Source organism: Diplotaxodon limnothrissa, linkage group LG18 (assembly GCF_057381915.1).
Source record: "Diplotaxodon limnothrissa isolate DT_005_m linkage group LG18, D_limnothrissa_male_GT1.1, whole genome shotgun sequence".
Lineage (NCBI taxonomy): Eukaryota > Metazoa > Chordata > Actinopteri > Cichliformes > Cichlidae > Diplotaxodon > Diplotaxodon limnothrissa.
The window spans coordinates 36,113,089-36,185,177 of NC_140613.1; the positions used below are offsets into that span (position 1 = coordinate 36,113,089).

Sequence of the window (72,089 nt, forward strand, 5' to 3'; positions counted from 1 at the left end):
GATCACCTGGCTGATGACGCTGCTATTTTAGGCCGTGGTGGAGATTCTGTCTTTGCTGGATCGCTGAACGTCTAAACGTCAGTGATACCCCGCCCATTGTTTCTTCGTGCTTGCGGGTTTTTTTGTTTTGTATTTTTGTGTGCCGTTTGGATCTTTACCATCAGAATTGTTGTCTGAAGGCCAAGAAAGATGCCAAGCGGATTTATTTTACCAAGTGGATCATCATGGCCTTGCCATATTGGTCCATTTGATTGACCTTTATTATAATTATGAATTTATTTTATTTTTGTTTTTTAAGACGGGACAGACATGACTGGGGGATAGGACAGGGAGAAAGAATGAAAGAAAGAGAGGGAGAGAAAGAAAACCAGAGGGGAGAAGAGACGGCGAGAAGGGGGGGAAGAAAAAACAAACAAAACACCTGGATCACCTGTATGGAGAAAAAAAAAACAGAAGAGAAAACAAACAAAAAAAGAGCAACATAATAAAAAAACAGCACCATCACAATAAACTAGCTGGCAGTAGATATCAGTAGATACTAAATATCAAACGCTATTGTGCAGCAAGCAAGATAGACAGCGCACAATGTGCTTTGAGGCAGCAGCCAAGAAAGCTGTAGTCCGCGTCTGTGAATACCCGTGTGTACACCTGTGTGCATACCTGTGTGGATCAGCATGCTTGCATTCCAAAGGTTTCTCCATGTAACGATCTGCTAGAGGGTGTGGGGGGGCCACAGCCCCGTCCACCAGGGCATGAAGCAGGCATGTGCTTGCGTTTTGAGATCTCGCTGGTCGTTGTGGATTGCCTGACCTCCCCGTCTCCCTGTGCTCAGGCTCTGGACCCTGGTGAGCCTGACCCCGACCCTTCGCACCACCAATCCCTGCACGTTCCCACACTGCTGTACGTTATTGTGTCACTGTAAATAAATGAGCTGTCTTTCTGAGTCTGCGCCTGAGTGCTGCACATTAACACTGCTAAACACTGTGCAGTGAACACTTTGTGCTAGTGGAATACTCAGAAGGATTTAGACTCATGTAAAGGCTTCTGAATTTAATGTTATTACCATGTTACTGTTGTAATGCTGCTTTATTATCTTTTCTCAGAATCATCACTGGGTTTCTGGCACCAGCAGCACTGAAGGAGGAGGACAGGTGCTCCCTGTAAATGCTGCTAATGCTAACTATAAAGTCAGAATTCAATTGTGAGTCAGCTTCAGGGTCTCGGCATGTTTATCTTCTCTGTGAGGTTGGCATGAAGCCCAGGCTCAGGCTCTGCTTTATGTTCAAGTAAAACAGGTGAATCCAGAAAGGAAGCACAAACTCAGGTAGCAACCACTTCTTTCCTCGTGTTTGTCCTTATCATGAGCACAGAGGGAAACTACAAAAGAAGAACACCATCACCCTCAGCCGACATCACCCTCACTGGTGTTGACCACCGGTGCCCCTCAGGGGTGTGTTCTGAGCCCTCTGCTATACACTCTCTTCACCCATGACTGTATTTCCTCCTGCGCGTCCAATCTCATTGTTAAGTTTGCAGATGACACTACAGTGCTCGGACTTATATCCAACAATGATGAGACAAACTATAGGACAGAGGTGCAACAACTAGAGTCATGGTGCCACGACAATAACTTGGTCTTAAACACCAAAAAGACCAAGGAGATCATTGTAGATTTCCGGAAGAGGGGTCATAACAACCATCTGCCTCTCTTCATTGGCAGTGAGGCGGTGGAGAGGGTGAGCAGTTTTAAATTCTTGGGGGTAACTGTGACCGAGGACCTGTCCTGGGGCAACCATATCACCTCAGTTGTACGGAAGGCCCAACAGCGCCTCTACTACCTGAGGAGACTGCGGAGCGCACACATTCCCAGATCTCTGATGTTGAACTTCTACAACTGTGCCATCAGCAGCGTTCTGACGTATGGATTTCTAGTGTGGTTCCCCAGCTGCACCAAGGCCGATCAGCAAGCACTCCAGCGGGTGGTGAAAGAAGCTGGCAGAATTATTGGAACAAGTCTGCCAGAGATCAGTAATATCTTCCCCACTCGCTGTCTGAGGAGGGTGCACAGTATCCTGCGGGACCAACATCACCCTGCGCGCCACCTTTTCCATCTGCTGCCCTCAGGGAGAAGGTACAGGTCTATACAGGCCAGAACATCCAGACTGGCCAACAGCCTGTATCCACAGGCTGTGAGGCTCCTGAACTCTCTGCCCCCCTCTCACGGACAATAACCATATCCAACTTCTTAATAGCAATGAACTGGTCTGCATTGGTGCATCATATCTTTATTCTCTTCCCCCTCCTGCCCCCCCCCCCCCTTTCTTAAATAGATAACTATCATATCTGATATCATATCTCACAGTACAATAATATTGAATGGGTGCATTGTTGTATTTTGTCATGTTTCTCAGGTCTTTGTCTGAATTTCTACGAACATTATTGCTAAGGATTGTCTTATTGCATTGGAGTCACACTGGGTTAAATATGTACACTTGGGTTTTAAGGGGTATTTATTATTTTCTTCTTTTTTTTGGGTTGTATGGAAGCCCCAAACGCAATTTCATTGTTCTTGACAATGACAATAAATAAATAAATACTAAATACTAAATACTAAACATCCCAGCTTTCCTGATTGGAGCATCAGCAGCAGCCGCCGGTGTTACTCAACAGTTGAAAGCCTCGGGGTTTCCCAAGGCAGGGAGTGGCATCCCCTCTCCACTGGTGAACACATCAATAATCCCTCAGGCTGACTGACTGGCATGAAAATAAAGCAGGAAGACCTGTGGAGAAGAGGCAATTAGTGTTCACTCTAAGGTGGATGGGTTTAAAAGGTGGCTGAAGGTTCGTGTTGCTCTCCAACGCATCCATGGGGGTATGAGCGAGTGTGAGTCTGACACAGATGAAGTGCTCTGAGTGCTGAGTTGAAACTCTCTATAAGAATCAGTTCATTTACTGTTTATCTTTATGAACTAATTTGTCATTTTAATGCACTGGTTTCCAGTACACGCATGGAACAATGCCAGCTGTCTTAAAGATAAGTATAAATGTAATTCGTGTAATTCGGCTCAGAGAGCATTTAGGCTGATGTATGAACAAACACTACAACCAGGGGGAACCTGCTGATGTTTCAAATATGCCCTGCAGCAACTCCAAAGCTTTCCTCGTCATGCCGTGTAGGAAAACAATATAAAAACAAGACGTTGTGGTTTCTGTCTTTCACAACAGGTCTAAATACCTAAATGACGATGCAGGTCATGTCAGTGGTTGTGAAAATAACCTGATATGTATCCACAGACAAAGCCCAGGTGCTCTGAGGCACCGAGGCTGTTGGCCTCCTGGTACGTGTCCTTTTTTTCAAGGCAGTTTTTTTATTTGATCATTTTATGTTGTTATTTTAATTTTGGCCCATGGCATGAATTCCCCCTTAGAAGCATTTAATGCCCAAAGGTTCAAAGTCACAGGAGTCGGCCCGGCACCTCACTGACTTTCTTTGCCTCCCTCAGGAGCAGCACCTGATCAGATTTCATTAGCACACGGCTGGTTTCATATGTGCTACTGTTATCAAAATAAAACATGCCAGCCGAACATAAGCAGCCATCAGTTTGTAAAAAGAGAAGCTAGTTTGGTTTAAAATGTTCAAGAGAACAAAAAGAATTACTTATTTATACGGCGCCAAATCACAACAACAGTCGCCTCAGGGCGCTTTGTAGTGTAAGGTCGACCCTACATATATATACATATAGAGTGAGTATGGTTTTACTGTCAGCTAGTGAAGGTAAAAGTGCCAGTGCACGTTTTAGGTTTGCTTAACTTTAAAACATTAAAGTCATAAGAAAATGAGCAACAAGCTTTTTACAAACTGAGCTGATTAAATGTCACGATGAAAAATCCTGAATTCTGATCTTTGTTCACTCAACCTTTCCAACTCCAAAGAGCATTTTATAAAAAGTCACACCTGTTCATAGTCTGTCGTTACTTTGGCAACAAAAAGATGTTTCTTTTAAAACATCTGAAGAAACAAGTTTGGACATTTTTCTGCTGAAAAACACAAAACTGGTGTGTTTGAACTGGGATTTGGATACATGCTGGTGTCTGTGGTAGGTAAAGCATAAAGCTCCGTTCTGACTGGGCTCAGCGCCCACGTGGAGCACAACGTTTTAATGCACCAGATAATCTTCAGCGTCATTTTAAAGAAGCCAACATGAACTTTTATCCAAATGATGCTCGTTTCCTGAGTGTCATGCATCACTCTTTCAGTACAGCCATCCAACAAGTGAAAATCAACAGGATCTCCTGGACTTAAACACCAGCACGGCCTTCTCACGCACATGTTCACTGAGACAGCACAGCAGCACCTGACACCCTGGGAGAGAGCACACCTCATCGCTGACTGTGTTGGAGCGTTGCTTTAAATGAGAGCGATGTAGGTCGTTTGCCTTTCATTAGTTTGGGGATCAGTGGACTTTGAGATCAATAAGAATGGGCAGAGTGAGGGAAGTGACACACACAGTCAATATGCATATCATGAATATTAGATGGTGAGAAAACAGAAGGATAATGGATAAAAATGAATCCACCGTGTACAATCGGTTAATCTGACAAATAACAGCTGAAACGAAACAATGACATAAAATGTGTTTGTTGGACGAGCTGAGTGTTTATCCTCTACTTATAGTCTCTTCATGTTTCCCACAAGCTGCCACAGCGTCTTCAACAAATCCACTCCCCTGTCTGCCTTCACGCTGCGTCCGGCCGTGTGACTCATGTTTCTCGTGTTTACGCTGCGGCAGTACATCACCTAGTCGTGATGACGAGGACTTTGCCATAAGCCACAGCAGACCACACTATATCCACCCTGCTGGCACCGCTTCAGTGTTTTCATTCCATATGATAGGAGTCACACCGCATTCCTGTTACAACTTCTCTGTGGCACATAAAAATCTCCTCGGAAAACCGCAGAGCCATGTGTTTTGAATTTTCTCTTTGTTCCCATTTACTGCATCTCGCTCGCTCTCATTTTTCCTTTACTCTCTCACACACAAACGCTGATCGCTGGCTCTCTTTCTGTTGATAGGTCCATTTAGTTCTTGTGAAAGCATTCCATTTATGTGCATTTGAGGTTTATGGTTGTCACTGACAACCGGCTGACAGAGAGTGGCAGCCTCTATCAGCGTTGGGGGTTTCCAAAGGAGCTTACGAGACACAGAGCGGCCATTGATGGGGCGAGCTTTATGGACTCAGAGCCACCCAGAGACAGCAGTGTGTGAGAAACACACCGAGGAGACTTGGAAGCGTCCTCCTTTGGCCCTCACAAGCCTAAATTACAACACTGTGATCATCTGGACTTTGTCAACAAGAAGAATTTGCTCCTCTGTCCACTCTCTCATTGGATTTTCCGTCTACTTTTAGACAGATATATGAGGAGGAGGGTGGCTGTGATGAAACCGTTCCTTAGTTCTTCTTCTGCTCAGTCACTCACATGCACAGTGAATCAGAGCGGCTCTCACACTGTGTGTTTGAGGTTAACAGATAATAAAATAACCGCTCACAGTTACATCTTAAGATTCTTGCACTGTTGTATGTGATAAATGTAATGCAGTAGAAGATACAATGAAATTAAAATGCAAAGTGTCCCAGCATCCCACAGAGCAGTAGTCAGGGTTCTTTGTGTACAGGCACTTGCAGTGCCAAAAAGAAATAGACAGACCATGTTGGTGCTAACGTTGGTCATATAGACGCATGAAGGTTTCCGTGTCTGAAACCTAAAGCCAGCTCCGGATCCAGAATGACCCTCTGCCAGGACCTCTGGGAGTGGGTGGGCTCCTCTGTCACTCATCATATTCTGGTCTCAAACCCTCCTGATCTCAAAGCTTCAAGATGACAGCAAAATATCTACTTCACCGTGATGGCGTCTGTGGTTGGTCTCAGCTGCTGCCGTGGAGAAGACTGAAGACTGAATAAATAAAGTCTTTGTAGTGACTTGGAAACAAGTGCAGCCACTGTGTGCTGTTGTTTTCTGATGTTTCATGTTTCATCTGCTTCTTCCTCGCTGTGCTGATCTCCAATATCTGTTCAAATTAACTCCGCCCCCAGCCATGACTTTTTCAAATACCTGCACTTAGTGTCAGTATTGCTACTGGGCAGCATGCCACAGCCCCTCTGTGACCTGTGCAAACTGACGCCACGGCAAAGCCAAAAGTCCCAGACTGAGATACTGGGACATACTACACAACCTTTGCTGCTCTTATAATTACTGCAGGGATTTAATTACCGAACACAAACCTTGGTGTTTAATCTTTTTCTGCATTATGTTCTATTATTCTATTAACAAGCAGACTGATAACAATCTTTTAACTGTAACCAATCAACACTAATCACACAATAACAAGATGGCCACGATCGTTCTTGTAGCCACATTTAAAAAATGCAAAACAATATCAGGGTTCATCAGGAAAAGATGAACATCAGCTGCGTTTTGCAAGGTGAACGCAGTATTTTATCTTCAGTTCAGACCGTGTTTAAACCGGATCAGTTCATAACATTTACACCCAGAAATGGATCCTTTGGATGGAGGTTTCATTCAGATACTTCACTGAATGAAGCTACAAAAATAATAATGCAAAACAAATGGGAGAAAATATTAATTATACGTATGATTTCAGTTCTAGTTTGTGTTCTCGTGGTAAATTATTAGTTTTGCTTTCCTAATAAGAGGCAGTTGGACTTTCAAACATTAACCTGGCAGAAGTTTCTAGACAGGCTTGTTCTGATGGACGGACTTTGTAGTGGGATTAGAAAAAAGTCCGTCAGTTCAACTGTTTCTTTAAAAAAATGTGACTATTTTAAAACACAAGTCTATAAATGAATTTGTCTGCTGTATAGAAAGGGTTGCTTTTAGAGTATTGTCGGAAATTTCACCACACACACACGCACACACACACACACACACACACGCACGCACGCGCGCACACACACACACACACACACACACACACACACGCACGCACACGCGCGCACACACACACACACGCGCACACACACACACACGCACACACACACACAGACACACACACACACACACTCCTCCCTCTCTGGAAACCTGTTCTAGAGGGAGTGACTTGATCCAGGCGGCGTCCAATTATATGGAAGCAGCACTTATTCCACTTTATTCCAGGCTACAGTTGAGTGGCTTGGAGCCTTCAGAGACACACAGACTTGTAGAATAAAGGCAGAGCAACAGACAGAGAGACGGTACCCATGTGACATGTGCACGGAAAGCTGAAGACAAAGGTAGAAACCACACCGAGTCAGGTTGCGCGGAGAGGAGGCAGAGGATGCTCCCAAACAAACCCACGAGAGGCTTCTTTTTTTCTCTCATCTGGAAATTTACGGCTTCACATGAATGATTCATGAGAGCCTGTTTTGATTTCTAAAGGAGTAAATAGGCTCTGTTTCACTGGCCAACCTGCCAAAACGCGCCAGCAGAGCTGGGATCAGAGCCTGGAGAAAAATCTGAAGTCAATTAATTTGGGGGGAGTTTGATAAGAATTCTGGACCTCGTCTGTCAAGGATCAACTGTTGCTGCAGCCGGAGCGCGAACAGAGACATTCTCCAAGTGTGTCTGGCTTTTTTACTGGATGTTTGACCGTCACTCGGTTGTGCATGCAGCCACACAGCCAGTGTTGTGCAATTAACATGGAAGAGAGACTGATACTGCTTTTGATGCCTTGGATACACCTTCATCTGTCCTGATGTGATGCCACATTGTTGCGCTGAGGAGAATGATAATATGCCACACAGCTGCTGATAATCCCTGTGTGTGAAACTGTACAAATACATCTTTTTACCCCCGTTTGGACAGTTTGGGCATTTTCACTCACTGTCACGTCAACACTGACACGCGTTTTGTTACTGTGACCTTGCCCGGTTTTGACATCTATTCAGCGGGAGATCATGCTGATGATGATGGAGAACAGCGGCGTGGATGTGCATCAGGTTGACATCGATTCGGAATTTGAGCCTCACGCTCGGCCGCCGTCGTGCACCTGGCCGCTGCCGTGTCCGGAAGACTTCCCCGGGGGAGAGGAGGCGAGCCGAGGTCTGGCCCTGGCGGCAGTCAAAGTGGAGCAGTACAACGTGCCGGCGTGCCGGGGCGAGAGGAAAGGCGGCGCGCCGGCCGAGATCAAGCATCCGGCCGGCGCCCCGGCTCCGGTCGTGGCCGCTCCCGCCTGCATGTCCGGGGCTGCCCTCGACGTGGCCGGCCAGCTACGCAAAGCCAAGTCCTCCCGACGGAACGCGTGGGGAAACCTGTCGTATGCAGATCTCATCACCCGTGCCATCGAGAGCACCCCGGAGAAGAGGCTCACCCTGTCCCAGATATACGACTGGATGGTTCGCTTTGTTCCTTATTTTAAGGATAAAGGCGACAGCAACAGTTCAGCCGGGTGGAAGGTAGGCCACATGAAAGAATGTTCTGACACCACACAGCAAAGGTTTGAGTGCAATACTAGCCTACACTATGTTTAGCCTCAAGCTGTGTCTGCAGCACACCCCCTTTCCTGCATATCTCAAAGCCACATAATTGACCCTGGTTCCAGCAATTTATGTCAGTGGCGTGTCCTCGTGTCACTCCACAGTACAGTGTGTGAGCAGGGGCAATGAGCGTGGCTGGATAAGGGTTCACTGGGTTCATTGCATTCAGGAATTCCACCGTGTGCAAACAGGAGAAGCCACACGGAGCCCAAACTCCCCTCTTCACGGTTCCTCCCGGGTAGGCGAGCCGTGACGCATTTGCGCTCGTAAGCTTGTATTTCCCCGCGGTCACATCGGGGACATAGTGAGCCTCCTGTCCGATTTCTGTCACCTATGCCGTCGGTTGCGTGACGGGGATAAACCCTTTGGAGCCACCCCGCCCCCTACTATCCATTGCGCGCACGCCGAGTTACGCACAGGCTGTGGGAAAGCATGGCACAAGGAGAGAGGCTTAAAGGGTAACAGTGGGTGTCACAGCAAACAGATGTAACTACAGATTATCATTCAAATTAATACGAGGGTAATCTCATAGACTGCTAGCTGTAATCTACTTAAGGTTATCACCTATTCTGTGTTAGGATTACTAGTCTTTTGTTTCCACGCCTCACATGTGGGTTTTTCCTTCGTAGCTACTGTTTGACACCGTTCTCGTTTACAAACCAACAGGAGACTGTCATTAAAGCATCAAAGTGGGCTTCAAGTTACATTAAACACACAAGTAACGGAACTGCATTTTATCGTAAATAACAAGAACATTTGCATCATTAGAGACCTGATTTGCTCTGTCTCCACTTGTGTTTTATGGTCTCAGTGGGAGTTCCCTCAGTGGGATGCAAGGGTCAGTGCTGCAATTAATGAGCGTTTTAAAAAGTGAAACACACTGTTAACTGTAACAGAACACGGACGAGGCCTCAGGTTCTCCCATCTTTACTCAGGTTCACAGGCGCCGTGAAAACACACAATGTATTTATTAAACATGATGACAGTCTCCACAGAAAGAGTGGGGACTCGCAGTAGACATACAGATATAGCGAGAGCAGAAGTTTATTTTTTAAATCAAAGAGTTCATAATTAAAGCTACAGAGGATGAGACGCACAGACTTTCTTCTGTCATCGTTAAGGCTCTAACTGAAAACTCTCTACGGTGTACACGCTGACTTTATGGTTACAAAATTCTGATGACATCACTATGACATCATCAGAATGATTTCTTTATAAACTTTAAAGCCCTCTCAGAGCTGCATTAATAATATACAACTGAAAAAATTATCCCCATAACAGTCAATTGACAGTCTTGTTTGTAACAGGTGGAGGAGAAATGTGGATGCTTTTTAAAGCCGCGGTTTGTTGCCATGGTGTTTTTGCTTTAGTGGGTCACCCAGAGGATACTGTATCAGGCATGCAGAAGAAGAGGAAACAGGGTCATAGTGGGATTAATCTGTGTGTGACATTTTATCCTATTCTTACAATGTTTTTGTGAGCGTCTTTCTTCTTATTTGACTAACTTTTTCCTTCAAGCTTCAACTCTATACCAGCTGAAAACTGAACATAACCGAGTTGCAGATTAATCCACGTAAAAATGTGAAAGAACAACAACAAAGAAACGTAAACCAATGATAAACAAGACTGGATATGACAGGGTTTAATTCCCTGAGTCTTGTTTTTGTTGCTGACCGGGGGATGCTCAGCGTGATCCCTGGCTGACCTCCACTGAAGCTTTGTTTGGAGGTTTTGATTGGCCGGTGTGGCAAGATAGGTGATTGGTGCAGAGACGGACTCCAAGTCCTGCGTGAAAACAACAACTTGATTCAATCACAATAAGTCTCATCAACAAAAGAGAGTAAGAGAGAGACGTGCACACTGCTTCAATGAAATTTCTAACGCAGTGTGTTTATAGGTATATAATACCTAAAAACGTACGCAGGCACTGACATTTCAGTAGAATATGTGTACACCCTCACACTGAGGGGTTGGGGCTTGTGAGTACATGACTGGCTGGATGAATGGGACAAGTGGGAAGGAAATAAGATCCAATCAAAGTCTTGCTGCTAAAAGAAGTCTTTAAGAGCTGTTGTGTAATCGCGTCTGAGAGCTGCTGCTCAGCCCTGCCACTGGGCTGTGTCTCCATATCTAGGCCAGCAGCTTCCCGTGCACCCTTCAGACAAACACTGTTGAGGTGTCACTCACTCGTTTAAGTGTGAAGTGCTAAGGCCACAGCAGCCAATCAGATGCTTTCACACACTGCTTGTCTCCAATGATACGTATGTGGATTTCTTTGATTGTTGTCTCACACACACACACACACACACACACACACACACACACACACACACACACAGGCAGTGTGTGTGTGGCAGCAGGGTTGCACTGCTGACTATGTATGGATTTCTCTGACTGTGGCTCAGTAATTGTGGTCAAGTGTTTCAGCCATGTTTGTTATTGGCTCTGAGGTGGGAGGCTGTGTTTGGCTGTATGAAGTGAGTTCAGTTCTGTGGGTGGTTTCGGTGCTGCTGGTGGTGACGGGGGAGGGGGGTGCGTTCTCTCTGTCTCACACACACACACACACACACACACACACACACACACACACACACACACACACACACACTGTTATGTTCATTTCACAAGTGGCTCTGCGTGGGAATGGATGTGCTGAGCTGTGGCCTGTCTGCAGGCTGTACTGCACACAGATTGGGCAGCAGGCAGGCAGGTAGGCAGCAACGATCTGACTCTACCTGAAGGCTTTACGAAGAAGCATGTTAGAGGTTCATTGTGGGTGTATGCCTGTGGTAATCAGACTGCGATAAAATGACATGAACACAAGACAAGCAGCAACTTAATATGTATTAATTTTTGTTTTCTGTCTCTCATGAGAGACTGGTCATGAGAGACTATAGTGTTTCTTTCCGTTGGTATATTCAGCACCAGAACGACTGTAGAGTTTCATTAGTGAACTCAGCTTAGGGGAGGCATATTTTCACAGCAATCTACACATGAACGCAGATCAAATACGTGTTTAGAACTGATCTGAACCTGATGAGACACATTTTAAAAATCCTCACAAAGTTTCACCAAAGCCAAGCAGGTTTCACAGAATAACTAGTACTAGGACTAGCTATTTGAAATGGGATGCAGTTATATTTATGCTTTTCATGTTAGAACAAGCTCCAGGTCTTCTGAATTTGGAGTGGCTCTGCTAAACACCTGACGTGATGTAGGGGAAGCATCAGGTTTGTTTACTATACCAGCGTGGTTGAGCACAGGTTGTGTTTCCAGTGTTATGGTCGGGTAAAACAGTACGATGCCGAGGACAGTAACTAATATGTAAATATTACATATATATTACAGCACAATTTGGATTCTGTTTCAGTTTAAGCTCCTCAGTTCGTATCTTTCAGCCTTTGATGAAAATTGGAGATAATGTACTGGAATTTCAGGAGCAGGGCCACGCCTCCAAACACGCTCCTTCCGGGCCTCATCTGTATACGCTCCCCCAGTTCTGCGAGCTGTTCATTCTCGTTTACGTGCCCCTCCCTCTCTCCTTGTTTTCAATTCTTTAACTTCTTCACTTCTATTTAGTACACGGGGATCTGCCAGGCCCGGCAGCCGTCGCCAGTCCCCTTCGAGGCCTTCCCCAAACCGCAGCTCAATTCATGTCCAAGCTTCACCTTTACCTACTAAAACGCTATCAAACTTAAAATGAGGACTTGGGCCCAGCTAGTGAATATGAAGATATAGGTATCTTAGATTTTTGTCACTGGGGACAATTGTAAAGGTGGAGTCGTATCGTTTGGCTCTTTTTATTTACATATGAACAGAATATATTTTTTAGAGAACAAATTCCAACCCATGCCGTCAACACCAAAGCAAAATCTTTTCAGTAAAATGAACACAGTGTTTGATAAAATGAGGCAAACCTGGGTTGCTTTAGACTGTACAGGTGTAACTAATAAAGTAGCTCACGATCGTGTCATCCGTCCATATGCAGCATCCTGTCTGAAAGCACGTAGACACGAGGATCATTAGGCAAGGAGGAATTTTACAGCTTATTCCAGTGACCTTCCAGTAACACAGATTAAACTGAAAAACTTTAACACGGTGACTTATGAGAGAACTCACAACAAAAGTATTGATAATGATGTTTTAACTCCTGCAGAGAAGAAAAGAAAGCAAATTACATCCATTGAATCTTTCCTCTGGGCTGCATTTTCACCTGCTGGAAATCAGTTTTAATCCAAAATGATGTCCGCATTAAAACAGTCAAACTGACTTTAGATTAGCTTATCTTCTGTGTCCCTGATTACAGAGAGCAAAACTGAATCTTTATTGCTAATCTGGATCATAAAGCACTTGCTGTATTACTGCCCGGGCTGAGGAACGTCACCGTGTTCTGCTGAGAATCCACTTGTGGGTGATAGAGAAGGACAACAAGGTGATGAGAAAGAGAAAGCAGAAAAGAGAGAAGAACAAGTATTATTTGTCTTGCCAATAAAGCCTTTTTTGAACTGGATTCCATATTGAGTGGGAGAGGAAGAGAGAGGTGGAAAGAGAAGAGATAGAGCGAGTGCGTGAGTGGTGCTGATGGCCCCTGCTGCTGAGCACATTGATAGCAGCCTTAATGCCTGTGATGCTCCAGTGCCAGCCCAGACAGAGGGGAATTGGTTGGAGATGGTGAAACAAGCTTAGAGGGTTCCCCGTGCCAGCCGGCCTGGCGCTAGCTCAACAGAAAGCCCTCTGCACCACTACACAGTTATTGTTATTATCACAAAGGCATAGCAGAAGGAGAGGCAGCTCTGGAGTTGGCAGGCCTGGGGCTGGGTTAACTGGGGGCGTGGAACGAGAAGAGGAATTTGGAAGGCGAGGGGGGTTGGTGGTTGAGTCTGAGACTGTGGTAAACTCATCTGATCAGTCTTGTGAATGGAGAGAAAACAGTTGGGAAGAGCTGGTGAGGGCCTGAATGGGAAGGAGGCTGATTTTGGTCCAAAGGGATCAGTTGCCTTGTCAGTTTCTACAAAAGGCATCTGAGTAGATATCGCTTCAATCTGGAGAAGGACTGGGATGTAAACAAGGGATGCACCAGCAGTGGAGGCGGGGTGTTCACTGCCTAAATGAGTCATAGTGGTTGGAATAGCACATAATATTCTTGCTCTCAGCCCTCACACTTCACAGGGTACAGGGAAAAGGTAGAGATTTGATAGGGTGTTCTTGTCTAATATTTTCATGTGTGTGTGCATGCACGGGTTTGTTGGTATGGGTATATATGTATGTGTATGGGTATATATGTATGTGTGTATATATATATATATATATATATATATATATATATATATATATATATATATATATATATATATATATATATATATATATATATAATGGGAACCATGAAGAGGCCGCTAGAAAGGCTGCAACCACCAAGTACCTGCAGAGGGTCAGGCAAGTCCTGAGGAGTCAGCTGAATGGTAAGAACAAGATCCGGGCCATCAACACGTACGCCCTGCCCGTGATCAGGTACCCTGCTGGGGTAATAGGCTGGCCAAAGGAGGAGATAGAAGCCACTGACATAAAGACAAGAAAGCTCCTTACCATGCATGGAGGGTTTCACCCCAAATCCAGCACCCTGAGGCTGTACGCTAAGCGGAAGGAAGGGGGCCGGGGACTGGTGAGTGTCAGCACCACAGTCCAGGATGAGACAACGAACATCCAAGAATACATTAGGAAGATGGCCCCAACTGACCGAGTGCTCAGTGAATACCTCAGGCAGCAGAAACCCAAGAAAGAGGAGGGAGACGAGGAACCATCATGGAAGGACAGGCCCCTGCACGGTATGTACCACCGGCAGATAGAGGAGGTGGCTGATATCCAGAAATCCTACCAGTGGCTGGACAAAGCTGGACTGAAAGACAGCACAGAGGCACTAATCATGGCAGCACAAGAACAAGCTCTGAGCACAAGAGCCATAGAGGCTGGGGTCTATCACACCAGGCAAGACCCCAGGTGCAGGCTGTGTAAAGATGCCCCAGAGACAATCCAGCACATAACAGCAGGGTGCAAGATGCTAGCAGGCAAGGCATACATGGAACGCCATAACCAAGTGGCCGGCATAGTGTACAGGAACATCTGTGCCGAGTATAACCTGGAAGTCCCGAGGTCAAAATGGGAGATGCCCCCAAGGGTGGTGGAGAATGACCGAGCTAAGATCCTGTGGGACTTCCAGATACAGACGGACAAAATGGTGGTGGCTAACCAACCGGACATAGTGGTGGTAGACAAACAGAAGAAGATGGCCGTAGTGATCGATGTAGCGGTTCCGAATGACAGCAATATCAGGAAGAAGGAACACGAGAAGCTGGAGAAATACCAAGGGCTCAGAGAAGAGCTCGAGAGGATGTGGAGGGTGAAGGTAACGGTGGTCCCCGTGGTAATCGGAGCACTAGGTGCGGTGACTCCCAAGCTAGGCGAGTGGCTCCAGCAGATCCCGGGAACAACATCGGAGATCTCTGTCCAGAAGAGCGCAGTCCTGGGAACAGCTAAGATACTGCGCAGGACCCTCAAGCTCCCAGGCCTCTGGTAGAGGACCCGAGCTTGAAGGATAAACCGCCCGCAGGGGCGTGCTGGGTGTTTTTTTTTTTATATATATAAAATTGTAGGTTGTGTATCCTTCAGGTGTTAATGGGGTTATTGAAAATGTGTATATGTGTGTATATACGTAGGTATGGATAGATAGAAACATATATGTGTATATATTAAAAAAATAAATAAATAAATTACACATAACATATAATGTAATTACAAGGAGGTATTTCTGTAGTCTATTGATACTAGATAGTGGAAAAGGGGTGGGATTAAATAAGCTTATGCTTCTTCCTGCTCCTTTTTGAACATGGACGTTATTTGGAGTTGTGGTTGCTCGTTTTCCTTTTGTTTGCTTTGTTCATTTGTCTCTTTTAATTCTATTTTTTTTTTTTATACTTTTTCAACATGTTCAAAATAAAGATTCAATCAATCAATCAATCAGCTGGAATAAATTGTTAAGGAACTGTCTTCAGACAGAAATTCCAGAGAGAAAACAGAGTCCAGACACAGAACAGTCAGTGAGGCAGGCGGATCTTGGGAATCGTGCCTGGTGGTGTCGTAAAATGCCGACCCAGTACACATTCCCTGTGTTGTCTACCAGACCTTCAAAATGTTCCAGTTTCTGGCTCAGATGATGAGCAGAGGCCTCGCCAGACAACAGTCCGATAACAGCAGCGTGTAAAGTCGGGGCGTTACTAACAATACCTTAGAAGATTTCCCCAAGAGATTTTACTCACTTTAGCTACTTTCATCAATGCTGCTGCATTTTTGAAATGTGGTTATATATCATCATCTGCTGCTGCAGGCAGCCATTGTTTTCAGTTCACGTGTTGTTACGATTGTTCTGACCTTTTTCACCTTCCTGCTGGTTTCCGTTGGTTTAATGATACGAGACTCAGTCATATAACTTACACATGTGCCTCATGCAAAGCTTCTCTTGCATGATAGCAGTAAGGTTTAGCTTTGTAAAGCCATTTGTTCCACTTGTTATCAAGTCTTGATGACACAGTTAATGCAGGACAGACATTTCAGGTCATCCCATAATTAAAATACATAAAATAACAATAATAATGATGATGGTGACTTGAGTCAATAAAAAAGTTTCATTAACACATCTTCATTTAAATAGATGTAAATGTACCCTGAGTGTTGCTAAGGAAAGTGAGTCCAGTGAAGATCATTCATCTTCACATTTATAATGTCTAGCACTCCAGACAGCCATTAATGTCTATGTATTATCATAAGGACAGCAGCCGTCTGGCTTGATGACCCAATACAAACATGGGTGCTTGGAAAATAAAGCACTGGTTTTTCAATAGCAGAGCAATGGCTGCCTGGGTGGCAGGAAAATCAGAGGAAAATTAAGAACAGGAAAGTGTTTAACTGTTAACTGTTACTCTTTAACTGTTACTCTTTAACTGTTACTCTTTAACTGTTACTCTTTAACTGTTACTCTTTAACTGTTGCTCTTTAAATGTTGCTCTTTAACTGTTACTCTTTAACTGTTACTCTTTAACTGTTACTCTTTAACTGTTGCTCTTTAAATGTTGCTCTTTAACTGTTACTCTTTAACTGTTACTCTTTAACTGTTACTCTTTAACTGTTACTCTTTAACTGTTGCTCTTTAAATGTTGCTCTTTAAATGTTGCTCTTTAACTGTTACTCTTTAACTGTTACTCTTTAACTGTTGCTCTTTAACTGTTGCTCTTTAAATGTTGCTCTTTAACTGTTGCTCTTTAACTGTTACTCTTTAACTGTTACTCTTTAAATGTTGCTCTTTAACTGTTACTCTTTAACTGTTACTCTTTAACTGTTACTCTTTAACTGTTACTCTTTAACTGTTGCTCTTTAAATGTTGCTCTTTAACTGTTACTCTTTAACTGTTACTCTTTAACTGTTGCTCTTTAAATGTTGCTCTTTAAATGTTGCTCTTTAACTGTTACTCTTTAACTGTTACTCTTTAAATGTTGCTCTTTAAATTTACTCTTTAACTGTTACTCTTTAACTGTTACTCTTTAAATGTTGCTCTTTAAATTTACTCTTTAACTGTTACTCTTTAAATGTTGCTCTTTAACTGTTGCTCTTTAACTGTTGCTCTTTAACTGTTGCTCTTTAACTGTTACTCTTTAAATGTTACTCTTTAAATGTTACTCTTTAAATTTACTCTTTAACTGTTACTCTTTAAATGTTACTCCTCCTGCATGAATCAAATGTTCAGATACAGAAGGAGATCTGGAGCTGGATCAGTTTGTGACATTTTCTTGCAAACATCGAGACAATGTGCCTGATTTACTAACACATGTGTGGGGGAAAAAAAATAGTTCCCACGTAGAATCACTGTCAGATTTATCAGATGCTGAATAATTTTGTTCTTTTGCAGTTGATGATAATTTAAGAGAGAAGGCTACACCAACTACACTAAAGCAAAAACACTGAAAATATCACACTGGAGAAACTTAAATAACAGTGTTGGAGGTCCACGGAGGAAACCAGGAGAGGGGCCACTTTCCAAAATATTTGATTGATCATTTTAAATAAAAAAATAAAAAATCACCATGGCTAAAGGAAAAAAAAAAAATCTGAATCACAGTATGAAAAATGACAAAGAGACTACAAGAAAAGAAGAAAACAAAGAAACCCTCCTCATCCTCCAGCATCTGTGGGACAGTGGAGACAACACGCAGGACTTTTAATAAAAGATCAAATAATTCAAGATAACACAAGAAATAGTGGAATATATTTAGTATTAAATATAGTATTTGTTTTTATATTTTTACATGTTATTTAATCGTTTTGATTTTTAAATTGTTTTAGGTTCTGATTCCAGGCACGTGTCTCACGATGCTTAGACAGCTGTAAACAATCAGCACAAAGCAATAATAAGTATAATTAGTAGTAGTAATATTCATATTAAAGATGTATTTCAATTTTCAGCCAGGGCTTCATTTGGTCATCAGGACTTCAAATTTTTGGAATTTCTAATTTTCATACAAATCAATTAAGGTAAGAAAATGTTGGCAAACCGCTGATGTGTGATCCATACACAGATCTGTGTATATGCACTGCGACCAATGTTCCTCCGTTTATTACAAAATGACATTTTTCTTTTTTGAAATGTGACATGAAGAGCTCTGTATTAAGACGCTAAAACACCCACAGCTGTATGAAAACGGCAGGAAATTTCCAGCCAGTCTGTGAATTATCCCATAATGACGTTAAAAACTAAAACCAGTTTTAGGTTTACCATCATAGCGAAACATAATACAGGGTGCTAGTGTGCAGTCAGTCCATCAGTTCACAGAAGCATCAAACTGATTACGATCCCACTGGAATCACCGAGAAAACGTTCTAATGTAATCATGCATCTGAAATTGAACTAAATTTTAATGTGATTAATGAGAGAGTTGCCTCATAAAGTATTCACCCCAACTTTCTGCATATTGTACTCATTATACTATGCATCAATTTTAATAAATCATTATGCACTCAGTTTATAAGAGCTTTTGATGCCTCATAATGCCTTATGAGGACCACTCCAAGTAATGTGTTGCCCTTATTTTCTTTGCAAATGGGATTAGTTTGGAGTTCCTGCACATGCCGAAATGGATTTAATAGAGGTTTGTATGGATCTGAAGATTCTGTGTGTGTACATGTGTGCATCTGCTGTTGTTGTGGTGTGGCTGGGGCTGATGGGAGTCCAGGTCCAGGGGGTACAGCTCTAGTTAATAATTCAGATGAGGCTCATTATCAAGGCAGCACAGATCTCTCTCTGATTCCACCTTAATTGCAGGCAGGATGTGCCTCTCAGACACTCTCAAAGTCACTCCCCCTCCTGTCTGCAGTACCACACACAGATGCACGCACGCCGACAGACCTCCACTGGTTCTCTTCCAGACCTCCCAGTTGCAGCAGGTCTCCTCAGTGGGATCAGACCTGGATTTCTGCATAATCACATGAACGTACATTTGGAGATGAGCAGATAAGTTGTGCTCTCGCCTTTGTTCTGTCACAGAGCATCGACTCAGAGACCGGTCGTGCGCTCCTGTTATGAGTCAGTTACATTTTTAATCAGATCTTCGTGAAGGCTTTCTCCTGTTCGAGGGCTCGGCAAACTGAGATTGATGGGAGGTAATCAGTCGGGGGACAGCGGGCTTGTGATTAATGCTTCTGGAGAGTGGAGCTCTCAGCACCACACTGGAGAACTTGGATCACAGCGTCTCCACCACAAATTTCCAGAAGCGCTGAAGAATTTCTGTTCTACCTGCATGTCAGCCCAGTCCCACAGAGCACATTTGGACTGGTTCTTATATACTGTACCTCAGAGTGCCTCGTTCACCCATACAAGTGCTTTCTATCTACATTCATACATCAATGGATGCAACCGAGAGCAACTTGGGGTCAATATCTTGCCCAATGATATTTGGCATGTAGACCAGAGCAACTGGGGATCCAACCAGCAACCTTCCCATTAGTAGATGGCCTGCTACAGCCACAGTGAGAAGTTGGGTATTGGGTTAGGGCAGGGGTGTGTCCTGCAGCACACCAGCCCTCAAGGCCTGGAGTTGGACACCCCTGGGTTAGGGTAAGAGAATATGTATGTGTAGATCCCAGGTGGATGACAATTTCCCAACATATGTATTTGTGACTGTTTCTCATTTAACTATTGTCATAGATTTCTCCTTTCCCTAACTGCACAAAGAAAGGAGGGAAAAACCTTTTCCCACATGTAAACTGAGTATCTTGTATGGACCGGGCAGCAGAAGGCCCTTGTCTTGGCTTCTGTAACTGAACCTGGAGCATGACGGCACTGCGCCCGTTTGCTGGCGTGGAAGGAGCAAGCCAGGAGGACTTATGGGAAATCAGAAAACTACCAATTCAAAAATGGCTGAAAATTCAACAAGTTATAATAATTACATTTAGGACAGAGCTCCCAGGTCTGAAACATAGCTGCACTGAAACACAACATTTTATGTAGATGTTCTGAAAACAAGCTAAAAAACCAAAATCCGCACTCATTACCTGTTTATCGTTGGACACAGAAACTAAAGACTGGCCTTTAAATTCAAAAATGTAGCGCAACATATGCCCTTCTTAATAGGTGTACTGACAGAAATTGGCTAAAACGCAGGCTGAATTAGAGAACGTATGCTGTGTGAAAATACTGAAATTATTGCAGTGACTTTTATAAAAGCTTGCAATAGTTAGCAGAATTATGAGTTTAAACATGCCTACTATCTTCCTAAAGAACTGCACTCACTATTAGTTCGGAAGGTTTCTGGTTCGAGCCCCGGCTCGGACAGTCTCGGTCGTTGTGTCCTTGGGCAAGACACTTCACCCCCGTTGCCTACTGGTGGTGGTCAGAGGGCCCGGTGGCGCCAGTGTCCGGCAGCCTCGCCTCTGTCAGTGCGCCCCAGGGTGGCTGTGGCTATAATGTAGCTGCCATCATGTGTGTGTGAATGTGTGGATGACTGGTTGTGTAAAGCGCTGTTATTAATGCAACTCAAATCCAGAACATTTGCTGAGTGCGGCGTCTTTTTGTCGTTGTTGACTAAACCAGAAGAAGTCGTTTCCCACACGTGTTTCATGTTTTTAAAGTAGGGACAAACTGGCAGTGCAGCTTTTCAGGCTGGAGAAACTGGTGAACTGATCAAACCAAGTCCCCCATCAAACCCATCAGAGGTGAACAACCATTGGCTGTGAGTCATTTCTGGACTTGGTTGGAAAAGAATTCCAAAATGAAAGTCGTGCTGTCATCGGAGTAGTTCCCTACTACTACATACTTCTTGAATGTTGCATGAATGCCATTTTAGACTTTTGAACAAGACGTGATAGAGCTGAAAATAGTAACAATTTTGAAATCATTAAGGATCATCAGAGCCATTTGTAACCATCCTCAGGTGTTGAAGGCTGTTTAGTTCAAAGATATATATTTAACTCTGACCTAAAGTAGGTGAGAGACCAGTAGGGCAATTCATCCAGCCATGTTTCTATCATGATTAAATAAAAGACTATAAGATAAATACTATTGTTTAAAAAAAAAAATCTAAACTGCTTTGTTCAGAAAACCTAAAAAAGTCTCTCCAAAATGCCACGGCCGATGGTGTAACGTGGTCTCTGCACTGTAGGAACTCGGTTTAGGAAGAAGAAACACATTTGTACTGACGGATGATGAAAAGTCTGACATTTGTGAGGCAGATTCACGCCTGCCATAGTTACAGAACAGCAGAGTAAAAAGCTCCACTCTGTCATTTTACTGTACTATCACTCACCCGTGATAATTATTGTTCTCAGTGTAGTTTAGTCACAGCGAGGTGATGTTCACCATCAATCAACTCACTTTCATTTGCAGGCAATTGAATCCATTTTCATTAAAGATGTCTGTTATTGCACTTTGATCATAGCTGATAAAAGCCTGTTGAAAATTAAAGCCATTAGTGTCTTAAGAGCAGGATCATTTGCTGTGTTTTAACCAGAATTAATTGGCCATTGTCTTTGCAAAATGTCTGTTAGAACAGTTTCTGCTCTGGGGAAGGTGTCTGTGAACAATGTCAGGCGGAGCCGAGGTGGAGAAAGAGCTAAATACCTGCTGTCAGCTCAAAGATGGGTCGAAACGAGGACGGTTTCACTGCTGAATATTCATCAGTCCAATGACATATTTGGTCAAATTGCAATAAAAGCCTTTCAATACTTGAGGCGACTGCTGTTGTTATTTAGTGCCATATAAATAAAACTGAAGTGAACTGAAAAAATCTGGGATGAGCGAGAAAAATCTTGTCATTTTGTAAAATATTCTTCAAATATCATTAAACTGCTTAAAATGAAGGCTAAGCAGATTTACATTATGCTATGTGCAAAGTGTGTGTGACGGCATGCTGGAGGTGGTCCAGGAGGCAGGCAGAGGTTAGCAGCGTAAGACAGCCTCTCGGTGGATTTCTGTGTCAGTTTGATGAAAATAGGTCAGGTTTCCGAGCTCTGCATTTAGCATTCCGGTCATGTGATGGCTGACGCTGCACGTGATGACAGCTAGCCTCAGATGAACCCCGCACCCTTTCTGGCTCTCTGTTTTCCCCTCCTGCTTCCTGTCTAATCCAGACACTCTCCCGTCTTTCTCTGTCTCTGCTGTGCCTGCTGTCGCTTCAAGCTCATGTAAAGAAATTCAGATCTGCTGGCCAAAGATTAAAAGCCTGCTCTTTCAAAGAAGCTGCACTCCACAGCAGACTCTGATACAATTTACCTGTTTAGGACGTAGTTTTGAGTATTTTTCTCTGCTTTCAACAGAAAAAACTGCTCTGCAAAGTTTCATGAACTGAGCCATGGCTGCAATAACAGGGTCTGCAGAATGTTTTGTCATCTTTATGTATGATCATCTCTCACTACTGCCATCTCATAAGTGAAGCAAATGTAAAGCTAACAGCAAAATGAAAAGACACCTATAAGTTAGATCTGATAGATGTACACTTTGAAAAAGTTACTTAAAGGCCATTAAATTAATTTCTTGTTACCAGAGAAGAGCTATACTCTAGCCTTTAGCTCAAAGCTAATACCAGCTTCTGAACATGCTTCTGTGTGTTGCTAACACTAGTTTTTCTCAGCAAGCATCACAACCATCTTTAAAGCTGAGAAAAACCACGTATGCAAACTGGCTTTTTTATTTATTCTAGCTATCCGGTCTTTAAGTGATGACATATGAATCCTGCTTCTGGGTCCAAACTGCTCTGTGCTTATTAAGGCTGTTCTGTTTTTAACATGCTTTGTATCATGCTCTATTTATTCTGAACAAGCCCCTAAAAACAGTCAGTGGTCACTGTCGACCTCTCTCGGTTTTTATTACCACTGTTCATTTTAAAGCTCGGTTTTTAAACCCTTCCGATGTAACTGCAGCCAATGCAGCAGTATATGAATGACTAACCTCGTATTGTGGATGGATTATCTCAGTTGTTCTCCTGACTGAAGTTTGGTCCTTTTACAGCATCCTGCCATGCGATTACATTTGTTCCTGACCACCGAGAACACTCACGTTAACTTTTATCGAGTGGCAAAAAAGTTAGCTTGTTTATATTATGCTAACATAGCTGTGTCGCTAGCGGTCACGTAGCACATCATTATATACCAGCTAGCCAAACTTCAGTAACCCTACAAACGTCACTGCTGTTTAGTTGTCTGTATTCATTTATGCTGGAAGTGATAACAGAGCTGTACGTTTTAATTTGTTTCCAAAACCCCGCAGTCAGGACATGCTATATTGTATTTAGATAGAAGCTAGCGAGCTAACTTCCTGCTAACTTCTAACTCCGTTAAATGTCATAAATTCCGTTTTCATGGATGCCTGGATGTTTAAGCTCAGTTTTTAAAACCTTAGGATGTAACTACAGCCCAGCCCATGCAGCAGTATATGAATGACTAACCTCGTATTGTGGATGGATTATCTCAGTTGTTCTCCTGACTGACGTTTGGCCCGTGTATAGCATCCTGCCATGCGATTGCATTTGTCCCTAACCATCAGGAACCTTCACGTTAACTTTTATCGAGTGGAAAAAATTTAGCGTTCATCCTCCAGCTTCACTGTGTTTATGTTATGCTAACATAGCTGTGTCGCTAGCTACCACGTAGCACATCATTATATAGCAGCTAGCCCAACTTCAGTAACCCTACAAACGTCACTGCTGTTTAGTTTTCTGTCTTCATTTATGTTGGAAGTGATAGCAGAGCTGTACGTTTGAATTGTTTCAGAAATCTCTCAGTCAGAACATGCTATATAATGTTTAGGTGCAAGCTAGCGAGCTAACTTCCTGCTAACTTCTAACTGCTCTACTTTCGAGTAGAAGGTGGTCACCACAAGATGTAACGCTAAAGTTTGAGTTATGGGTCCAGCCAGCAAACAATAAAAGGACAAAATGCAAAACTGGTGATATGTAGGATAGCAGGGGATTAAACAAGGTTTTCCTTTGCACTTAACAGCAGAGGATAAATAATTACTGGTTAGATAAGATGATGAGAAATACAAACATTTAGACTTGCGCTGTCAGAGTTAGCAACAGGGTGTCACCAGGATGCTAGGTGTGGGTTAACACATCCCCGAGGCGATAGTGTGTTTGTTAGCACCCTTCTTTTTTTTCCCTTTTTGATTAAGGATGTATCATAACTGATTCTCATTTTACATTGATGAGATCACACCAGCAGCTTTCATTTCCCATCTCTTTAGGATGCTGTTAATGGATAGCTAATGAGTCTGCTGAAATATGTCTGCACTAAACATCATACGTGTTTTTTCCAGGTGTCTTTAAAGCAGTCACTTTGTGGCAGGTTGTTTTATAGCATCACAGACGACTTTGTGCCGTGTTGTTAATTGGCTGTGGTGTTGAATAAGGTTACATTAAAATGAGAGCATGATGATAATACATTTACTATACTGCTAAAAAAGCATTACTTGCTTATTACATAGAATTAAATCTGTTTCAGGGAAGTTAAGGCTTCACACAACACAATGGGTTGGATTATTGAGATTATTGGGTCAAATTTTACAAAATGCTCACAATAGCTTGTAAGAAAACGTATCGTTATGGATTGATTAGCATAGTCTTAAATGCTGTCAATTTGCAGCTTCGCCCCGGAGATATTGACAGATGTGATGTCAGTTTAAGCTTTGAGTACTGGAGCTGATAGGCGGGCAGTTAGGGGATGGTGGTGTACTGATGCGGTTGCGTGACTGAGCAGTGCTCAGGTCTGTTTGTGTAATTCTTGCACGATGGATATTGAAGACATAACACTGAGGCCTTCCCTCCCTGCGCTCTCTCGTCTCCATTTTCCTTTTCCTTCACTTTCCCCTCTCTGTCTCTGCTAATGATCTGCTCCGCCTGTCGCTGCCTAGCTGACTGATGCCTACTGACAGCCCCACTCATGTGGAAATCTGCTCGTCTTGCTCCCCTTCTCTCTTACACACACACACACACACACACACACACACACACACACACACACACACACACACACACACACACACACACACACAAAACGAGAAATGAACTCCTGCACATCACAATGCTACATATGTGCTGTGCATGTGTGACACACGTGCATATGCACGCCAACATGAAGAAGTGCTCACGGTGAGATCGATGGATCTACATTAACTAATCAAGCCCATTTGTTCAGTTACATGCCAGCAGATATACATGTAGAGCAGATGACAACACACAGACCATAGAGCATGTGTATGTTATCCACACACATACACAATGCTCATTGTGCAGCTGACTTGCCATCCACGCATTTTCAAATGATCTTATCCTCTTATTGGACATCACAGTGGATCATCTGCCTACACCCTATCCCAGCATCGTGTCCCGTCACACCAACCCTCTGCATGTATTCCTTCACCACATCCTCTGAGGTCTTCCTCTGTTCCTCCTGCCTGCCAGTCTCATATTCAACATGCTTTGTCCATTGTGTCCTTTGTCCCTCCTCTGGAAATGTCCAGATCATCTCGACCTTGCAGACAGAGGTTAGCAGCGTAAAACAGGTTCAGCTCAGGTTCAGCTTTCCAAAAAGCCCAACCTGAGCTTTTCTTTTGATTTCATCACAGTAGATGTCTTTCTGAAAGTGCTGTGGTTGACCTTAAAGGATATGATTCACCCATTGTTGTCTTCTTCACTGCCTTGTGCCAACACAGAGCAGAGCAGCTACCTGAACTCTACTCCCACAGAGGTCCTATGTGTTATTGTAGGGTCTACCTTACAGTATAAAGCAGTTTGAGGTGGCTGTTGTTGTGATTTGGCTCTGTATGAATAACAGATCTCATTATCATCTTGTAAACTCTTCTTCTATCACACATTACCCCAATATTCCCCAACCACTCTCCATCACCTCTCTTTGCACTTTCCATTGTTTTGCATGGTGACCCTACAGATTTTAACTCATGTACCTTCACTCTCTCTTCTCAGTCCAGTTAAATTCAGTTTTAATAATAATAATAATAATAATAATATTTTATAATAGTATTATTAAATAATATTATTTATTAATAATATTATTTAATAATACTTTATTATTATTGGGGGCTAAATAAATAGTTTTATTTCCCCAAATCATTTTCCTCAAGGTGCTGCAGTAATTCAATAATACTTTTCGTGTCACGTTCACCTTTCCACCCGACCTCACTGACGATCTTCCCTTCTTGGATGCTTCATGGAGATACGTCATCTGTCTACCTTTCCATCACCGTAGCCAACCAGGAGCAGCTCAGAGCTGATCCTTGATGTAATGGCACCCCCGCCTTCAACTGATCTGTCACTCCTACCGTGCACCTCACCGCTGTCAGTTCAATTCAATGAAACTTTTATATTAAATATTTTTGATTTTAATTTCTTTTTATTAATTACATTGTATTTTAAAGCTCCAAATCACAACAACAGTCACTTCAAGGGACTTTATATTGTATGGCAAAGTCCCCACAATAATACAGAGAAACCCCAACAATGAGCTGAGGCCCTGTGAACAAGCATTTGTCAACTGTGGGGAGAAAGAACTCCCTTTGAACAGGAAGGAACCGCCAGCAGAGTCAGGCTCAGCGAGGGGCGGCCATCTGCCACGACCAGTTAACTCTTGACTATCACACTTTTTCTTTTAACTTCTTCCTTTGAGTACTTCCTTGTATTTCATTATTCCACGCCCAGGTCTCCCTGTCTGCTTTCTTTCCCTCTGGACGATACACCAAAAACTTCTTGGCAGTTTCTGCAGGTGTCCTTTCCCAGTCATCTAGTAACTCTTCCCTGCCACCTACAGCCTGTTTCCCCCTTTTCCTCCTCCTGACGTCTAAAAGTCAGACGACTATCTGACAGCTAGATGTACCACGCCTAGCTGCATTCCCTGTCCCCACCTTTCAGTCTCCTCTTCCAGATCAGACCTTCTGCCAAAGATGTAGTGAAACTATGTGCAACTTCCTCCACTCTTATATGTTATATGTTATAAGCCTTCCTTCCTTCTCTCTTATCGCCTCGTCACTCTCCTCTTCCATTGTCTTTGGCCAGCAGTAGCACAGTTTCCACTGGTAAAGGCGGCTGTTGTTAACCCTGACTGATTCTTTATCCTCCGCATGTTTGGCTTGGCCAGAATGTTATGTCAGACAGCCTCTGTGATGCAGTCCTTCCCATTTACCCAGTCTTGGACTGGCACTGGTAGTACAGTGGGTTCTCGCCTCCCTTTGGCTGTTTTCATGTAGTTTTGATGTTTTTTATTTTGTATTTTGATGTGACTTGAATTCTACTGAAGCCATCTGCACGACCGACTGACTGAATTATACTGAATAGAAAGCAGCACATTTCAGTGGAATTCCCACACTTTTATCTCACCTGGGGACAAAAGATTATAAAATAATATAAATAATGTGATATAAGTAGAGATGGGAATACTTCTGTTACGTTAGAAACATGGTGAAGGTTTGACATGATTAGCCTTTCAGCAGCTGCGTTAGTCGTGGTTCAAGAGTTCATGTTTAGCACGAGAGGAGTTGAAATAGTTCATGGATCAGAAAATGACTCTAGCTTCTCAGATATGGAGGAGCAACCCCAGAGCCACATACGAGCTGCTCACCCCAGTCCTGCTCTCAGCGGCAGCTTCTTGTTGACCAAAACTACAGCAAGTCCTGTACAAGCTCAGTCAGTAGGCCCAACACAAAGAGACAGACAACAACACACAGTCACAGCCTGTGCACTGATTCAGCACAAACATGCAAACCTGATACAGAAAGGCTCCGGCTGAACAGCAGCTTTAAAACCTTCTGTTCAGACAGCGATATGAAGAAGCTGGTTAATACTCACAGTAAATGTGTAACTTTTCATTTTGTCAATTTTAATAATCGATTATAATTAATTTATCAATTAAATAAAAATCAGCTTTTTCCGACTTAATACTTAAAAAACAGGAGAGGTGAAGACGTCACAGTGAGTGCTGATGGTGAAGTTTTCAGGATGTCGTATTATGGGAGCATTTATTTCAGTCATGCACTGTCATGTGTGGATAATCAAACGTAACACACTATGTTTAAATGTTTAATGTGTGAATCATCGTTCTGGTTATCCTAGCACATAAACACTACTGCTAATAATAAAATGTAGAACGGTTCTGTCAGGCTGACAAAAAGCAGCTGAAATGGATTTATTGGATTTATTTGACACACGTGAACACATGTTCATGTACAAAAACATGTAACACACAGCTCCTCGTTGTGTTTGAAGCCTGATCTGTTTATAGTCTGTTGTAGTTATAGTTGTTTACATTGACCAACAGTTGAACCAGTCTTTATGCTACCTAATGTTGAATATGGAGAGCTCAGCTGTTATCAGTCTGACAGACAAAGGGATTCAAATCTAAGGTGAATGACACTGAATTTACTGATAATGTAAAGTAATCTTAGCACTAATTTAACCTTCAGATTTTTTTAAATGTCTGCTTTTACTCAAGAATCCTCTTCAAACTGTCCCACGTGAGTCTTACATTCTCAAACCAGCCTCAGGTTTGAAACCTTCGTTATGACTTAAAAGCCTGTTGCCTGGTGGATCCCAGCATGACATATATTATTATTCACATATTAACTAACCTGCGACGAGGCAAAAACACTTCAGTGGTGCTCACAAATAAATTGTTGCCACTTCACAGATTTTGCAACACCTCCAAAGTGAAGCTTGGTGAAGTAGCCTAGTTTCTCAGTAAGATAATAACTGAATATCTTTGTGTTCTTTCATCAGTGTGTGCTCCAGCACTGACTCCGTATTCTCCTGCTGCTCTTACTCCTAATTTCTAATTGGCTCTTACTAATAATAAACAGTCATGCATATGGAAATCTGTTCAGAATAGCTCATTTGAATCAATTCAGTATAATTCACTCCCACAGACTCCCACTGTGGCATCGATCAGCTCTGCAGCCAGTCCAGTCCAGTGTATACATCACTGACTGGTTCATATTTGATTTTTAATAATCTAAGCATGCTTGGCTCTCTACAGCAGCGCCCTGCTGAGCGAGTTTCAGTAAGGTGAGGAATGAGGTCAGTGAGCAAACCTGCGATGCCGTGTAACACCCGTGGGCTCCCCCTGGACCCGGCATGCACACGGCCCACAGTCCCCCAGCTGATGGCTCAGCCTTGCCATCGTGCTCAGCCAGGGCGGGGGGTGGGGTTACACAAGGCTCCGCTAGGCCTGCCAGCTCTGGCACAGATTAGAGAGGGAGACTCGGCCGGGTATTTCACCGCTTTACTGAATATCTGTGCGAGAAAGGAACATGAGGCAGTTTCTCAGGTAGAGCAGAGACTTCAGTGACCTTTCACCATGTTGTGTTTTAGCAGAATCAGCCTCCTTCTTTTATAACACATTTTAAAGTGTATAATTCTGTAGCTAATGGCATTTAATAATACTAAAAACATATAAATCAGCAATAAGCCCTGAATACAGTTTTTAGTCTGGGAAAGATTTCTTTTCACTTTTAATAAGCCGATATATGAATCCACCAAAGTGACAGCGACGGACTTTACTTCAGTGAAAGATAAATCAAGTAGAATCCACGTCGACACCACCCACAGTTTTACAAGGTGCTCCCCCCAAATATTGTAGGGGTGTAGAGCGGGGTCAGGTTGGAGCACATCCACCAAAGCTTCAAGCGCAGCAGAAGGATTTATTGTTATAATCATGATGTGCATTCTTGACGTATAGAAAATACAATACAAAAGATTTAAAATGTCATGTCACCTTTGACCTCTGACCTCTCCCTTCAGGTCAAACAGGTGGGGCTGTGTTGAGCATAGCTGATTAATTTTATATGACTTTTGTTTTGTACATCACAGGAACAGGTTACGTAACTTTAAATAAATGTACCAGTTTGAACACGTGTACGGGGTCACAGTATTATTCTGTTGGAAAACAGCATAAACTTAGTAAACACTTAATTTCACTTAACATCAAAACGAATGTTACTCCTGCACTATAACATGTAAATAAACACTCAGAATTATGCTGTTAAAACCTGTTTAACCAAAGCCTGCACGCTGGTTTTACTGCTCTACAAAAGAGTTTTAAAGTAAGAAAAATTTACCCAACATGAATATGTACAAAACACAGAACTGTTACAGTAACTAATGCCCAGAGAAGGCTTTTTAGTTTCTACTGATTTATAACAGATTAATAATCTAAGGAGCTTGGAAAGACCGACTGAGAACCTTCACAGACATAACAGATGAATAACTTTTGGCTAAAATCATTTCTTTGTGTTACACCCAAAATGTTGCATTTTTATTAAACAGATCACACACAAACACACAAACACACAAACACTACGGTTGGAAAAAAATCCAGTTCAACTCTTGAACCTATTTTCTTTTGTCCTTCAGACGCACATCCAACTCCAGCCATGAATAAAAGGAAGCCTGGCTACAAACACCCCAGTCTGGTTTTGTTTGAATTAGCAGGATGGTTTGAAACTTTGTTAGCTGTGGTGGGAGCGCTGAGAACAGCGAAGCCAAATATCAGAGAAAACACTTGGATGTGCAGCAGGAAAAACTTCAAGCCTCTAATGAAGTTTCTCGTCTGCACTTTGAAAGACTGAAAGCTCCGCTTTACTCCACCCCTCAGTTACCAACTTGACCCCCCTCCTCCCTTCACTCACACACACACACATGTGCACATACTCAAAGACACACAAAAAACACACATTGCAGCATCCCCATTAGCAATTCATGAGCGGCGTCTCATTAGACTTTAAGTTTTACCATAGGCCTCTGAAGTATATGGCTGGAGCAGTTATTAATATTTCATAGTCTCCCATGGAGGAACTAAAAACAAAGTCGACCCGCTTCCGCTACAAAGTGACTCGCGCGCCTCGTTTCTTCCTTTCTTTCCACTTCTCTTTCACCCCCTCTTTCCCCTGTTTGTTAGACCGTCTCTCTCTTCCCCTCTGCTTGCCGTTCGCTCCTCCGCCGTCGCTTTCTACCTTGCTCGCTTCCGATCCTTCTCTGCCACACAGACCTTAACTCAAACTGACTTAATTGGGCTGTCTTTGTTCTGGGAAATGTGGGCATACCTTCCCCTTCTCCCCAGCAGAGAGAGAAAAGAGAAGTCGAAAGTGAAGAGGAGGTGGAGAACGACAGACGAAGGGAGGGGAAACGATGTAGGATAAACCTGGGTCGCTCTACAAATAACCCATGTGCCCTGCTCGGGGTGAGGGGGACTCGGGGGTCGGGAGGTGGGGTGGGTAGGGGTGTGACAGAGGTGTGTGTGTGTGTGTGTGTGTGTGTGTGTGTGTGTGTGTGTGTGTGTAGACAAAGATGGGGAGGGGAGTCTCAAGGGTTCACGGGTTGTCTGTCAGACTGGCAGACAGGAGTTCTGCCCCCGAAACTAACCCATGCATGAATAAGTCAATAAAACTGTGTGTGTGCGTGTGTGTGTGTGTGTGTGTGTGTGTGCGTGTGTGTGTGTGTGTGTGTGTGCGTGTGTGTGTGCGTGTGTGTGCGTGTGTGTGTGTGTGTGTGCGTGTGTGTGTGTGTGAGTGTGAGTGTGTGTGTGTGTGTGTGTGTGGGTATTGGTGAGAGTCAGTAAAGACAGGGAAGAGAAGAGAATCAGATGAGGGTGATGAGGCTTCTGGTTTCCCAGCATCTGTGACAAAGAGACAGACGCCGCACTGCCAATGAGAAACAGGCTGAGAGAGGCTCGCACACTCAGAGAGGAGCACGTCGCTGGGACAGTTGCAGCTTGTCTGTATGTTGTGTGGAAGTTTGTGGGAATATGTTGCACATGTGTAAGGATTCTGCAGCGCTCTCAAACTGAGATCAGAAATCAACCACTTACATGTTTTAATGCTTCTTTTTCCAAGACAAAATAAATCAAATGAGTTGATTTTGCTCATAAAAATCAGTCAAAAGTACATTTATTTGTATTTATTTGCATTTGTATTTCCAAATGCGATTGTTGAACAAACCTCTTGCTAAGGTTTGCTCACAGTTAGTGTTCAGTCTCTGCAGGTACAGCTATTTCTTTAGAAGCTGACTTTGTCCCCTTACTTTTTGTCAGATTACACATATATAGCTATAATTTGTTACATTTAAAAATGTAAACATGTCTCTTGGGCATTTTTGTTGTTGCAGGTAGTTTCATGCAGTCCATCCTGGTAGGTTTGGTGTAATCTTGATCACAAACAAACACAGAAACGTCTCTTCCCTGATCTAAACCAAACGAACATGCAGGACTGGTAGCAGCACTCCAGCGTGCAGAGCGTGTAAGGCTTTGGGTGTTAATACATGGTGGCTCCTGCAGTTCTCGTTCCCCTGGCACGCATGTATTCCTCAAAGTGACAAAGCAGTCCTGCGCAATGAAAAGAATGATTTAATAAGAAAAAGAACAGAGATGTGCTGGCGGGAGAGGGAGGAGGGGGAAACAGAGGATGGAAACAATTCACTGTCCTTGAAAACCAATAAGGCTAATTTGAATTTGAGACTGAGGACTTCTTCTCTCGTCTTTGACCTCGTACGACCTCCTCGTCGCCCTTTTCCTGCACTCCCCAATCAGTTTAATCTCTCTCTGCTCATCCCTCACACATGCTCTCCCTCTCCCTTTCTCCATCCGTCGTTCGTTACAGCACACTCTCACTAAAGCAGATTTTTCCATGATGGATGGGCTCTGTGGAAAAGCTCTGTCAGATCTTCACGCCGGGAGGCGGGCAGTTCACCTGGGGACACGTGTGACATTAAGAGGTGGAAGCTGAAGGAGGGGCTGCAAAGTGTCAGTTTGTCGTCGTTCTCAATGCTTAGAGCGAGGTGTGTTTTAGCCACACAGCGACCTGTTAGCCATGGGAACACTGCTGCATCCACATGCCCCCCCAGGCTCTCCCTCCTTCTCTTTTCCCTCTGCATTAATGCAACGGTCTCTTTGGTTCTCCAACATGTGTGCAGCCTCACAGGCATCTTTGCAAGCTCTCTCACATCGTCAACATAACCCCCTCCAGCCTTTCTCTTCACTCCATTCTGCCCTCACTTTTTCTTCCCCGTCTCTCTTTCTCTCTCTGTCTACGATGGTCAAGTCTCCTGGGTAGAAGACAGTTGGCAGGATGCGAGCTTGCTACCATGGAAACAGGAACCCTCCCTCTCCCTCAGGTCTCCTTAGCAACTAGTAGCTTGGCATTGTAGTAATGAGCCGTCCCAGCATGCCATGCTTGCGGAGCGCGAGATGCGTGTGCGTTTGTGTGTGTGCGTGTTGGTGTGGCTTTGTGTTTGCAAGGGTGAGATTCACGCAGTCAGAGTGCTGTGATGTCAACTGATAAAGCAGAATGACAACTTTTGTAAAGTCTGACGATACGTTCATCGTCTTTCCCCGCGTCTCTTCAGTTTCCTGCCACGAAGGAGAAATGGATAACCTGGTTATTCTTTCAGTCAACATGTCCCACATATTTTAGTGTGATTTTTCCCCCTTTAAGATTGAAATATTTCCACAGAGTGTGTCTGACAGGAGACGTGCTCACTGGAGAGTGTGACAGTGTGAACTGGGAAATGGTTATCTGGGAAAAAATGATCAAGTCTTATCTGGTGGGTTTGAATCTGAATTTAAAGGACTAATTGAATCAAATTCTACTGTCAGGTACTTATTATATATAGTTATGTTATTATTATTTATTATTATTAGATAGAATTATGGAGTTATTATAATTCATGCAAATTTACTCACTCAGTAATCAGCATGTGCACGTCTACATGAGCATATTGGCTGTTTGCTGATGTGAAACGAAATCTAATAATACTGAACACATGCGCGACTAAAATCTTTTCATTGTTTCATTCTTCTGTTCTCACTAACTGTTCGCTTAGCTTTAAGCTACTGGAAGGTTTAAAAAACAACAAACAAACTGCATCTTTAGGTCAGCAGACAGGCATCATAGAAGCAACTAACCGCTAACTTATGGCGAAGGGGCGGGATTAAATATATGTAGCTGAATCAGAACGGGTGAAGCCAGATTGAAATGTTCTTTGCTAATTGAACCTTGTGTGTTGTTTACGTGATTGAAATAAATGAACAACCAAACAACAAGCACGTTGTGCGTCACAGGACGCTGTATAAATGTAACTATGGGCCATAATGAGTGCATGAGTTTTCCTGTGGCTGGGCTGGAGGAGAGCGTCAGAAGAACTCCACTGCTGTGTCCTGTCATTGATCCATCCTGTATCAAAGCATGCACATCGGCCTGTTTACTGGTGATGCCGTGCAGCACTGCTGGGACTGAGATGAGTGTGTGATTTCAGGTGATTTGGTCCCGTAGATGAAAACTTTTAGAGCAGGTTTGGTGTCATCGCTCTTACAAAGCTGTTATTTACTGTCTAATGCTCATTTATTTGTTGATCAGGTACACGTAACAGTTTTTCTTTGCTATTTTCTCTCTCTCCTTGCCTGCTGATGTGGACAGGCCTCTGATCCACAGAAAGCCCAGACTGCACATAAAGGATGGTTATAGATATAACGCCCGGGGCTTACGGGGTGAAGTTCATCTTAATGCCTCTGTGAGGGTTTAGTGCACCTACAGGACAGTCAGCAGAGTTTCTTGCACCATCTCGTACCGGAGTACTACATTTATTTGTTAGACTTGTTGTTTTATATAAAGAGAGATCTTTATACGGCACAACTGCTTCTGGATGCACTAACACTGTTAGCAGGACTCGTACGTCATTGTCAGGTGTAATATAATAAAGCTAACATCAGCGCACATCTGACTGAATAGGAAGAAGTGCCACAAAATGGCAACTGGCCGTTATTGTGGTGATGTTGGTGAAGCAGTTAATGTTGTGTGATGCTTTATTCAAGCAGCAGTTTGGGAGCAAAGCTTGTTGGGCTCCGAATATTCAACGACACCTTCGTTTGTTCAAAGAAATAATGAATATTCGGTATAAAGTATGCAATACTCATGGTCACGATTAAGTGGCTTCTCAGCGGCACTTTGGATTGAATCAGACTAACCTGTGAGTGAACTATACGTCTCCAAAGCTCATCACCGCTTCCATACGAGTTTGTTATTCAAGGCTACAATATTGTGTTTTTCACACTCTGGATGAAAGGCGGTGAAAGCGTGTGGCGGGGTCCTCCATCTTTGTTTCTTCAAGTCGATCTTTTTTTCCCGTTAGCCTGAATCGGCTCTTCACTGTGGATCAGCACACGTGCTCAGTGCTGGGCGGAGGTGCTCTCCTGAGACCTGACTGCAGGTGTGATCAGTCCTGTTTATCAGCTCCTCCTTTGGCTCTCGTAGGTGTCACGATGTTACACCTGGTGCGTGAAACTCTCAGGGGGGAGGAGTCAGCTGTGGAGGTGATGTGGTTTTGTTACTATCATGTGGGGCATTTTCATTGTTTGTATCATTTTTTCCTCATTTTTGTCACAAGCAAAACTCCATGAAATCTGTAATGATAATGTAACTGTAGGATAATGAAACCAGAAAAGGATTCAATCATAAGTGTTTGAAGCTTTGCAAGTGATTCCCCCAAAATACAAACATTTAAAAAGTGATCAGTATAAAAATGTATACGCTGCAGAGGTGAGATACACTGTAAATAAATTGTAATATAAAAGTATTTTACAGTTTTGTTCTGTTCTTCTAGAACATCATTAAATTCACATCAATAGACTGATTTCACATTTCAAACGTAAATTTACGTAAAATCACTGTAAATGTAATAATTCTTGTTTTTTACATGTATCTGTCTGCACATATGCATATTTACATTGTTAAAATAATTCAGAAATGTGTCATGATTTCACAAATATCTGTCCGTTATTTGAAAGATTGAACTGTTAAATTCAAATGTAATGCTATGGAAAAATATATAAAATGATTCGTATAAACTTTTTTTTACATCACATAATAATTACTATTATTGTTGTTTAGGGCGATTGTGGCTCAAGAGTTGGGAGTTCGCCTTGTAATCAGAAGGTTGCCGGTTCGAGCCCCGGCTCGGACAGTCTCGGTCGTTGTGTCCTTGGGCGAGACACTTCACCTACTAGTGATGGCCAGAGGGGAATTATAAAGCGCTATATGAATGCAATCCATTATTAGTTAAATCAACTGTATGTTTCTGTACATTTAAGTATTATTATTCATATTGCTGCATTCATTGACCTTGATTATAGGTAATTTCATTGTTTAATCACATTAAAATGTTCCTAATTTAATGTTTAAAGGCACTTGAAAAAGGCAAAAGCCCATGTAAAAGTAGGGCAACAAACTGTATTGTCATTACTGAAAATAACCGTATTTTCATGAGAAAGTTATTTTCTGGTATTATTTTGGCGCCCCAGCTGCTGGAATATTACTGTTTTTTTAGGATCTTTTCTTTTACGGTGTGGCTTTCCTTATATGATATCTAAACTATCAAAATAAGAGCATTTTAGAGCAGAAAGATGACTCCTACAGTGCTTTATTTAAATGTAAGTAGCAGAACACGCTGGTTTTGCTCTCTGTGATGTAAGGACAACAGGAAGGAAGCGCCATTATGGCTGCATCAGTCTTTACAGAGCTGGCTCTGGCCCATGAACTGGGCATCTCTGGCACGCAGGGAGGATTTTCTGATCCCCTGCCCCGCTTTCAGATGCTCGTTAATCTGCCCGCTCTATTTTTATCTGCCCTCTCCTCTCGCCCCCGGGCTCTCCGCCTTCACTTGGCTCCTTATGTCCTTCTGCAGAGGGAGAGCCTCAGCAGGCCGGCAGCTCCAATTAGAGGCCTCTTCGCTGGGAATTGGGCTTGCTGTCCGCCCCCAGTCCCTCAGGCTCTTTTCTTGTCTACCTTTTCTCAGGTTAGTCCCTTCTCTCCCAGTGTACCCCACCCCCTACCAGACCCCTCTAGAGCTTGTGGAGCTCCACAGGGAGTGAGGGGGAGTGAAAGGCCTTCTGTCGCCTGAGGACTGGCTCTAGTCCCTCGGCTGCACTTTCAGAAGAAGCTAACTGGTGCACCTTTCAGAAGGCTGTCTCAGCACAACTGCAGGAGACACTAACTCTGATCCAATTGTCACAGCCACAACAGGAACATCTGAAACTGCTGCTAGCAGTGTAAACACCGTAATGCATCCTGAGCACAGAGATTCTTGTTTGATGGGCTGCTCACATCATGACCCAAAGAACATGCCAGATGAGACAGACGTGTATAAATGAAGCCAAAGCTTGCTTTGTTTCCAGCTCCTGCATTAAAACCTTTCTTAACTGTTGTTTGCACCAAAAGTGTCGTCTACGTTCAACGAGGTGGTTGTTTCACACACACTTCAATGATCTCCTATGCGATGCCATGTTTCTCACGCACTAATCTGCATTCTAGCTCCCTGCTCTGTGCTGCTTGTACACAACCACGCATTGTCTTAAACGTTAAAGTTACACTGGTTTCTCTGACCTAATATTTTCCTGCAGTCAAGAAAAGAGAGAGAAGAATGGCATCTTTTTTCCCAGCTTAGCTCCCACCCAAACTCAGCTTGCTCACACCTTCTCCAACCCCATTAATCCCTCAGCCTCCCACTTCTTTATTTCCCTTCAAAGAGACAAGCACAGCCCGTGACATCAGTCACAGGAAGTGAATCTTTAGCGTTGACTAATTTCCATCGATTGCCTCCAGACAGGCTTAGCACACAAGACCCATTCCTACACAGAGCCTGGCTGCTCTCATTTAAGTCTCCCCGCCTGCAGAAAACGCTTCACAATGAACGCAGTCTGTGCTTTTATCTTTTTCCCCACTCCTGCTTATTATCAAATAAATGCGCGGCATAGAGAGATACCCATTGACAGGACCGTGCATAATGACTCCTGGCTGTGTGAAATGGATTAATAAATAATGGTTGAGCAAACGGCTTTGCCTAGTCCTGCTACTTTTCAACACGGCGCGTAGAACAATCCACTGCTGGACCACATCTAATGGGACACTGCATGAAATGCAAAATGCAACAGTCTGCTTGAATGCGCTGTGGAATGCATTATAAATTAGAGGTGGGCTTCTTAAAATGTGTGGACTATCAAATCCACTGCATGACGTTCTGTTGAATCCTCTTCAAGATGCGTTCTGTCCTGCGAGGACGGCGAGGTAAAAGCAAAAACGTCCAGAAGCTGGACTCGTCCGTGTTCCCTCGTCTCGCCGCAGCTGAAGGTAAATCAGTTTCCTCTTTGCTGTCACGCGCATACCCACGGTTCACATCCTGCACACGGTCGAGCCTGCAAACAGCAAAGGCCTCCTTGTTTTTCCCCTGTCACCGACACATTGCTTCATTAACACTCTTGGCTTTGGGAATATTGACACTTTTCAAAGTGGCAGAGAGTAAAAGTGCTCGCACTGCCTACGCTGCACCAACGGGGCTTAAAAGAGACCAACCCGAGGCTGCCACTGTACCCGTGCGCCAGAGTAATAAGTCTGTCTGAGACACGGGGTGAAAAGGTCTCAATCTCCTTAACGCTAGATTAAGGAGCAGCTTGATCAAGTGCTTCATTATGGAATCAGGATCAATAGCCACTAAGAAGAATTGAGCTAGGAGCTTCGGTAGGTAGAGCTGATTGAATAGAGGCTAATGACTTCTCAGAAGCCTTTTATAGCAGAGGAATGGCTCATACTGTATGTGCTGCCTGTGGTACTTGTGTTAAATCACACACGGCTCACGTTTCAGTAGCAGGCAAATAACCAGCACAGACTTTTATTAGCAGGGAGACGCTAACGCGGGCTCTGGAGAAAAACATGTTTTCTACCAGGACAAATAGCACGGGGTCAATCCGGATGTGTTTGGAAGACCCGCGAAAACCTGTGCTTGTTTTTCTCGACTCCCAATAACCGTCTGACCAATTATGTCTATCAATGGTGCGCCCACCCTCAGTCGCCATGATCCGACCAATCCCCACCCTGTCTCTGTGGTTTCAGGGTGAAACCCAGCTGAGGAGTGCCCAGAATTAACCAGGATTAGCCCTGGATTGTTAGGGATTACTCAGGCTGGAGAGGGATTAAGTATGATTGCCAGTTTAGAGTGGGGTGGGGGCGCCTTGTGCAAGTCTGTGCCCACGCAAGGCGAGGTGAACGAGTTGTGAAACACCGTACGTATGGTGGTGTTTACATGTGTGGCATCTAATGTTGTTGTTGATTCGGCCGAGCTCAATTTATAGCACCTTTACAAAACGCAGCAGCGCTTCACAGAGAGGACGACCGAACAAAAGGACGACACACGAGAGGAAAACGAGAAGAGGAAAAATAAAAAAATTACAGTAGATTGAAGATAATAATAACAATTGTAGCCAGATAATGAAATAACAGGCCCTGGGGAGCAGACATGTAAAAGGTTTCCCTCGCTCCAACTTATGAGCAAGACCGAGTGAGAAAAGAGACACAAATCGCCTGCGTGTCTTACAGATGGATTGCATCACTTTGCTTCTCATTTTGCTCTCTTCTGTTCTTCTGGTGTCTTTTCCTGACTTTGTCGGACCATATTAACACTTTTTTTATATTAAGTTTGATTTAAAACAATGAGAACAACATCAAAAATATATATATAAAATATAAAGGTGCAAAAGCAAAGTGGAGAGTCCACATCACCAGCTTTTCTACTTTACAAATCAGAACTGTAAATTAGGGACAGCTTTGTCTCTGACGCCTGTTCATCATCAAAAACAATGCAGTTTAATGAAGGAGTCAGCATCCATTTGAATGACAGTAATGCTGAGAGGCCTCGTTTAATGTGCCACACTAGCAAACCACAAATGCTGGTGGGTTGGCTTTTAATAACAGATCTAAAGCACGGACAGAGTTAAAGTGCAAAGAGATGTTTAAATATGTGGAAACCGTGTTTGTTTTTTGTGTGCTGCTACTTTCTGTTCCACAGAGCTAACACACAAGGCTTTTCTCTATACGCACGTATAGCTTCATTGATAGAAATATTAGAAAGGCAACAAGAGGGAAAAGAGCAGAATGGGTTGAGTCATTTGCGTTGCTACGCAACACAAACTGGATAATTTGCAATACATGTAATTAGTGTTAGCTAGCTCACCCAGAATGAAAAAGGACAAGGGGGTTGAAAATAATAATAATCAAGAAAATTAGCCATTGCTCTGTTATTGCTTTTCTGAAAGGGAGTTTGTCGGCATGCAGCTGAAGAGGACACATGCTTTCTGAGCTTTCAAAATGCTATTTGCAGGAAAAAATGTAGGTGCATAGCAGACAAAACAGCAGCAGCATGACATGACCTACTGCAGTCTGAGAGCATCATCTGATCTATTGCACTAGACTTAAACAGACTGCAGGGATGACATCGTCTGCATGCTCACTGTGGAAGCCAAGCAGCAGTTCCAGTTTGATTTGTTCAGAATGGGATGCTCTGCTCAGCCTGTTTAAACAGATGTATAATGTCCTCTGTAGGTCAGCTTTTGATTTTGATGCTACTGTTGCATCATGGGAAACGCACTGTTAAAGCTTGGTTTGCACTGTGAAGCAAAGGTAGGCCATATCAGTTTCTTCTGCTTCAGTTGTGTCTGTTGTCGTTCCATCTTAAATACAACAGTCACAGAAATCGTAGGCGGGACTTTTCAAAACATTAATGGACAAAACAAGTCTGATCCAAAGTCACTGACTAACGTGTCTCTGATCTGTAGCACATGTTCCCCTCATGTTTTCATGCTGTATGTGAAGTTTGAACTAAGATTTTTTCCGATTCTATTTGAGCTCTTTTAATCTCACAGAGAGAAATATGAAGTACTTGTTTGGAACTGTAGCCCGATGTGTTTTTAACGGGGAAACAACAGGACATCTGTGTACGCACAGATTTGTGTGTCTATGGACCATTAGCTAACAACTGGACTGACTATTCCCTGACTCAGTGAAAGAAGTGCCAGGATCAGACTCACTCAGTATTTAGGCAGAACATACAGCTGTGCTACAGTGCAGTGCATTCCCTGTAGAGGAGCAGGGTGGATATGAGGACAGATTCAGTTATTGTTCTCTCTGCAGCAGTCCATCTCCGTCAGCATTAGCAGAAAGGCAGAGACATAGAGCAAAGGGAGCGGGCTCCTCCGCATCAGATCAGTCTTATTGGCAGCTTAATATAAACACAGCTATGGCCTACATAAGCCTAGGAATCTATTTTTACTTGTTTTTTATTCTAGCCAAAGGGTACACTTGAGGATTTCACTCCAGCTATAGAGATGTGATTACCATTATAACCTGCAGACTGTCCAAAGTCCCAGTGTAGTGTGGTCAAAGACATTTCTGACACTAAACACATTGGACAGCTAGTCCCACAGAGACAGAAGCCTTTGGTGTCAAGTAGTTTCAGTACTTCTTTTTGCTAAAGGAGAGGATTTAAAGTCTCTTGGACCCAAAATGCTTGTTGAGTTTGTCTCTATTATCGTAGGGTCTACCTTACAATATAAAGGGCTTTGAGGAGATTTGGTGCTGTATAGATAAAGTGAAATTAAATTGACACCATGCTAAAAACATATCTCAAATTGTTCTAATTTGTGGGATGAGACCACCCGTTTATGATGAGAGTTTCTGTTAAACTTTATAAAGATTAAAGGGAAATTCACCTTTACCTGCAAAATGCTGCTGAGAAAAGTCCTTCAGTTATTTAGCTCACACTGATTTAAACATAAATACCAATAAATGAATCAGTGCTGCACGTTTCAACAGCATGACAAACAGCAGACTCCAGAGTGGTCATACGGCTGAATTATCACTATTAGACCACCGCTGCACATTAGGGGAAATAATTTACAGGACAGCCTTAGTTTCAGCTCTGTGCAACTAATACAATGATGATTGAAAATAAAAAAAATGACTTTTGTTTCAAAAGATCAACATGATACTTTATTATCTATTATCCTGTGTGCAATTATTGATGAACTGAACATACACACTTCTTTATTTGAGGTTTCATTTGATGAATTACACAAAAAAGTCTCCTCAAGTTTAAACTTGAAAATGCAGGCAGCGTGGTGCAGTGCAAGAAGCTGAAGTAAGTTTACATAATTGTTAATTTCAGGATTTAACTCTTTGTGCTGTTATTGTTTCAGAAGGACTGACAGTCAGGAATCATAATATGTAAGCAGCCACATGAACGTACACATTATAAAAGCAGGGACGGGAACAGCAGCCTGCTGTTGTGGCATAATTGTTGCTCTTGTAGGTGTTCAGAAGCCCCTCCCCCACCGCACGCGCGCGCACACACACACACACACACACACACACACACACACACACACACACACACTAATCACAGCTTGGTACAGGTAGTGAGGCTTTGGGACTACTGGTGATTGAGCCTCCCTGGTGGATTGGAGCAGGAATCTGACAGACTCAGATAAAAGGCTGTTTGGAGTTGCCTGCAGCATCAAACAGCATCAGCCTCCTCCCCCCACTTCTCCTCCTTACCATCACCTCCCCTCTCTTCACTACGCCTCTTTTGGTTTACTCTGTTGCCATGGCTACGCTCAGCCGGAGCCGTCATGTTGCGGAGGAACCTGTCAGGGTGCCGCTCTCAGATCACCTGATGCGGGTCGCCTCCACTGGTGGCCTCTTTCACATGGTGTCATCGTTCAATTTGGCTTTGATTAAGTCTGCTCTCCATAGCGAGCTGCGGCGCAGGAGTGCAGTCGCTCTATTTCTTTGGTAAATGTTGAGCTTGTGCAATTTTGTTGACCTGGTGTTTTGGAGAGAACACTTTGAAACAGCAGGAAAAAACCATAAATACAGCTCTCGTAGGAAATTTCCACATCTGTGAAGAGAGTCTAGTCAAGGCAGCGTGATGTGAGTGGAGGATAGGTAAACATTACCTGTTAGGAGTCACGCCGTGGGGATGGGTGGGCTCTTCTGCATGAATGAAAACAGTAGTAGGTGGGATACAAGACTGATCCCAAACTCACATAAACCTGAATTCTTCCTGTGAGAAACCCATTACCTGCCACTCTGGATGCTGTGCTTTTCATAATGTGCTGTCCAATTTGCAGCCAGTTAACTGTGTGTGTGTGTGTGTGTGTGTGTGTGTGTGTGTGTGTGTGTGTGTGTGTGTGTGTGAGGGGCTATACATATGCTGAATCTACAGGCAGCACTGAAATGTTTAGCCTTAGGTTTGTTTCTGGTTGATATTTGCTTTTACATGCGAATATATGCATGTATGAATAAATGAGTGAGTGAATGATAGAGGAGAGGTGGTAGCCGAAGTTTTGCGAGATGATGGGAGGATAGATAGAGAGAGAATAAGAGAGAGAGAGAAAATGAGCATTGTCAGGATCTAGAGAGGCTGGGACACAGATAGGGAGATGAATGGGGCTGAGAGCAGGAAAATTGGACAGGGGACGGGGAGTGAATGAAGATAGAGAATGGCTCGAGATATCAGGAGACAGAGATTGTGAGCTATGTGCAGGTAATAAACAAGGCAGAAATAGATAGATATCTCCTGAGAGGAAAAAGAAAAGTGTGTGATTGCGGGCATTGGGGTAGATGTTTGGAGGAATTGTTGCTCCCAAAAGACCAAAAAACCAAAGGGAAGAAAGAGAGGGCAGAATGGCGAGGAAAACTGGAAAGAGTGTGAATAATGACACAAGCCGGAAAGATTTGGATGAACATGCTGTACTTAGTCTTACTTGGCCAGCTGAGATGATGTGTATCCCTGCTAAGCTCTCCTTTAGGCAGGCTTAGATCTCATCAACTCACTCCAGGTTGGCACCAGTTTCAAATGCTGCTGCAGAGCTCTGGATTAACTATACAGCCGTCACTCAGACACTTAAACAGGGTCTGGAGAGGCTTATTGCATACTCCCCCCCCCCACCACCCCACAGCGCTCCTCACCCACCCACAGTCACTGCATCCGTCTCCATTTCAAGCGACTTGCAGAAGGACTTCATTATAAAGCTGTCTGCCGTGGTCACCTACAGTCGTGCTAATTGTGCCATGATTTTTAAAAGAGGTCAGATGAGCAGGTCCCTCCCGTCCTCCACTTACTTCCACTGTAACTTATTCCAGGCCTCTGTAGTGTTTCTTTTTTTATTCTGGTGCTCTTCCACAGCTTCTCGTGCCAAATCCCCCGCCTCCCCCCTCTTCTTCTCCGGCTGGATCTTAGGCTTTCATATTTGGAGGCCCTGCAATCGATACGGGCTGTCTGTGATTGGGTTGCCTTGTGTGATTCATTTCTGTAACCTTGGTGATGGTTTGATGTAGAGGCTGCACCCATGTCCATATTATGACTCACTGAGCGCGTGTGGAGAGGAGAGGCAGGTCAAGGGAGATATTGATTGGCCCTTCACTTTCCCTGCCCTCTCTGCTCACCCCTCCATCTGCTTTTTCTTTATCCATCTTTTTTCTCACTTGCAGTGCTGCCTCGACAGTTTAACCATAATTCGAAATGACTTTGTTTTCTCAAGAAATGATTATTTAACCCTAAATGTTCCCTTGGGTGTTAACATTTATCAATTTTCTTCTCTCTCTCTCTTCCTTTCTCCTATTTTTCTTTCTTGTTGCAGAATTCTATCAGGCACAATCTGTCGCTGCACAGTCGCTTCATCCGGGTGCAAAATGAAGGGACGGGGAAGAGTTCCTGGTGGATGCTCAACCCAGAAGGCGGGAAGATGGGAAAGGGACCGAGGCGACGTGCATCTATAGACAATGGCACCCGCTACCTGAAGACGAAGGGTCGCATCAGCCGGAAGAGAGCAGGGGCCATGGGGCTCCAACGAGGACAAGGTCAGGGAGCTGGACCAGCGATGCAAGGCTCCCCAGAGCACGGCAGTCCAGCGGCGAAAGGAGGTGTGGGCATAGGTGGAGAGGAGTATGATACTTGGACAGACCTCCATTCCCGCACGTCATCTTCTGGCTCCACGTTGAGCGGCTGCCTATCTCCAATCCTAGCTGAGGCCGAGGCTGATGAACCAGAGGAGGGTGGGCTTTCCAATTCAGCTTCCCCAAGAATATACCCAAGCCCCACTAGCACGCGTTCCCCAGCCTTGGGCACTGGAGGCCACTGTCCCACGGTGGAGTTGCCTCAGCTGACTGACCTGACTGGGGCTATCAGTCTAGATGAGAGTGGCTACCCCCAGCCACCACAAATTAAATGCAATGGTTATCCCTATGTGCCTGGACCCAAGGCAGAGGGCTCCTACTGTGCGCCAATGTACGGACAGCCTTCTATGGGCATGCTGCGCCACCACACTCCCATGGAGACCATCCAGGAGAACAAGCCAGTCAGCTTTCAGCGCCCAGTGAGGGGCTATTCAGAGAACAATGCCCTGCAGAGTTTGCTCACTGGAGGTCCTCGATATTGCAACAAAGACACAGTCCTGAGCCAAGGACGGGAACCACACACATTAATGACACAGGGAACCAATGGCATTCACAGCCAGCACAACCACAATCAGAATCGCAGCCACAATCAGAACCACAGCCAAGAGCATGCTCGCAATGCAAGTCTACACAATGACCATGACCAGAACACAACTCACCATCAGAACCACAATCAGGGTCACAAACACCAAGCCTGCCTCGACTACGCACACAGTCACAAGCCCCACCCGGCTCACGACTACGGTTCGAGTCATGATCACAATCACAGTAAAGTAAATCCTAGCCATGATCACAACCCTCACTCCACGCAGAGTCACCTGCACAACCACAATCCCCACAACCCTCATAACCCTATGCATAGCGGGCCTCACCATCAGGCTCTTTCCCCGAGAGTGAGCACTGACATCCTGCAGCCCTACAGTCTCAAGACCTCTAACCACTATGGACCCCGTCCCCACCTCCCAACATCCCCTTCTCTGCCCCCGAACCCTGCCGGCCTCATGGGTGTTCCCCAGGACCCCTGCCGCCTGGCATCCGCACCTCACCCTCGTCATCAGCCTTACCCTGGAGCTCACCATCAGGGTATCACTGACTCCTGGCATGGGTTCTACCCCAACAATCACCAGTCAGGGAATGCTGGTTTCCAACCTCAAAACTCCCAGAGTAGAATGGCTGCTGACCTGGAGATGGAGAATGTCCCTAATAGTCTAGACTGTGATGTGGACTCTATCCTGCTCAGTGATTTTATGAATACAGAAAACATGGACTTCAACTTTGACGGTTCTCTGTCCCAGGGAGTGGGGATGGGGATGGGGATGGGCATGAGTCTAGGGGCTTTTGCATGCCCCCCACCTTCACACAGCAACCAGAGCTGGGTGCCAGGGTGAACTTACGCCCATACATACAGACTCGTGACCAGAAAGCTCATTCCCTGGGCTGGGCTGCTGTTTGGCTGTAGCCTTGGACTGACTGACTGTGATTCTGTATCATCATTTTGTTTTCTGGGGACTCCCCACACTCCGATGTTGTGCTCTTTCTCTTACTTAAAAGCCTTCTGTCGCCATATCGAACCTGCCCCCAGTTAGCACAGTGCTAAAGCAACCCCCGCCCCCCCCCCGCCTTTCATTTTTTATATTTTTATTCTCTAATCCCAAGCTCATTCTGCCTGTCCCTAAGCTTCCAAGCACTTTATATCCATCTTTTCATACAACAGCAGTAACACAGAGCCCAGGCAAAGTCATGTTGTGTGTTGGCTTAACTTTAATGTATGCAATCCACTTTACAGTATTAAAGGAGGCGTTGTTCTTGACTTGAGAACATGATCAAACAGCTGCATAAATGTCTTCAGTGTGGAGGTGCTCTCAAATCGGGGGTTAAAAGTCAAGGGAAGGCTTTGAAGTTTAAAGAAAAAAGGTTTTTAGAAGAAGAGGGAATTTGCAGGTATAGAAGAGGGGAACTCCAGGGTGATTGCGACTCGTCTTCTCCAGGTGGACAACGGTGTTTCGTTTCAGGCTCGGCACAGGAGGACAGGCGTCCATTAGGCAACGCTCAGCACTGAAATGCAACGTCCCTTCTTTAATCTCCAAAGTAATGCCAGAGTGATGCATCACTATTGCAAATCTAATGCGCCACTCTATAGTTTTTCAACCTCCCCCTTTCTCTTCAACTCTGGACACATTGGCTTAATGTGTTTTGGCAAAAGTGATGATTAAACTCACTCTGCACTAAATGGGCGAGGGATTGAAATGGGTGATTTTTGAGGGCGGGGGTGGGGTGGCATTGAGGGGGGATGATAGGAGAGAAGAAATGCAAATATTCCCTCTGTGTCTCTTCTTCTCCATTTAGTGGATTTATGTAGCTTTCCCCATAATGAAATAAGCAACGATCGCGGCCTGCTGTGCATCCTTAGGGGCTCTCTGATTGGCCTGTGCCTCATCGCCTCGGCGTGGCACCTTCACCGACTGACCCGAGAATACCTTAGTGAGCAAGTGTGGTCAGGCCAGCATGTTGATGGAGCTGCTGTCCTCAGACCCCAGGTAACCTTGTGTAATTCACTAACACCCAGGTTCAAGCCCACTATGTGCTTTTACTCCTGTGAATTGCTCACTGATGAACACCGTCAGCAGATTACTATTTGGTGCTATCTCTTCTTCCCAGGCTCCCTCCTATCGCGCCGCCCCATCCCGAGGTTACTCGGAGGGTAAACAAGAGTAATTAACCGCCAAACAAGATGGATGATTTATGCAAGTGTGTGTATTCGCTCATTGGCACAAAGTCATAATTCTCTGCACCTCCCACAAAGCACAAGCAGGGCGTATTTTGAGAGGTGGTACCCAGCGACGAGGTAGAGCGGCTGGCAAACGGTATGCTCGCTATGTCCTTCAAGAATCCTCTTTACAAGACTCCCATCCCGGCCATAGCTTTACTTTGCTGTTGTCTTTTCTTGTGCTTGTTCTGTGATCGTGCAGTTGTCTGTCCTGTTTCGGTACAGCGTGGATAGGAGCTTTTGTGTGCATTTTATTTTCTTTGTTCGCAGTGGGGAAAACAGGAAAAGGGTGGCAATTGCCAGCCCTCGTGCTGGCAACTGTCCCCTTCAAGATAGAGAGAATAGGGACAAGAGAGGGAAGGAAGGTAGATGGATATCAAGAGATGCTAAGAGGGAGGAAAAGAGCTGAATGAGGAGGTAGGATCTCTAAGACCGTAAGAGATTTTCTAGCTTGGAATTGGCTGTTTCAATCAGGCCAAATGTCAAGTGCTACTCAGCTAGCTGCAGCGAGCTTTGACCAGAAAGCCACTTCTCCCTGGTGATCAAGGACAATGACGGGTATTTCCATGCACATTTCTTTTGATTTTTTCATTCCTTTTCAGGAGTTAAGATAGCCCATTGTTGTAATTCAACTGTAATTTGTTCTCTGGCCTGTGTGCAATTGTGTCAAGCTTGTCGTGGGTGTGCGAGCGTGTATCACAGTGATGTACAAGAACTGATTAAGGGAATATTATTGAGAAATAACTTGCCCTGGTGTTGTCTATGCCTGGCTGAGTGCACCAGATAATATATACAGTTTATATTTATTGGTTAGGGAGCTGGGTCTACGGAGGACCAGACCCCTCACTTCTCTGTTTCCTTGATGACGAAGAAGTGGAAAGCTATTTCAGTTTGACGACATTTCGTTATGTACATAATCTATATTGACAAAATTGTACTATAATTTTTTTGCAAATATCAATTTCTTTTCTAAAATGATGTATCTGCTCTTCTGGTGACTGTAAAATAAAAAATACAACCCTTTTTGTTTTGTGTCTCTGTGATTCGATTGGACTAGTTTTACATGTTTAGTTCTAGTTTGTGTTCACGCTTTTCCAAGATTAAAAAAATAAAATATAAAGTCATATAAGATCAAGAGTAATTCACTGGCTGGAGATTTTTGATGATGCCAACAGAACTCATATAGGAAAATCAAATTTCAGTGACTAACTGTGAATATTAACAATGTTAATACTAATAATGCAATATTAATATTATCAAGTCAACAAATAATTATGCAAAGAAAGCAGAAATTATAATGCTATAAATACTTCAGTATGTTTGAGGTATTTCTAGGTGATTATTTTATTTTCAATAAAACAAGCTGACAAAAGTAAAGAACCTCTTTTTACTCTGATTGATCCAAATAGTTAAAAATGTTATAGTGAAAGTGTATAAATGAAGGTGAATGTATAAATGGTAACTGTGTTGAAGTTACAAAATTAGCATTTTGGGTTTTTTGGAGCCAGAAATGACCTTAGAGTGACGAAAGAAAGTTTAAATTTATTAGCTGGCGTGGTCAGCAAGTTCCCTTTAAAAACGGTGAAATGCACAGACAACAATGTGACAGACCTGAAGCACAAATTCTTCATTTCATTTCAATTCAATTTTATTTATTTAGTGCCATACACAACAGTTTTCTCAAGGCACAAATATAATATGAAAACATGTTACTACAAAAGATGTTCACGTGATATTAAAATATGACAAATTAACGCCAATAAAACAAAGCGCAACTAAAAAGTGCGTTGCATTGTGCCGTGCATTATTAATGATGCACGCTGTTTGAAAATTAATGACAAAAACTTCAGTAAAAGTGACACTTATCTGAAGACGGGTGACCTCCACGAGCTTATCTGAGAAACATTGAGCGTTTCCCAGGCCAGCTGATGATCAGGTCTACGGGCTTCCGCCCAGAAGGACATGGCTGGAACACCCACGAGGTGACTGCCTCCAGTGTTACTGGAAGACAGAATAACTGTCTAGTTGTACACCATGTTTCTACGCTTTCTAGGTCAGAGCACAAAAACCTTGGTTTTACCACATAATACAGCCTTAACATTAGTCAGGTAATCTGTTAAAATAGTCCAAAAGGCAATGCACACGCTCACAACATCCAGATGTTTTTCTTTCCAAGCTCCTGATGACCTGGATGATTGAGAACCTTTGCAGACAATCCTTGGACTCATTGTCAGACCATACTGAATACCTCTGGGAATTGCTTGAATGAAAGTTCAGTAAAATTGACTAATCCACCACATCATTTTTTCAGTTTGATTTTTGGGGTATCTAAGAATTCAGCTCTCTGTAGGATAATAACCGTTGATTCTAGTGTTGAAGCCAACAAGTGGCAAAAACTGCAGTTCTGCTTTTTGCCACTTGGCAGACTCCAAAAATCCTCATACTGTAGACTCTTATCTTAAAATCTCTAAATTTAAAGGACTGAAAAATATAGTTACAGGCTGATATACAGTAAAATGTGGTTTTTGCTTACGTTGGTATTTTCCTTTCCAAGGTTTCCAAAGTTTCAAGTTTTCAGGTGAACCCATTGTGAGACATCTTGATGCTCAATCATCCAGGTAAGTAAATGTCAAAAAGCTGGTTTTGTTCATCTGGATGTTTTCAGTGGGAGACTTCTTCAGTCTCAGCTGACTGCAGGTTTCCAACCTTCCAACAGTTCGTTTACACAATGACTGAAGCTAGCACCACTGAATGAACACCCAGCCCCACCCTATCATGTGACTTACTGAGAACAGGTGGCCCAGGATGTGAGTAGACGTTAAGGAAGGGATCTGAAAACTGGATTATAGATGACAGACAGTTGGTGTCGTAAGCCACCGCCTCTGTTCAAAGATGGTCGATAGGGTGGGGCAAAGTCTCCAAACGGGTTCACCTGAAGCCTTGGCTGATTGTGACCCACACTGTGATTAGGCAGAGGATCAATAGGGGGTCCAGGACCTCTTAGGGACACTCCAATTGGGCTTAAAATCTGGGGCTCTTCACCAATCGCTCCTAAAACTGAAGAAGCTTCTCAGATGAAAAGTCTTCAAGAAGCTTAAAGTCCAGACACTTTTCTTTCCAAGCTCAGGTCCAAGGATTTCATCCTAATACCCAATTGGCAGTCATTTGGCTGTTGCCTAGACTGTAGAGGTCTATTTGTCTCTCCATGGATGTGTCTCTGTAGACATCACTGACCCACCAACAGACAGGGCATGTTGAAAAATGTTACGGGCAGCATAATGTTCTCCGCAGCTTCTCCACACTCTTTTACATCTGTGACATGTGGTCAAGGTGAGCCCACTCTCATATGTGAAAAGCCAGGTGGGGGGTTCCAGTGGTAGACCTGACAATTCAGGTGTACTACAGCAAATGCTAATGGGGCTCCATGGTACTAGGCAGTGAGCACAGGGTCCACTAGAGGGCGTCTGACCCTCAGGACACCCTCATGGTGTTTATTTCTGATTGGTCAGAGACATTAACACCAGTGCCTGCTGGAGGTCACTTTGCAGGTCTCTGGTAGTGCTCCGTCTGTTCATCCTTTCACAAAGGAGCAGATACCAGTCCTGTCCAGCTCTCCCACAGTAAATCACTGTCTCCTGAAATCTCCACCATGACGTAGATACTGTGCTTGGCACCAAAAAACAGGTGGCTCTAAACTTTTTTTTCATGAGCTCAGTACCTTGGGTGGGTAGGGTAGGTATGGGTGGCTGTAGCTCAGGCGCTAGAGCAGGTCATCTACTGATCGGAAGGGGGCTTCCCCTAGTCTGCATGCAGAATATCCTTGGCCAAGATACTAACCAAGTTGCTCTCAGATGCATCCATTGGAGTATGAATGTGTGTGAATGTTAGAAAGTTAGAAAGCACTAAGAAAAATGTGCTTGAGTGAATGGGTGAATGCACAAGTTGGGTAAAGCGCTTTGAGTGCTCAAGATTGAGCAGAGCGCTACATAAGAACCAGTCCATTTACCTTCAACAGTTTCTAATGGAGAGAAGGAGAAGATGGAATGCTGAGGCAAGAATGGAGCAAGTACAAAAACCTCCTGAGAAAAGAGTGGGAGGTTACATTTAACTGTAGTTACAGACAGACTGGAAGAAGCCCAGGAACAAGAAACAAAAGCCACGTTATTCAGAGAGATTTGAGGGCATCTGACTGTTTGGGTTTTCTCTGTGATCTTTAACTTGGCCAGATGGTGGATACAAACCCAGGATCTTCTCGCTATGAGGCGGTGGTGCTAACCACCACACCAGCATGCTATAGAGCTAGTTTATAATATTTGTTTTTGTCCTTTTTGCCCTCAGTTTTAGCTGTGGTAAGAGTTGCACTATAAATACAAGCCATTGTTTCCAGATTTGGAAACAGGCAAAGGGTGACAATTGCTCTCACTTGTCTCATTAGACATGAGTGTTCAGATTATTGGCGAATTTTTAAATGAGCCGAGAGTTCACTGCTTCGTCAAAGTTATAAACTGAAAATGACTGAACCTAATACACTGGGGGGAAAATCTCTTTATCCTTGAAGAATTTACAATTTGCACAAAGTCAGTCTATGAACTATGATAATAGCAGTAAGATAATAATTTTAATATTCACTTGTTTCTTACTTCATCTCACTCAGTGTTGATGTTTTGTTTCCACAGATTAGCCATTAGCTTTGTGAATGCAAGGACTCATATATAATAGGGGTGGGGAAAAAAATCGATACTGTGTAGTATCGTGATATTTTGTTTGCTAATAATGTATCGATACAGGGACAGCAGAAATCGATATTTTGTTACAAAAAAGTTTTTGTGGACTGGAACTCTGACTTCAGAGCATGTTGATCCTTTTTCTGAGCAAGAATCCTGACATTCCTTCACTGTCCAAATGTGTTTAACTTGTTTTTGGCAGCAATAAACATGACAGTTTACTTATTTTAATTTAAGACATGTTTTATTTTAATTAAGTTTAAAACTTTTTTATTTAATGTAAAATTATAGTTTGTCTTAATTTACTTTCAAATTCTTCAGTTGCTGAAGGGGCTGCATAGTTTTCATATTGCATAGTTCAGAATAGCTGTAATTGTACCAGATGGTTGCATTCAGTTAAGTTGGACTAGACTGTAATACAAACCGTTCAGTTTGTCAACAATAAAACTGAAATGAGAGAAAGACTGAGTGTGAGACTTTGATATTAGATAAAATGAATATTGATAAAGTTTACCTTTATGTACAGAATCTGAATATCGCAAAATATTTAAAAAAATTGCAATAATGTCGTATCGTGCGTTAAGTATCGTGATAATATCGTATCGTGGGATGTATGGTGATTCCCACCTCTAATATATAACTGAAAGGACAATAAAAATAATTTATTAAGTTGCAGATGCAATCATATAGTGAAAGAACAATGGAGGAAATATTTACATTTATTACTTAGAGTGGGACACTTTAAAACCTCTGACATCGGTTTTGTGACTAAAAGGGAATTTGTGCACGACTCCCTCTATGCATGTGTATGCACATGTGTCTGTGTGTGTGTGTGTGTGTGTGTGTGTGTGTGTGTGTGTGTGTGTGTGTGTGCATAGTCTAGGGCCTGTGCGATAAGGCTCGTTAGCAACCTGATGCCGTGCCACAGCTGTGTCTGTCCCAGCGGAAGCTTTCCCACCGAGGGACCGACTGCATCTGCATCTCCATACTGTGCAGCACACACAGACGTACACATGACTATATCCAGGTTTGAGCCTGCAGAGAAAAATGCAAAGCAAGACATAGTTAGTGGCAACTCACCTGACTAGACGGCTGTTCTTTATACACCTGGGAAGATGGTGGCACCCGGCACCGAGACACAGACGGACAGATAGGCACACACACACACACACACACACACACACACACACACACACACACACACACACACACAGTCAGATGCCAATAACTGCTCTCCATCATTTCCAGCTCATGCCATTCTGTAAAATATGCCTCTCTCGCTGCTAGTTAGCTCATCTGGTAGAGGAAGGTTAGTGTGAGGCAGGATGCATAATAAGGACACGCTCCTGCAGCACTCCATGCAAATGTGAAACCTGACGTGTCAGAGCCTTGATGGATCTGTTCTGACAGACACGGTGACAGTGTGGTGACAGCAACTTAAAAACCTACCCTCCTCCCTCTCCCTCTCTCCATCCTCATATATATTTACAACCACAGCATCCTAATGCACTTTCCACCCTAATCTCCCAGTTTCCTTTGCAGCTAGTTTAGAAATGTCCTCATATTTCACAGAATATGGAATTTTGTGATCTGACAAAGGTTGTAGGCTGATATGGGAGCTCTGTACTAGCGTTTGATATCAACATAAAGTGTATGGTGCTGGAAAATATGCAAAGACTGTCACTAAAAACTGCAGACTAAAATTCTTCATTCACCCTGAGGAAGTACTTTGAAAATGATCACACAGTCCAGTGATGTAGTTTGTAGTTTGATGTAGTCAACTGCAAGTAAATTATGATAGAAAATAATGTTCTATTGTAATTACACTACAACGTATGCATTGAGTATATGTAAAAAAAACAACAACAACAAAAGAACAAGACAGTTTTGTTTCATGAGAAAATATTTCCAAATAGATGAAAATATAAATACCACCAACATCAAAAAGCAAACACACATTTTTCTCAGATTATTATGACTACCTCTAGATCTGCAAAGCTTTAAAAAGATCCACCAATCAAATGTTACCATCTTGAAATTGACAAAAGTTGTGCCTGAAACCTGTATTCTCCAACAGCATGGTTGCAAGTATTTTCATGCTACAGATATGTCAATGGGCCTCCAGAGGACTTCAAGAGTTCAGGTATTTGTCGAGCTTTTTCAGTATTGTGATCAGTGTTGAGGTAGTTACTCAATACCCGTGTATTAAACATTACTCGTAACTTAAAAGTGATGCAGTATGGCTGGTGCAACTTTCAGTGATCGTCTAATCATACTGTCAGAAGGAATGTGGCTACTGAGGCCCGAAAACTAACTAAAAATGTAAATAAAAGTAAAATGTGCAACCAACCATAACCTGTGTCTGTTGTGCTGGGACCTGTAGTAATATTGGCTAATGTTACTGTGATGCCCAAACTTCCAGTGCGACACGCTGGACCTGAAGCCAATGTAGCTGTTGTGTTGGAGCACATGGTGGCAGAGCTGGTATGTGAGGTAGGCAACCATCAGGAGCAGGCGACCACCTACCAGCAATCACTTGAGAAGCTAGAGACACAGGCTGAGTGCCAGATGCAAGTTTTGGAGAACCTGGTTGCTCAGTCTGGGTCCTCTCCTGCACCAGCTCTCTCTCTGGCCCTCAGTTACACTGTGTGGGATCGGGGAAGGGGATGAGTCTAAGTGTTGTACAGGAAAAGAGCTCACCAAGTTGCTGGTGCCAAAAAGCCATCAGGAATTACATTTCCAGGCAGCTCATTGTAACATGACGGCTGGTCAAAGCAAATAAAAGCAAATAATGGCTCAATTCTGTTGGCCCAGAATGGTCCATTCCAAGATAGCCTTTGGATCCATCGCCATTACTGAAGGTCCTGTTTGAATGTGATGGCATAGACCTTACCGAGCAATTTCACCAGAGTGCATGTGGACATCACTTTCAATTAGTTTGAGTGGATTATGCAATGCAATATCTAAAACTGTGCCACTGAGCAGCATTTCTGCAAAGAGTGTGGCAAAGATGCTGTTTTTGGATCAATTCCTGACTTGGCGTCCCAAAAAAAGATAGTAACCAGGGGACTTTGTTTATGTTTTGCACTTTAAAAGGACCAGTGTCAATCACACAGACTAAAAGGTTAGTGATGCAACTGAATAAATCTCTAAAGTTTTTAATTTGCAAGTTCATTCACGAGGATGAATGCAACTGGGATTTGTGGTTAGACCCTTTGTTATTTGCTGTGCAGAGGAGCCCCAGACATCCACAGGATTTTGAAACTCACCCTGGTTCGGTAACTCGAACATAAGAGACAGTTAGTTAAGAAGTAATTGGCTGGTATGCTGGAGATGGTCTAATACACTTCCAAGACTAAAATGGAGGTGAGGCAGTTCATGGGGCTGGCTTGTTATTCCCACAGGTTTGTCCCCAACGTTCCCGTCCCAAACTAACTGCAGCTGAGCAATCTCTTAACCGACCTCCTGAAAGGGAGCTCCAGATCTGGTCCAGTGGATGGAGCAGTGCCAGGCGGTGTTTGCCTGACTTCTCCCTCATTTTTGTCCTCTGCCTGAATCACCCGCTGGAATCTGGCTCTCCAGCCATTTAGGTTCAAGGTGATCCATAGGGTGGGGGCACAGATGGTCATTGCCGAGTTCTTCTCCCAACCACAACCTGTATCATGCTGGAACCTGCAGTAACCTTAGCTAGTGTTACAGAACACAAAGCCAAGAACAAGGATGAAAACCAGTCCAAAGAGACCTTAAAGTGATGTCCGGAGTAATTAAACCTATGCTGTCATTATTCTCTCCCATCTCCCTTTTTTCCTTCCCACTGTTGCTCGGTTAGATTGTCTAATTGCTGGGGTTTTACAGTTTCAGGGGTTAACCTTACAATAAAAAGCACCTTGAGGCAACTCCTGGTATGACTTGGCACTGTATAAATAAAACTCAATTGAATTTAATTGAATAGTCAAACTGTGATTCGTGTCTCTGTTCAATGTGTGCCGTGGGAGCAGACACCTGCAAGACAATGGCAAGTCTGATACTTTTGTGCCAGTGAGAGATACTGCTGTCCCAAATAAGGAGACTACTCTCTAAAACCAGGGGTGGCCATTTATTTTCCCCAAGGGGCCACACGACAAACTGGCACTACTGAGGTGAACTAAATTCTCCTTAAAATGATTTTTATTATTTCTCTTTATAAGCCATTACTGGTATGAGCAGACATTGAGTTAGGCGATGAGAATGTACGGTAAAAATGCCAGGATTCAATCACGATTTCATTGACTTCCCTGAAAATACAAACTCTGAATCATCTAGTATTGCTATTCTGCTTGTAGTACTTGATCTACTGCTTTTCCAGTTTGTTTTTTCTTATTCAGTAAAAGGAATCCAGCTTGTTTTGGTCTTAAACAAGTGAATTAAAGTCAGGTTCAGTGTCACAGTTTCTCCCACTGAAAAATTTATGTCCAGATTAACAGAATCTACTTTTTGGGGTCTGAGGTGGAAATTTGAAAAGTCACAAATTGAAAAGTTATATCAACAGCAAAAGCTCTGTTTTCCATTCTCCATGTATGAGCTCTGGCATGTCCGCGTCCTTTTCACAAACCTTTAACCTTTTGAATTTCCCTTCGACCTCATGCAGGCTGGTCAGCGATGGTCACATGGGGCTGTACAAAAAAACAAAACAAACAAAACCCTTTTATCACAGTATCTTATCATCAAATTTGGCTTCATATACAGGAGATAAAATTTAACACTGGTGGTCAGCAGAGGACAACGAGTACAATAACCTGACATGATCCATTCTCACTGGCCTCCTGACCTCATGCAGCTCCCAGAGAGCCATGGGGAAGGGCTGATGGCTCTTCCTGCTGGTGAGTGTGTTGAAATGTGCTCACTGCTGTGGTTTATTACAGCAGAGCTTCCCCTGGGATTCAGCTGATGGCCAACATCAAAGCTGCGCCTGGCATATTAGAACAGCGAGAATGTGGGTGGGGGTCATCTCCAATGAATTCTGCCTCATATATGGGACAAACGCCTACAGCACGTTGCAAAAATGCTCATTATCAATTCATGGAGCCACTGAACACTCCCGTCTCTCTTCAAATTCTCTTTTTTCCATCTCTTTAAAGAGAACTGAGGGTTTTTTTCTTCTTTTTTGAGCATGAATTTCAACAATTCAAACTTCCGCTCAATGACAAGCTACGAGTCCCACGCTGGAAAAAGGTCCCATGTGTTTGAAGCATCTAGGCTGCTCCATCTTTTTGATCAGCAGCTCGGCTGTGCATTCTGCAGATCAGAAAGTGGATCAGAGGCTCCCCGGGGACTGCCATTTACGCCTGCCACCAGCGGAGGATAGAGAATGTAATTAAGAGTTTGTTAAGATGCCCAAATTCCTTCTCATTTCCACCCACCTCCCTCTATCCACCTCCCATCCTCCTTCCCCTGCTCCCAGTAGCTCTGATCTCGCCACAGATTAAACCTCTCATTCCCTGAGAAGACGGAGCCGTGGAAAGGAGCTGCATCTCCAGCCACACGGGCTGATTATCTTTAAGAGTAATTAGTGAGTGTGACAATTCCAGAGACGGAGCCCTGTATCGACTTAATGGAGATGGATTATTGTGAATGTGGTGTAAACAGGCCCTCTGGAAGGCATAGGAAAGAAGAGTGCATGTGTGTTAATTGTCAGTGTCACTTATTCTTTATGTGTCTTTATGTGGTTGTTAGTAATTACTGTTCATGTATGTTTATGTATAAGTGTCAGTCAGTCGACAGGCGACTTTAAAGCACCGCGAGGCAATAATTATCCCCTCAATAATCTGCGGCTCAAGCTCACTGTGAGATTTGATTCTGAATGCTAATTGATGTTGAAGTTGATTGTTACATGTGTGGGGGAGGCAGACAACTTGAAAGCTCATTTTTCATTCACAGAAATGTGTCTGGGTCGGTCAGTATAAGAATATAATTCATATTTTATTAAGTTTGCTGAGGATATTACAGGAAAATAAAAGACACATTTAGGTAAAGTGAGTTTTACACACATGTTGTTAACAAGCAATGCCCTTTGTTAGTGCTCCTTCTCCTCTTCCTGCCATCTCATATATTAAAGGTAAAACAGTTTCACAGTCTGAGGAGGAGTAATAGAAAAACCTAACAGAAGAGATGTTGCTGTGTGAGCCAGCAGAGGAAAGAGACTGGGTCCAGTCTTGCTATTGGGGTTCCTTGTAGCTGACATGAAGTTGGTAGTAAGTGATGAGAATGCAGTATATTGTACTGGTTTCCTCCTGTGGTTGTAACCTGCAGATTTCATAGTGAGATGATTGTTTTTAGTGAAAGACTGTAACAGCTTCTCACTCCTGTTATTTCCTGCCTGCCTCACTCCTTCTATTCAGCAGATGCTCTTGAACGTTGTCCTGTACTCTATCACCCCCCCCCCCCCCCCCCCCCCGCAGTAACCTCTGATCTGTGGATTAGCTCCACCCTGTTAATTTCTATTTAAATGGTGCCACATTTGTAAAGGAAATGCATTTGTGGTTTGAGCAGCAGAGCTGAGTATGTTGGGTGCGAGTATTAAAATTTCCACTTAATAAAAAATATCTAACAAACAAAGACCAGTATGTGGTGTGTGTTATCTGGCTTCATGGACAGATAGAGCTGGGTGTCATCAGCATAGCAGTGAAAATGTATGCTATGTCTTCTAATGATGCTGCCTAAGGGAAGCATGTATAATGTAAACAGAATTGGTCCTAGCACTGAACCCTGTGGAACTCCATAATTAACCTCAGTGTGTGAAGAGGACTCTCCATTTACATGCACAAACTGGAGTCTATTAGATAGATATGATACAAACCACTGCAGTGCAGTACCTGTAATACCTACAGCATGTTCTAATCGCTCTAATAGGATATTATGGTCGACAGTATCGAACGCTGCACTGAGGTCTAGCAGGACAAGCACAGAGATGAGTCCACTGTCAGAGGCCATAAGAAGATCATTTGTAACCTTCACTAAAGCTGTTTCTGTGCTGTGATGGTCAATTCAGATCAATTGGAGAAAAAGAATCTAAATAAATATCAATAGTATTAAAAGTAGCTGTACATACTATTATGTCTGTGAGGTTCTGAATCATTTGTTTCTCTAATGGTTAAAGTTAAGTCATTCCTAGTTAAGGTTAAAGGAATGGTTGGCCTGACTGCAGTGCTGAAGCGAATGGCTCCAGCTGAGTGTCGCCTGTAAGCGTAACAACAGAAATTAACTAAGGTTTCTACGATGGGAAAAACAGACACAAAAATAAGTAAATAAGCTCAGGTTTTTCTTAAACTTGAATGTATTATGTTATACAGACACACATATTTTCATGGCTTGTAATGCTCAGTGCAGTTCTGTCTGTAGCCACACTCCACTGCTGGCTGTTTTCATGTTGAGTCCATGTTGAGATGGTTAAACAAGAAAACAGATCGATGAAAACTACATCAGATGATGGAAAAGCTTTGAGTGAAAGTGTTGGTGTTGGTGGAGTGAAGATCAAACTGGGCAAACATGAGTGATGTCATAACTGCTCACAAAATACCACAAAAGTGCAGATTTTTAAAGTGATTCACTGAGATTGATATTGTAAGCACATCTCCAGCTGTGAGCCAAACCAGAGAAAAATACCGCTGTGTGATATTAAGACTGTAATCAGAATACATATTAGTTACAGGGACCGGATATTTTTCACATTTTTAAGATTTGCTGTGCTGTGATGGTCACCCAGACATCATAGTTTGAAATAATAACTAGCAAATGAAGTCATAATCACAAGTAACACACATGTAGTTGTATTATGAGTGTGTGCTCTGGCTGGTTTATCCAATTGGCATTGCCCGTTTTTGAGAAGAAGTCTCTACTTGACTCTAAAAGGAGTCCATTCTTTATTCTTTATTACATATTACTTTTAATATTCGAGTTTCTAAAAGGATTACCAGAAATAAAAACAGGCAGCATTGGTACAGATGAGCTGATATGAGAGTGAAGCAATAAACTCTTACTAACATTAGCATTTATAGCCAATTTACCTGAAAAATGTATTAGTCACATATTAAACTACTAACCATACACATATACAGACGTCCCTACATGTTCCTGCCTAGGATAAAGGAAACGCTGTGCCGAGTACAGCCTGGAAGTCCTGAGATCAAAATGGAATTGAATGCTAAGACTGAGATGTTAGATGCTAATCTGAAGGTGGGGTCTAACTAGCACCTGGTCAATGTCCACGTTTTATTACACTGGCCATGGTCAGAGCTGCTGGCCCCTCTCCACCACAGGTACTGCTTTCCTTGCTAGTGTATCATTGGAGTTACTTCTTCACGCTCCATCTTTGCCATATCACACATGTTGGCCACGGTAGTTAGCAAGAGGAAACCCCTCTGTTATGATGCCAAGTCATTAAAGTTTGTTTACTTGCTAATGCTAGCTGTGTTTCATATGAAGTGCATATCATGCAGTGCTTGCAGAGCAGCTTGCCCCGCACGCTGCTCTGCAAGCACTGCTCGCCTTGATTGCCCTAATGGAATGCAACTGATGTACTACTTTCAGTGCGATTGATATTTATTTAGTTTTTATCTCTGACTGATCTTTCTGGGTTTATTTCAGTAATCACTTCCTCCAAACCATCAGCATAAATAGTAGAGCCCTTTCCTAGTCCTACTGTTAATGCTTCCATTTTATTAAAGGTAGGTTTGAGGCTACGTCCACACTAATGTTCCCTCTAAGCTGTTTGCGTCTGCAATTGCGCACTGCTGGCACGGTCTCTGCGCACAGAAAATATGTGTTGCACACACAAAAAAAAATCTAACCTGAATTGAAATTAAAATTAATACTTTAACAATTCTGTTTGCAGTGTGAGTCAGTGACTGGCTGCTCCCATATGGGATCAGAACGATGCCACCTTATCCCAAAGTCCAGCCAATGATGTGATTCACATTCGTATATACGCAGCTAATCAACGTGGCTGACAGGCTATGACAGCGTCCTTATGTGCCGGTGTTTTAGCAAAGCGGCTGATGTGGAGTGAAGCCACGTTGATGACAACGTGCACAACCATTGGAGATGTGAGCAGGACAGACGGAACAACTGACGGACAAGGTGTGGATTTTAAACCAGTTTTTAAATCGTGTTGATCGGCCACGTAAAACCAGAGTTATGATAAAATATCTGCAATGTTTGGTTTTCTTCCTGAATACTGTCGTTGTTTATATTTACTGCAGGAAGAAACGGTAAAAACTGCGTTTTATAAGGAAAACGCTCGAAAGCCTGTGAGCAAAAACAACACCAAAACTCCCAGCCTTTCCTATTGGTGGAAAAAATGTACCATGTGGACCAATCAAAGAATGATATGGCAACATGGCCTTTAGTTGTTTAGGGAGGGGGAAGTTTTAGGAGTGACGGCGTGTTTGAGATGTGAGAGATTTGAGACGTTTAGCACAAATCTTGTGTAGTTAGTGTGTAGTTAGTGTGTAGTTAGTGTATAGTTAGTGTGTAGTTAGTGTGTAGTTAGTGTATAGTTAGTGTGTAGTTAGTGTATAGTTAGTGTGTAGTTAGTGTATAGTTAGTGTGTAGTTAGTGTTTAGTTAGTGTGTAGTTAGTGTATAGTTAGTGTGTAGTTAGTGTTTAGTTAGTGTGTAGTTAGTGTATAGTTAGTGTGTAGTTAGTGTTTAGTTAGTGTGTAGTTAGTGTATAGTTAGTGTGTAGTTAGTGTTTAGTTAGTGTGTAGTTAGTGTGTAGTCAGTGTGTAGTTAGTGTGTAGTTAGTGTATAGTTAGTGTGTAGTTAGTGTTTAGTTAGTGTGTAGTTAGTGTATAGTTAGTGTGTAGTTAGTGTTTAGTTAGTGTGTAGTTAGTGTATAGTTAGTGTGTAGTTAGTGTGTAGTTAGTGTGTAGTTAGTGTATAGTTAGTGTGTAGTTAGTGTGTAGTTAGTGTATAGTTAGTGTGTAGTTAGTGTATAGTTAGTGTATAGTTAGTGTGTAGTTAGTGTATAGTTAGTGTGTAGTTAGTGTTTAGTTAGTGTGTAGTTAGTGTGTAGTTAGTGTGTAGTTAGTGTGTAGTTAGTGTATAGTTAGTGTGTAGTTAGTGTATAGTTAGTGTGTAGTTAGTGTTTAGTTAGTGTGTAGTTAGTGTTTAGTTAGTGTGTAGTTAGTGTGTAGTCAGTGTGTAGTCAGTGTGTAGTTAGTGTATAGTTAGTGTGTAGTTAGTGTTTAGTTAGTGTGTAGTTAGTGTATAGTTAGTGTGTAGTTAGTGTTTAGTTAGTGTGTAGTTAGTGTATAGTTAGTGTATAGTTAGTGTGTAGTTAGTGTGTAGTTAGTGTGTAGTTAGTGTGTAGTTAGTGTATAGTTAGTGTGTAGTTAGTGTATAGTTAGTGTATAGTTAGTGTGTAGTTAGTGTGTAGTTAGTGTATAGTTAGTGTGTAGTTAGTGTTTAGTTAGTGTGTAGTTAGTGTGTAGTTAGTGTATAGTTAGTGTGTAGTTAGTGTATAGTTAGTGTGTAGTTAGTGTTTAGTTAGTGTGTAGTTAGTGTATAGTTAGTGTGTAGTTAGTGTATAGTTAGTGTGTAGTTAGTGTTTAGTTAGTGTGTAGTTAGTGTGTAGTTAGTGTGTAGTTAGTGTATAGTTAGTGTGTAGTTAGTGTGTAGTTAGTGTATAGTTAGTGTGTAGTTAGTGTGTAGTTAGTGTGTAGTTAGTGTATAGTTAGTGTGTAGTTAGTGTGTAGTTAGTGTATAGTTAGTGTGTAGTTAGTGTGTAGTTAGTGTATAGTTAGTGTGTAGTTAGTGTGTAGTTGTGTGTGTCAGAACAATGAGGCGACTGCTGAGTGTTACAGGTGTTACAGCAGTGACACATCTGCTGCTGTCAGGCCTGCAGGTATCAGGCTGTTGTTCTCCTTCATCTCATAGTGGACAGAAATTATTTTTTGGAGCGGCACAAATAATTTGTGTGGCATCAGATTTGATGCAGAACAGCTGATTGTTCTGTGAATAGTTTGAAATGTTTGTTTAAAAAATGCCTTGGCTGCATTTTTAGGTAAACAGCTGCAAAACACTTTGTTGTTTGCATAACTCAGTTACTTTTTTGTGAAGAAGTAACTATATAATTAATTACCCAACATTGGTCATTAATTACTGTATTTTGCAGACAGAGTTACAGACTCTCTCCCAGACCACAGACTCAGAATACAGTCAGAGCTTTATAATAAATAAAGAAAGTTGTGTTTTCAAAATTGGAGTTGAAGTTATTTTTCCTTCCAATAGTGTTAACATGCTGCACAGGACAGGAACAAGATTTTTATAATTTTCATTGTAAGTGGGCTAAAGCAGTTAATTAAAAGTAGTCTAACATAAATGCTGTAATTAGATTACTTTAATAAACATGTAACTCGGATGGATTGGATGCTGGCATGATCACAGTGCACACGTCTGCTGTTGCTCACATTGGTCCAAGGGACGCTCAGGGAGTTTGTGTTCGCTCAGACACATGAAACATTAATAATAATAATAATAATAATGGATTGCATTTATACAGCGCTTTTTGGGGCCCTCAAAGCGCTTAGAGGGAACACTGGTCCACACTAACGCGTTTTCGTCTGAAAACATAGTTTTCTCTCCCGTCCACACTGAGACGGCGTTTTCCCCAAGGAAAAACGCAGCATTTTGAAAACGCTCTCGAAAACGCATACATTTCAAAAACCAAGCTGTCCCGTTGCAGTGTGGACGATGACGCATGTTGGTCATGTGATGCAGTCATGTGACCAATTAAACAAAGATAGCGGAGGGCATTATACAGCTGTTGTTTTGTTTGACAGCCCTGTTAAAGATTAATCAGTCAGTCTGCACGGGCTCCAGAGAGCTTTTCTTCAAATTCGTTAATTCTCACTCGCTTTTGCAACTTTTTATTTTTATTTTTTATTTTTTATTTTTTATTCCTATTTATTCTATTTATCCCCTTTGTATATTTTATTTATATTTGTCTCTGTATTTATATATGTGTGTGTGTGTATATATATATATATATAACATTCTGTAACTGTAACTTCTGTCGGTGCTGTGCTTTTTTGGAAATCGAATTTCCCAGAGGAACCCACCCGAGGGATTAATAAAGTTCTATCTTATCTTTGTACTTTTGTGTTACTCGCAGCAACAACTCCACCTCATTGTGAGTCCATTTAAAAAACTTGGTGCTTTTCCTCCACATTTTGCTGAAGTTTCAAAGAACCGGAAAGTAAATAAGCGGCAGACAGAAATGAGGCAGGTCGAATCTTCTTGCGTTTCACGCATGTGCAGGACTGGAACGTCAGCGTTTTCGGCTGTGTCAATGTGGACGCACAGCTCTGTGAAAACAACTGAAAACGCTAGTGTGGACGCGGAGACGGAAACGCCGTTTTCAATTCTGTCCGGGCTAGAGTGGACGTAGTCTGACTCACAGCTAAGCACTGTGTATAACCAGAGATGTCACGATCTCAGCATTTTGAGTTTTTGCTGTGGACGTATAATTCATTCTTAGATTTTTAGATGTGGTTTATGTTCAAGCTCTTTCAGTATAATGTTTCCTTGTGCTTCTGATTTTCAGTTTGTGTTCATCTTTAGGTTATGTGACATTTAGTCTTATCCCCGTGTCCATCTAGTCCCTCTGTGCCATGTCTCGGTAGTGTGTCTGGTCTCCCCAGTCAGTCATGTCTCCAAGTCAATTTTTCTTCAAGTTCACGAGTCTTAGTCTGGGTTTCAGTGTGTATATTAGCTCCTATTTTATTTTGACAGTCTTGTGTGCTTGGGTTTGGTTCTACTTCCCCTGTGTCGTTATCCTGTGATTCCTGTCATTACCTTTTATGCCAGCTCACCTTCTGACTCATGTTATGACTTTCGTATAGTTCATTTGTGGCGGGGGTGTGGTCTCTGGCTCTGCTGTAGGGGAGGGGTGGTGCTCAAGGGGCAGCGCCGAGGACCGGAGACGAGTGTGGAGTGTGGCAGCAGATGAAAAGCTGACTGCCCTGACAGAAGTCGGTGTCAAACCACATGTCGTGACCTTCCCCAGAGGCCTGGTTATGAACTAATCATCTGATTCAGGTGTGTTGACCCAGGGTGAGATCTGAACCTGCAGGACACCGGCCATCGAGGCCTGGAGTTCCCCTGGAGTCATAATTCAAGCTCCGCTTTCGAGGATGTTAGAAGAAACCTAACATACAACAGCCACATCACAGTGTCAGACTGGACAGCAGGTAGACTGCATCTATCTCAGAGCCATCGTCTCCCCAAAACACTGTCTGCTTCCAGACTCTGCTCTCGTATTGTTTGGTAAAGGGGGCAATTTACAACAATTCCCAAAGTGTCAGCTGAGGCTTTTATTTTGAAATCTTACGATGCAGCTGTGGCTAACTCGAAGCAGTGTGGGTGATGTTGAACCAGGTGACAGACATCACATTTTTATATGCAACTAACTTCCGTGGGTTGACCAGCTGATCCAAGGGAACACAGCTTTATTGACTCAGATAGCTTCTTTGCTACTTTTGGGGTATTCATTAATTTCCTGATGTGCCACTCTTCATCATTTCCTTCGGACACACACACTACTCTATGTCAGTGGTGGTGTTCAGTATAATGACAGTGTGTCATTTTTTCCATGCCTCACTCCCTGCAGCCCGGGCATATGGCTGAAATATGCAACCTTAATCGACCATCTCCTGCGTCCAGTCAGTCCAGTATACACACCAGTGCTTACGACGAGTCCTCTGAGGCCTTTCTTAGTTTCTACTCTTGCTCTTTGACACAGTGCTTTGCATGTTCGACGTAGCTGTGAGGTTATGGTCACAGTTTTATATGAATGGCCCACTGCTGAAGCATTCAGTAGAAATGCTCTGATCCTTCCAGTGCTGCACAATCTTTCAACAGCGACCAGACCTATGCCTGCCTTTCAACTCCGGCTCTTTCATGTGGCATTCAAATGCTGAAAATGATTCGGTATTTTTAACTCCACTACCAGCAGCATGATTTCACAGATGTCACGTTTCAGATCTGAAAGAAATATCAGCTGCTAATATTAGGACAGTTGCTATACTTTTCATGCTCCACAGATGATGCATTCTTCTGACTGTATTTCGATTTTTTGTGCATGAATTGACATCTGGTACAGATATTTGTGGTCCCCAGAGGTTATAATGTTCTGCCCATTCCTCCGGTGCAGGGGTTCAGTACAGAGCTCTAGACCTTGAACAGAAGACGTCTCTGTGGTCTCCTTCTCTCACACATCTTCTGATTTTTTAAAAAGAATCGTGAGCTGACAACTGCACATAAAAATGAATAGAGGTCATTGGGGTAGGCATTGTTCATATACCAAACATAATATAAATCTATGATACGTCTTACATATCTCACATTTCAACCCTCATTTCTCGACATGCTGTAATGTTTGCTTAGAATATCAAACTGAAGAGTTTATTTTTATTCAGGAGTTTATGATTCTGAAGATATGAAGTTTTGCAACACTTTTCTGACATGCTCTCTGTCCTCATCCTTCCCTCCAGCCTCAGGACAGCCTTCATTTTCCTTCCTCTCACTTCCATCATCCTCTGTCTGCAGACAGACTCCTGCTTACAGCCTGATGCTGTTTGCAGCCTGTTTGATGGTTCGAGGCTGAAGAGGAACGCCATCATTTGAAATAATGGAGTAATTTTGATAACTGCTACCAGACTATGTTCAGCGTCTGTTATCATAATAGATCAATAATCTGCTGTGTCTCTTGTTAGCAGTATAAATGTTTGCATCTCCGTATAGCTCTGTACCTCTCTGCAGTCATTTTTATTTCATTTGTCATTTTTTGGTATTTTGGTTGTATTTATTATAGTTTATTTTATTTTATTTTTGTTGAGTCTGCCAAACCTCCCAGTAACACTTTCATCAGCTTGCATGTCTTTCATATTCAGTATGATTAGATTTTATTTTTGTAATTACCAACTAATAATGAGAGTTTTATATATTCATGCACCCAGGAACTGTAAATGTTTTAGTTAACTGTGTTACTGACACAAAACTTTAATAAAGAGTGAAAAGTTTTATTTCAAAGTTCAAATAAAACTTGATTTAAAAAATCTGGTTTTTAACACATTCTTAAACACTTTCTTTCCTCTTTGGTTCTCATTTATAAATAAAAAACAGAGATCTGCATAATTTATTTTGAAAAATAAAAATTTAAATGAGCTCTAAATATAACTCAAAGAGCCTGATGAAGGTTGGACTGAAGGTGAACTCAAGATGCTAAAAGCACAAACCAAACATTCATTATATAATTAAAACCTGTCATCCAACTATCTGAAAACTTTTTTTCTCTTAATTGATTAGACACCATCGAATGTGGCATTTGGTCTTGGTTTGTTAAGAGGTCTGTGCTGAAGGGTTGATCTGAGCGGAGCAAACGACTGAATCTGAGGAAAAGTTGGGGTAGCAAAGCAAACCACACAGATACATGGGCTGGTCAGTGTGAGAACTCACATGCTGAAACACGCCAATGTTGTCTTTTACAGTTAATGTTGACTGATTAATGATAATAGTCTAATAATTAGAAAAACATTAACGGTCAGGTGACAGCTGATAATTAAAGCTAAGCTAGTCGAAGCGCCCTCCTCCTTTAGCTCTAACATGTAGACAGGACCGCTGTCAGGCTTCCTGTATAACTTTGCTAATAATTCTCTTGGCCAGTTCAAAAACTTTCACAACTTGAAAATTTTGAGGTCTAAATGAAATTTGATGTCTACAGAGTTTGAGGGGATTTGGGGTATAAAATCTTTTTACTATCAGTTAAAAACAGTTTCCGGATCTATTTTCAATTAAATTCCCACCGTGTCGCTCTTACATAGAGAGAATTTTGTTTGTACTTTGAACTTCTCCCACACCGACTGGGATGTGCAAGGAGCAAGTTTCCCCAACGCCAAAAGATCTTGTGAATGAAAAGGCTGCTCCATGTGGCTTCTCTTGATAAATTACAGCATGCTGCAAGTTACGCCACATTAAAAATAACCTGAGCAATATACAGACGTAACAAACCAAGAGCTTTGCTTCAGGCCAAAGTAAACAGACTTTATGTTTGCAAACACCTTTAAGGGAAGAGAGCGGGAGACAGGCCATTACCAGGGCCACCGTGACCTGGAGCAAACCTCGCTCTCTCCCCATCGCTCTCTTTATCTCTCTGGGCCGCACTGCAGCCACACTGGTTCTAATTGAAAGTGCTGTGAAATATAGATGAACACAGGAAGCAGACAGGCTGTTCCTTCCCCTTGCCTTCTTGCATCCTCCATCTCGTCTCTCATCCCTCTTTATCCTTTTATCTCTTTATCTGCCTCTCCTCTTGAGGTCAGACTAGTCTCGCACTCTCTCGTATTTCCTCCTCTAGTCTCTCTCACTTTGTCACAACTCTGGACAGGTTAGGAGTCAAAAAAGAGTCACAACAACCAATCAATTATCATTTATATTAATGCTATGTAGACGAGCGTATGTGGGTGTCCGACCCCAGGAGTTTGGATTATATTGGCCTTTATGTATTTTTCTGGGTTGTCCCTTTTGTTTCGTATCAGTTGCCCTGTATTTTTGTAGTTTTCTGACTATAAGGCGCACTTAAAATCCTTTAATTTTCTCAAAAATCGACAGTGCACCTTATGTATGAATTGTGGTTGTGCTTACTGACCTCGGACCAATTTTATGTGCTACACGGCGCTCAGCAATCTGTCAAAAATGTTTTAGTTCACTTGATGGATTGTTGGAGCAATATGGCTACCATAGTCAGGAGCCTCACGGAGGAATCTGGGTCCTAAACTCCGCTACAGGTCCCAAAGTCAAACGAACACTGCGGCATCACTGAGAGTTAAAAACTGTCTAAATCAGCGGTCCCCAACCTTTTTTGTGCTATGGACCGGTTTAATGTCAGACAATATTTTCACTGACCGGCCTTTAAGGTGTCGCAGATAAATACAACAAAATGATACGACCAATGACTCTGCCCCTTAATGCTCTCTTGTCGCTATGGTAAGGCATAAATATTTATTTTATAATAAGACACACAACTACAACACGGGAAAAGACCCAGGGAAACCGAGTTAATGATAAAAATCCTGAAAGCCACAAATTTCACACCGAAGCGTCAACTCTCACAGCCCAGTACCAAACGACTCACAGACTGGTACCAGTCCATGGCCCGGGGGTTGGGGACCGCTGCTCTAAATTCTTTCATCTTTAATAAAATGATCAGAGTTGCTGCTTTACCAGGTGTAACTATTAAAATCCAGGCATCCATGAAAACAGAATTTATCAAATTTAACAGAGATAGAAGTGAGCAGGAAGTTAGCTCGCTAGTTATCACCTAAACATGATATTATCACTGCTGGGGCAGCAGTCGTGTGGTGTAGTGAGAAAAGGATCCAAAATGCAGGTACTGGCTGGGGTGCGAGTGAGTGTTTATTTGTAATGAAAGTGAAGTACAAAACAGGAAATAAACAGGGAGCAACTAAATCCTAAACTGGGAAAACTAATACACAAACCTGAAAACATGAGGACATGTTGCAAGGAATACCAAAATACACAGAGTAAAGCAGACGACGCTACAAGGAGCATAGGCAGACATGCACTATAGATACATACACGGTAATGAGGGGAAATAACATGCAGGGGTGGACACAGGTGGAACTAATGGGCATAACGAGACACAGACCTTCAAAGTAAAACAGGAAACTTACAGACTGTTTTACAACACAAACTTGGGGACAAGAACAGAACACAGAGGAAAGACACAGATAGGGATGATAAAACGCTAAACACCAGAACCAACCCTAAGAACCAATGCAAAATCAGGATTAACACAAAACACAAAGCGATACCAAAAATGAAACAAAACGACCCAGGACCACGGCAGATATAGCATCAAACGTACAGCTCTGCTATCACTTCCAACATAAATGAAGACAGGAAACTAAACAGCAGTGACATTTGTAGGGTTACTGAAGTTGGGCTAGCTCAGGCGTTCCCAAAGTGTGGGGTGTGCCCCCTAGGGGTCATGCAGAGCCATTGCAGTAAGGGTGCAGTATGAATTTTTTTTTTTTTTTTGCCTGTCCCGTTTGGCTCTTTTGCCATCAGAATTGTTGTCTAAAGGCAAAGAAAGATGCCCAACGGATTTACTTTACCAAATTGACCATCCCAGCCTTGCCGTAATGGTCCATTTGATTCACCTTTTATTGTTCATTTTATTTTCACTTACTGAATACGGGACAGACTTGACTGGGGGAAAGAAGGGGAGAAAGAAAGAGGGAAAGAGAAACAGCTGAGAAGAGGGACGGGGGAGAAGGGCAAAAAACAAAAACCAACAGAATGGGCAGAAAAAAAAAGAAAAAAAATGCATCTATCGATCACCTGGATCACCTGCTGAGAAAGAAAAAAGAGAACAAGCAGAAGAGAACAAGAGTAATAGAATAAACAACATCACAATGATATGCACGGTGGCACAGTAGTTAGCACTGTTGCCGCACAGCAAGAAGGTCCTGAGTTCAATTCCACCATCAGGCCGGGGTCTCTCTGTGTGGAGTTTGCATGTTCTCCCCGTGTTTGCGTGGGTTCCCTCCGGGTACTCCGGCTTCCTCCCACCGTCCAAAGACATGCAGCTTGTGGGGATAGGTTAATTGGATAATCCAAATTGTCACTAGGTGTGAATGTGAGTGCGAATGGTTGTCTGTCCTTGTGTGTTAGCCCTGCGACAGACTGGCGACCTGTCCAGGGTGTACCCCGCCTTTCGCCCTATGACAGCTGGGATAGGCTCCAGCGCCCCCCCGCGACCCTGAAAAGGATAAGCGGAAGCGAATGGATGGATGGATGGATGGATGGATGGACAATGATATATGGGAATATGACAGTAAATACTAAATATTAAACATTATTGTGCAGCACGTAAGATCGACAGCACACAGTGTGCTTTGAGGTAGGAGCCAAAAAGGGTGTAGTTTGTGGGTGTGATCACCCGTGTGTACACCTGTGAGCATGGACGCACTTGTTTTTAAAAGGTTCCTTCATGTAATGATCTGCTAGAGGGTGTGGGGGGGCCACAGCCCCGTCCTCCAGGGTATGAAGCAGGTATGGAGGAGATCAAAACTCCAGACATCCAGAGGCCCCCAGAACACAAGAGACCAAGGAAGACCAACAGAGGGGCAGCCGCGCCACTGTCCCAGAAAGAGCTGAGGAGAGTCCCAGATGAGGGCTCACTCAGCAGCCGCGGAGCAGAAGCCAGGGGGGGTTGCAGTGACACGCCCGTGAGCTCCGCCGGCAGCCAGCCGTGCCTGAGTGACCGAGCCCCAGGCCGAGAGGCCGAGGGCACCCCACCTCCGAAGTAGCCCGAGCGAGCCCCAGGCTCCAGGCCCCGATAAGCGGCCGCCAAGGAGTGAGCCGGTGGGTACCTGAATGCCCATCCCCAGACACAAAGAACCACCAATGCACCGATGTCTGAGGGCATCTGCCACTAGCAGGGGAAGTGGTGGTGGTGGGAGATAGGCCTCCAAACCTTGGAGGGCCTGAGATGTCCCCAGAGAGGTGACGTCTGATACCCAGCCTGACATATAGACACAGACATACAGGCACACACAGACACAAACATCCATTCCCACCCTCATGCTCTCATATGCACTTACTCCACACTCAACCAACGTGGAGACAGACATAAAGAG

The 72,089-nt window shown here is 43.1% G+C and overlaps 1 protein-coding gene across 1 annotated transcript; it reads left to right on the forward strand.

Annotated features, from left to right (window-relative positions):
* Positions 1-7,953: 7,953 nt before the first annotated feature.
* On the forward strand, positions 7,954-46,287 carry foxo6b (forkhead box O6 b). Its single transcript, XM_085377838.1, has 2 exons — positions 7,954-8,451; positions 44,584-46,287. Exons 1-2 carry the CDS (start codon positions 7,954-7,956, stop codon positions 46,285-46,287), a joined length of 2,202 nt encoding a protein of 733 aa, XP_085233964.1.
* The last annotated feature ends 25,802 nt before the right edge of the window (positions 46,288-72,089 follow it).

Coding starts and splice junctions, on each gene's coding strand:
- foxo6b (XM_085377838.1), top strand. CDS start 7,954: ATGCTGATGATGATGGAGAACAGCGGCGTGGATGTGCATCAGGTTGAC. Junction 8,452..44,583: donor ACAGTTCAGCCGGGTGGAAG/GTAGGCCACATG, acceptor TTCTTGTTGCAG/AATTCTATCAGGCACAATCT.